The sequence below is a fragment of the Anabrus simplex genome, chromosome 9 (assembly GCF_040414725.1).
Source record: "Anabrus simplex isolate iqAnaSimp1 chromosome 9, ASM4041472v1, whole genome shotgun sequence".
Taxonomy (NCBI): domain Eukaryota; kingdom Metazoa; phylum Arthropoda; class Insecta; order Orthoptera; family Tettigoniidae; genus Anabrus; species Anabrus simplex.
The window spans coordinates 55,523,263-55,589,123 of record NC_090273.1 but is presented as its reverse complement, the minus strand read 5'-3'; the positions used below and the strand labels follow the sequence as shown (position 1 = coordinate 55,589,123).

At 39.7% G+C, this 65,861-nt stretch overlaps 1 protein-coding gene across 1 annotated transcript; it reads left to right on the top strand.

The window, feature by feature from the left end:
* Positions 1-6,550: 6,550 nt before the first annotated feature.
* On the top strand, positions 6,551-45,596 carry LOC137502211 (chymotrypsin-1-like). Its single transcript, XM_068229295.1, has 7 exons — positions 6,551-6,644; positions 10,669-10,742; positions 17,891-18,003; positions 18,099-18,228; positions 30,199-30,312; positions 41,585-41,725; positions 45,332-45,596. Exons 1-7 carry the CDS (start codon positions 6,605-6,607, stop codon positions 45,497-45,499), a joined length of 780 nt encoding a protein of 259 aa, XP_068085396.1. The 5' UTR covers positions 6,551-6,604; the 3' UTR covers positions 45,500-45,596.
* The last annotated feature ends 20,265 nt before the right edge of the window (positions 45,597-65,861 follow it).

Below are 65,861 nucleotides of genomic sequence, written 5' to 3'. Positions count from 1 at the left end.
TGGCTCTGGGACATCTCAAACTTCTGATATTAATGCGGCATTAACAGTCTCTAGTTACCATACAGATACCTGTAATCTGCAGGTTTACAAACACTTGGAAACCGCACTAGAACTAAATTTTGAACTGTCACTACTTTGTAATGGGGATACACAAAACTGGCTTACAATGAACCCTGAAAAGATCCAGATCATCACAATAGGCCAGGAGACAGATTTATGTTGTATTAAACGTGGAAATCTACTTGACGTTGCGTTACCTGACACAAAAGTTGCACAGGGAAGAATAGTAGAAAATATCCGCCAGAGTATGTAAAATGTACCTGTTCGAGAGTGTATCAATTCTTCCATCCGTTGTAAAACGCCAGAAAATTTCTGCCTCTATCAACAAAATAATACAGCCAATACTCGATTAATTCTCTTATTTGACCATCTTATTTGACCACTGTGATATTGTGTACAGCGACCTTAACCCATAGTTAGCCAGTAGACAAGGAAAAAAAAAAAACCCACAAGGATCCGACTCAGTACTTTTCCGTCTCCATAACTTTAATTGGCCATCAATTCGGTATGCATTTAAGTGTGTTTGTCGAACCCTTGACCCGTTTCTCTACGAGTTTTTAATCACCGGATGCCCTTCCTGACGTCAACCTCATCAGAGTAACGAGATGAAATGAATGACGTGATATATGATAGTAGGAAGGGAGAAGGTGAAACCCCGTGCCGGCACATAGCCTACTCCTGTCGAATAGCACCAAGGGGTCTGCTCAAGGCTTAACGTCGCCATCCGACAGCCGAATCACCATCAACAGCGTCATATACCCTCACTCCTTATGAGAAATGCGTAGGGGTTTGGAATTTCATCCAGACTTTTGGCACGCAATCTAGTGATTAGAAATTAGAAACCACCACCTCCCTTAACCTGCCGGCCAACATTCTGATGGTGAAATCGAACCGGCTAACCGCGATGTCAGACCGTTTAGACTTCAACACCTTAACGATCATAACGATAACGTAGCAGTAGAATCACTAAATAATACATAATTCCACCTTCTGTGTCGTGCAATTCAACATTTAAAGCTGCATAACCATAGATTTGAATACTTCTGTCCGCCTCGGTATGTCTTCCGGTCATGGCCAACTATCAACGGCTCTCCCATCAATAAACTGAACTACAGTATCTGGCTGGGCTTGCTCCATCTGATATCAGAAGGGAAGTGAGTGCGAACGATGAAAGCAGAAAGTCATCTACTATGACCTCTCACACACTCTACGGATATCATCCTGCTGAAAGGAGAATAAAATCGAGAACGGGCTTCCTAACAACTACTCAACCACTGCGAGGAACAGTTGCAAAAGCATTAGTTTCTATGGGGAACGAGAGACCTAGTAATTTGTCTGAATGGACGGAACCGAAAGAATCTCTACCTCCCGGCCACACAGAGAACTGGCCAATCTGAACTTGTGTCCATTTCATGCTTATATTTTTTTAATGTTTGATTGTTTCATGTTTTGTACCCTACTTCTGACACGAATAAATAAATAAATAAATAAATAAATAAATAAATAAATAAATAAATAAATAAATAAATAAATAAATAAATAAATAAATAAATAAATAAAATAGTAAAGAAAAATGGAGCTTGCAAAAAACACGTACAGCAAGAAAGCGATCCCTGTTAGGACAAAACTACGCCACTATCAGGCAGTAATTCAACCAGAGTGCTTGTATGCTTCAGAATGCCTGGGATTAACAACCAGGAAAGAAATTGAAGAAACTGAGAAGAAGGAAAGGAAGATTTTAAGAAAAATCCTCGGTCCAAAGAAATGTACTGACACATATCGATTACGCAGTAACAAAGAAATATATAAAACATGCAGCAGGATTTCAGATGCCATTAGAAAGCGAAGAGTTAAATTTTTTGGACATATTTCAAGAATGCCTGATGACAGACTTGCCAAGAAAATCTTTAACCACTTCAATAAGCCTAATAGGAAAGGCAGCTCTAATGAAAAATGGTTTGTTAACACGAAGAAGGATTTGCAAGAAATGAACATCACACATCAAGACATCCACAATAGAACCGCCTCCAGAAAAAAGTTACACACATTTAAGGGTTTCCTAGAGCCGGAAACAGCGACCAAGAAGAAACAACAATGGGCGACTGAAAGGAAAGAAGCAGCAAGCAGGAGGATGAAGGAGTACTGGCGCCAAAGAAAATTTAAATCATGAGGAGTTTTTTTGGTCGACAGCTGGCCAAAATCGATAAAATAAGAGGAAAAAGACATAAATAAATAAATAAATAAATAAATAAATAAATAAATAAATAAATAAATAAATAAATAAATAAATAAATAAATAAGTAAATAAATAAATAAATAAATAAATAAATAAATTCCTGTAACTTCCTTATAATGTCCGTCCTTTCCACGCCCCCCTCCTCCACCCTCACACATACCTTTTTACTTCCTTTCCGTTTTTACTCACTTTCGTTCTTATTTTGATCTTTTTTTATTTGTCTTAGTCAGTCCTTGGCTGTCTTTGTTTTACGTATTTATTCTATAATATTCCTCCTGAACGCCTTTGTTCATTCTCATTTCGCAACACACAGACAAACTGCACTGGAAACATCTTACTTTGACGTAAGGTGGCACCGTTATTTCCCAATGGTAAGGTTGGCGCGCAACGGTAAAATATTTTTAAGTTCAAATCGCCATTGTTAGAAAATTATGATTCATCTTCTGAAGAAGAGGAACAAAGTATCAATCGAACGTACAGAATTTCCCTTTTGTTTTCTTTGACACGGCAAGAATCCCAGAAGATTAACATGTCTATCAATATGGGCGGTGCAGACATCAAGCTAGTTGTAACTTCTTGTTTTGGTCTAGTCGCACCTAGTATCTCGTTTTCATGTAACGATTTTTTTGTATTTTATTATTATGTATTTTGGGTTTAAACTTAATTCATTTTGTGTGCTACGGTCCGCATTAAATATCTCCGAAATGTAATGTATGCGTTGTTAATAATAATCAGATTCCATCCCAGGTATGACCCTCCTCACAGCCGAATCGAACAACATTCCAGACCATTCCGGTCCTATACCAATAAAAATTGAGGACTGCCTGTTCATAACGCGCTATTTTCACCCTAAGAAAGTAGTGAAAAATCACAAGGAAACGTATAATAAAAGGCACATGATAGGGTATGTTACTACTTGTAAGGAATTACAATTTCCTGGTCTGGATTAATCATGGTATTCAATAGTATTTGGCTACTGCAATGTGTGTCGACGAAATACTTTTTTAAGAAATGAAATGGAAATAGCACGTTTTGAATAGATACTCCTCATCTGTGCTTTTCATTAAAAATCACTTTAATGAAAGACACTCTGACACCATTTCAATGGGACACAAAATAAGGACTGTCGGGACAGAGGCACGAAATGAACACTGTTGCAAGTTTAGTAACTTATGTACAGGAGCTTAAAACAATGTAGGATGTTAAAAGGTTTGTTTTTTCACCTATTCAATACATATAAATTTTATAATTTAGGAATTTATTGTAGATTCCACTTGAGACATGTTTCGCCCTTCATTGAGGGCATCATCAGTCAAAATATCACCTCAAGGTAAAAAATCAGGTAACTGGTTAGTAGTAGACATGTACAAATTAATACATATTATTAACAACATACAAAAATTAAGTATGGGAAATAGTTGCACAAAAGTGATGGTTGAACATGTAGGTTTATAGATGAAAGGTCAGCACCAATGCCTAAAATTAACATAGTAGAGTTCTGCAGTGGTGCTCTGGAGAAACAGTTGACGCAATCATATGATAATAAAAAGTTAAAAATATTTACATTATAACAATTAAGGGAGAAAAGGTGTAGTGTTTGGCGTCAATGTTTTTAACCTACAATTGATGTCAAAGGTTGGTAACTATACAGTATTTACATTGTTCTATTGAACAGTTGAGAAAAGTTTTAAAAAATATTTACATTTAACATTCAGCGTAAATGTTTGTAAATAAAAACTAATGTCAATGGTTGGTAACTATATAGTAATTACATTATCTAATTGAATAGTTAAGAATTTACAATTAAATACATATTTACACAAGAGCAGTTGGTGCGCAAGGATAAAAAAATTTTAGTACCAAGTTCGTCCTGATGTTTTAGAGGTTGGAAGAAGGAAATAGCATTGACATTTCAGAAATATGTAGAGCAGTTTATTTTAGTTAAAAATCACCGGGGGTAGGGAAAATTTCATAGCCGTATGAGGTTTTTTAGGCATCAAACTGAAAGTTTTCCAGTTGCAGCGCCGAGATCGGGATGGAGACTGGTCAGTGTGGCTGGAAATTCATGGGTAATCCGTGCGTTTGAACGGCAACAATGGTGACAGTTAATAGTGGGTAATTGCTAATTAGGAAAAATGTTGCGGGTTGAGACTTCCGCTTATTCTTTTAGTTGACTTCTGTAGCATCGATTGTGATGTGAAGACATCGGTGTGAAATGCCGGAGAGACAAAATGATATTGTTCCGTGGAATAAAGTAAGGCGGACTACGGGATGAAGTTGTTGTTCTTTACTGGTCTGGTGAGATAGAATAGAGTTGCTTGCATTGTGGACTGCTGCGGAGAATTAGAATGTATACGGCAACTGCAGAGTCAGAGCGTTAAAGCTGGGGTGAGGCATCTTCTTATTCTGACTGCGAAGAGGAGCCGTAGTGGCACGCCATTGCTAACCGTATGTGCGCATTACCGACTAAGCCTCATTCATAGTCCACCAATTCTCATCAACAATTACCTCTCAGCGACACAACAGATAGCTTCCACTTCATACAATACAACTTTCAACAACTCGCCGGAACCCAGCGCACATCGGCACAAATATGGCGTGCCACTACGGCTCCTCTTCGCAGTCAGAATAAGAAGATGCCTCACCCCAGCTTTAACGCTCTGACTCTGCAGTTGCCGTATACATTCTAATTCTCCGCAGCAGTCCACAATGCAAGCAACTCTATTCTATCTCACCAGACCAGTAAAGAACAACAACTTCATCCCGTAGTCCGCCTTACTTTATTCCACGGAACAATATCATTTTGTCTCTCCGGCATTTCACACCGATGTCTTCACATCACAATCGATGCTACAGAAGTCAACTAAAAGAATAAGCGGAAGTCTCAACCCGCAACATTTTTCCTAATTAGCAATTACCCACTATTAACTGTCACCATTGTTGCCGTTCAAACGCACGGATTACCCATGAATCTCCAGCCACACTGACCAGTCTCCATCCCGATCTCGGCGCTGCAACTGGAAAACTTTCAGTTTGATGCCTAAAAAACCTCATACGGCTATGAAATTTTCCCTACCCCCGGTGATTTTTAACTAAAATAAACTGCTCTACATATTTCTGAAATGTCAATGCTATTTCCTTCTTCCAACCTCTAAAACATCAGGACGCACTTGGTACTAAAATTTTTTATCCTTGCGCACCAACTGCTCTTGTGTAAATATGTATTTAATTGTAAATTCTCAACTATTCAATTAGATAATGTAATTACTATATAGTTACCAACCATTGACATTAGTTTTTATTTACAAACATTTACGCTGAATGTTAAATGTAAATATTTTTTAAAACTTTTTCTCAACTGTTCAATAGAACAATGTAAATACTGTATAGTTACCAACCTTTGACATCAATTGTAGGTTAAAAACATTGACGCCAAACACTACACCTTTTCTCCCTTAATTGTTATAATGTAAATATTTTTAACTTTTTATTATCATATGATTGCGTCAACTGTTTCTCCAGAGCACCACTGCAGAACTCTACTATGTTAATTTTAGGCATTGGTGCTGACCTTTCATCTATAAACCTACATGTTCAACCATCACTTTTGTGCAACTATTTCCCATACTTAATTTTTGTATGTTGTTAATAATATGTATTAATTTGTACATGTCTACTACTAACCAGTTACCTGATTTTTTACCTTGAGGTGATATTTTGACTGATGATGCCCTCAATGAAGGGCGAAACATGTCTCAAGTGGAATCTACAATAAATTCCTAAATTATAAAATTTATATGTATTGAATAGGTGAAAAAAAAAACCTTTTAACATCCTACATTCAGTATCTTCAATACGGATAACAATGATTTTTATCACTTGCTTAAAACAATACCAGTGAAAGGGTTAACACGACGTGATTATCATTTATTTGTCTCCGAATAAATGTTGCGAGGAGAGACTAGAAGAATGACAAAAATTTCGTTCAGTGAATATTAGGGCCAAGAATGTTAATACACTCACTTGAAGATACGATAAAATTGCCTCAGTCCGAATAATAACAACTGAAATAATTTCATGACTATCTTTACTGCACTCGGTTTTACGTCGAAATCGGGTACGCAAAGACATAAACCAAAAGTTTTAAAACTCGATAGATATCGGTAACGACTGAACCGTGCAGCACGCTTTCTCCGAAGTGTTGTTGAGCTCTCCACGTACACAGTAATAAAGGTAGTAACGCACTTTATTGGAGCAACCTTACAGTATATAAAGCGTAGGTTTCTGTCAAATATCACCAGATCCACCATGAAGTCCTTACTACTTCTGCTACTTCCAGCTGTACTGGGTAAGTAAGACAACGAAACAAGTAGATTCTATTTTCAAGATTTTTTCAGTATTCACTCTCATTCGCGAATTCATCGTAGAGATCAGAGACGGATCAGTAACTCATGTTTATAGATCAGATACTAAAAGATTCATTCAGATCAAAAGCTGGTAGAGAAGTTACGAAGAAATGCCGAACATTGATTACATCATCGAAATAGTAGTATAATCTTAAGTCATACTACTGAGAAGACATCAAGAGTAATCGATTTCATGCATTTTCATGTAAGAAACTACCTATACCCAATAATAATAATAATAATAATAATAATAATAATAATAATAATAATAATAATAATAATTGCCTCAATTCCATGCACCTGATTATACATCATCTAAATGAAACAAATCTCAGAATATAAACCATATTTTCCCACGGGCTGTATTGTAAATACATACGTTTTCATTATAGAACAGAGATGTTCAGCTGGGCGCCTGTTGAGGCTAGCCCAGTGCGGCCGGGCTGGCGTGACGTAAATGCGGCAGCTTACGTAGCAAGCATACGTTACAGTCAAGTGGGAGACCGAAACTCACTTTGCACGAAATCGAGGGAGCATTGACGTTCGATTGTAATTTCGACGCTCTCCTTCATTACTCACCAAGGTGCTGATTGGAATACATTCTTTAAAATAAAATTCTATAATAGCAACAAAAACTGATTTTTCAAAATATTCCGGTTTGATTTGTACTGCGCTCGATATAAACAGTCTCTTTTATTTTCGTATATTTATTCATTCAAAGAAAGCTGACACATTATAACATTTGTGTTACCATCCATAAAAGTACAATGTTCAAGCGTACAAGCTACGATTTACAATTCCATGCATGGGAATGACAGTATTTTCATTTTAAAAATTCCTGTTGTTCATTGAGCAAAAATTAATATACAACCTGCGACAAAGTTCGGCGAAACTTTGCAGAAGGGTTCCTTTCGGATGGTGTTCAAAAGCCTCCTCACTTTTCGTTGGATGTCAGGAATGTCGTCAAATCGTCAAAGGGATTTTGAGTCATGGGAATAGAAGAAGTCTGGAGGATTGAGATCTGGCAAGTATAGGGGATGTTTCGTTTCATGGTCGTACCTGAGACACCAGGTTTCATTCTCAGTGACGATACAGTTCAAGAAATTTGGTGTCGCATCCACCGATCCGACAAAGTCCTTTGAAGACTCTAAACGTGCCTGCTTCTGATCGTCAGTCAAGTGATGTGGCACAAGACGAGAACACGTTTCCCTCTTCCCTAATTCCCGGGTAACGATTTGTCACACGTATTCATGGTTAATCTGCAATTCATCCGCTATCATGCGCACAGTTAATCGCCGATTGTTCGTGATTAATGTCCTCGCCTTCTCAATGTTTTCGTCACTGACGGTGGTCGCCGGTCTTCCGCTACGGGTTTGTCAGAAACACTTTTCCGGTCTCCTCAATAACGGGCGAACCGCTCGTACACACACTTCAAGGACAGTGCTTGATCTTCATAAAGACGTACCAGCATCGCATGCGTTTCTTTTGGTGTCATGCCAAGCTTAAAACAGAACTTTACATTTATCTTTTGGTCGTTCATGTTCCTGTTCGCTGTTCAGAACCAACGCAGTAAACACGCACTGTGTCAAACAGGTCTTACACGACACACACACACACGATGCTCAACTGAACAACGTTGGGAGCAGGTGGTCAAAACCAGTAAGCATGACTGGATTGTTAGTGAGTTTATCAGATAATTTAAACCCAAACAACCACAAGCAACCGCCGTAACTCCGTATTGTATTCAAACTATTTCTAAAGCACCTGTTGAAATATAATAGTGAAAACTGTAATTCATTACGTACATTAAAAATATTTGAGGTTGGAGGGCTAACTCTTTATTGTATCAGGTAAAAAAATTTAAATTGCAATGAATATGATTGTTTTCTTTTAACGTAAATTGGAAATGACGTGGATTTCTTCCCTCTTTCTTTCATTATTTTCTGACTCCATTCCAAAGTCGGGTTCGCAGCAATGATCGGAAGTGACTGGGAGAACTTCGATCATCCTTCACGGCCTGTGACGTAATCACAACGTCACTGTGGTTGAATACTGTACGCTGCGCTCATCACCTACCAGTCCGCCCACTTACAGTGCTGGGAGCCCGCAGAACGAAATCCCCACTGTGAGCACCTCTATTATAGAATGCTATGCCTTTCAGAGTTTAGGGGAAGGCGAAAAATTTAATTCTCTAATATTTATGTTATTAGTGGTCCTATCGATAAATATTACATATACATATATAGAATTAAATTTCCTATCATTTATGTCTTATACATTTTTACCGTACCAGCTGTGATAACAGAGATATTCATGAAGTCCACATCAATGCCGAGTCACGAGCAAGTGGGTAAACAGAATTTAATGAAAATCGGTGTACAGGTTTGAGGAATAAGAAACTACAGTCTAGGCTATAAATCATTTTATTCACCGTGGATGAAATGGTAGTTTAGGGGAATGCGCCTAAAATTTAATTTTTAAATACCTATGTTATTGGTCCTATCGAAAAGTACTGCATAACGAACAGTTATGCAGAGTACAATTTCAGATCATTAATGTTCTATTCAGTTTTAACGTACCGACTATGGTAAGAGTTGCATTTCAGAGTCGGAAGAAAACTAAATGTGAAAGCATACAATGTAGAAAGCTCATAAAACGTATCAACAATAACATTACATTGACCATTGTTTGCTGTGATGTTATTTGTCTCTTATGCTGCCACTCATCTCCTATAGAGAGGATTACTGCTGCTCATCGAATACAACAGCCTGCCTGAATATTGGCGGGAAATTGCTGGGGAGTTAGATAAATTTCTTCTTTAGTATGCCTTTCCTGAATGAATGAATAAAAACCTACAACCTGTTTTCCAGTCAGTGGCCGGGTCAGGGATGGAATTAATGAAGCCCCCATCTTGCGTCTAGGATAAGAATTGTGCCGGCTACCAAAGCCTGTCGCACTCCTCTGGGGCTATGATTAATGACTAACAGATGAAAGGGTAATGGAGAGTGTTGCTGGAATTAAAGATAACGGGAATAACCGGAGTACACGCAGACAAACCTGATTGCTGGTACAAACTGGTAAGAACAATGACAGGAGGGTACTCGCAATGAGGACATAAAGGCTAAGTTAGGAATTAACTCGATGGATGAAGCTGTACGCATAAACCGGCTTCGGTGGTGGGGTCATGTGAGGCGAATGGAGGAAGATAGGTTTCCTAGGAGAATAATGGACTCTGTTATGGAGGGTAAGAGAAGCAGAGGGAGACCAAAACGACGATGGTTAGACTCAGTTTCTAACGATTTAAGGATAAGAGGTATAGAACTAAATGAGACGCAGCACTGGTTGAAAATAGAGGATTATGGCGACGTTTAGTAAATTCACAGAGGCTTGCAGACTGAATGCTGAAAGACATAACAGTTTTTAATGATAATGTAGGTATGTATGTACGTTGAAGAATCGATTCGTCACTGCTATTCCCACAATAGCGCGGAAGTCCAGTAAACGTTTCCCATTCATATTACCTCCCATACCCTCCTACATTTACCTATCGCCTTCTCATATCCTTCAGCTATATTTCCAACTTGCACATTAAAATCGCCAATTAACACTACCTTGTCCTTTCAGTTGACCCTGAGTACGATATCCCACAGTGTTTCATAAATCATTGCCAATTTTATCCTCTTTTCCACCCTCATATGGTAAATAGACTCAGATTGTTCTCGTCCTAATTCCTCCAAAAACCAAATCTATCCACATCGTTCGCTCATTTACGTGTCGAAGAGAAATTATGTTGAGTGCAATAGTATTCCTGATGAACTGTCCCTACTCCACACTTTGCCCTTCCCTTCTTAACACCTGTCAAGTATACTTCATAATCTCTTCCTCGTTATCCCAACTTACCCAAATATTATTAAATATAAACACATTGTTACACGTTGTAACTATCCAATCTATTTCTATTCGCAGGTGCTGATGTTTGTAAGATCAATAATCGCATTCTTGGAGGGGTAAAAGCTGAAAAAAGTGAATTTCCAGGACTGGTAAGTTTTTAGATCCTTGGATTATTATCTCCAATCCGTAGTCTTTTCAATGGTGGACGCCAAACAGTTGCATAGAATTTTCTATTTCAAATGTGGAAGTTATCCGCAGATGGTCACTGATTACTTAAGATAATAACAGGAAATTTTACTTTTATGGAAGCCTATAGATTCTTTTAGTTCGCTGAAACACGGAATGTGTAATATAAAACATAATATTCTATATTCGTTTACACTTCTGTATTCCGGAAATAACTGTGATCATCTTTAGTTATCTGTTACTAACAGGACATCTCAGGATGTAGCACTGTATTCTTCTTCTTCTTCTCCTTTAGTCTGATAGAAATATAAACCCAACATTCGTAGACCTTCAGAATTACACTGCTAAAGATAACGGTGGGTCAGAGCCAAATTCTACCTGTGTGGCACCCAGTGGAGATACACTGATAACTTCATTAATGTTGTTATCAATTTAGTCGCATAGATTTTTGTAACGGTCATAGGCAGACATTGTCTGTGGTGTAAACAGAGCAAAATAAAATCCGGTAACTTACTTTAAGTAGACATATGGGGAATAATCAGAATTGAAATAAGGCGAATCATCACAGAAAAATCACAAGAAATCCAGAAGAAAACCGAAAATAATAACGAGGGTGGCAGCTAAACCATTTCATTATTACAAGGATCCCAGAAAAGGAAAACATTGGTCTTCATAAACTAGACGATTCCTCATATATTCCAGAGACGAAATGGAAATATATCAAAATCTCCCATGGGAATTAAAATTAAAGTGAAGATTCGCTAGAGCACGAAGAGAATAAACTAGTACTAAACCAATAAATGATGACGAAATAAAAAAAGAAAATAGGTAGGCCTAGCATATAATTGATGCAAAGACAGGAAATGGATTTAGTGAATGCAATAATGTATGATGAGAACTTTTCGATAAATTTCGATGTTTTTCCAAATTATTTAAGAAAAGACTAGGAAAACAACTGATACGAAGCCTGCCACCTGGTCTACGAGCCTTCACATCCCAGTATAACCACTACTGAAAACTCGCTGTTCCTTTATTTGTCAGGGTTGGCGACCATAATGTAAATATGAACGGGAATAATCCTTAAATAATCACCTAAACTCATGCTACAATGTCAGCCAAGATCAACTTGATTAAAAAAAAAAAGGCCAAAGAGAAAGAGAAAGGAATGCTGAAAGCACCCAAGCGATCCCACGATGTTACATAAGAATAAAACCTAATGGGACATGAGGCCCAGACACAGGGGATAACCCCATACTACCTTGTGACTAGGAAGAAAGAATTTCAACCGCTGAAAATTTGAAAATCTTAGTCACAAGAAAATTATGAAAAAGGAAACGAAGGTCCACACCCGTGCTTGCTTTTAGGATATTACACCCAGTAGGGTGGTTAAGTTCCCTGCTTGAAGAAACTAGAAAACCTACATGATAGAGAAAACTGTGGATTCGACATTAATATCTGGGTGCTAGGGGTATCTTGGCCCTACAGTTGTTTTTTGGTTTCAGATAGTCGTATTTGTATCAAGTTTAGTTGAGAGCAATGCTGGAACATACGTACTTTCATCCCTAATCCGTAATCTCGATCATTTTGGACACATTCTTTTCCGCCCCTTCTCACCGCCGTGCCAATGGGGCTGATCGTGGACTTAAAATGTATCTGGAGTGTGGCTATTCACCTCAGCGACCCCCAAAACTTTGGATTCTGCATTAATATAGGTCGTTTCCTATTATTTTTATACTTTACCCCTATCAATCCCCGTCCGAGTAGAGTGGTAAGTCATATGTGTACCAGTTTTGGTTGGCAGCTATGCCCAAACGTACATGCATAATCTCGCTGCTGTAGAATCTTGAGTTGACGTTGTCATGGTTACGGCAGTTCATTTCTTTATCCGATTCCCGGATCAGGGGGAGTGTGGTGCCAAAATCTCCATAACGGTTGGTTTTAGTTCCTTAAAACATGGTTTTTGGGCCCTTAGGGCTTACCGAGTTTTGTTCTTTGTGTCAAGGGGCTTAAAATGAGCTTTTTTTCATCCTTGTACGACAAAATCGACATTTTGCCAATATTAGCCTAGTATTTTTATATCTCCCCCCGTCGCCCCCAACTCGAATTGTTTTGAAAATAAAATACAGCCCAGGCCCCTCAGGAATAATGTATATTTACATTAGAAAAATAATTTTTAGAATCGGTCCAGTAGTTTCTGAGATTACACTTCAGATATATACAAACTCACAAAATTGTCACTATCTATTATATTAGTATAGATTATTATTACTTCGTAGAACGGAGTATACAAAAATATTCATTTATAGGACGAAGAGTGCATACATCATTAAGGGTAAGGTTTGATGAAATTCCAAGTTATTTGAAAACTTTTAAGGAAATGTTAGGTAATCAGTTGATAGGGAATCTGCCACCTAGTCGGAAGCCCTAAATGCTGTTCGGAGGAGTCCAGAAAGGTATAGGCATTCTTTGACAGTTAATATCTTTCGAACAAAATGACATATAGTTGCAATTCTTGCACAGTAGCGTAGTCCATGGTTTTCGCAACAGATGATGGAGGTCACGTGAATGGCACGGCAATCTTGGCGCACGTTTTTCAGCAATGACAATGAAGTAAGATTGTCGTTTGAGCAACGCAAGGCAGTATTGAAGTGGTACTGTAAGTGCGAAAACGTGATGGGGGTACAACGGCACTGGCGTAATGTGTACGGACTTCACAAGGGGGCATTCCCTACTCGTCGACCTCCGATTTCGCTAAAATTTATAAAAAATATAGAGCTTGGCGAGAAATGAAAGTACCCGAAGTGGTAACTCCAGATGGCCAAGCGTTTAGAAAATAAAATTTAAAAAGTTGACGCGGCTCTTGCACTATATAAGCCACTTACGTTAGTGCGGACGCCGAGGAGTAGGTGGCGTAGTGGTAAGAGCTCGGACTAGTAATTCGATGGTCTCGACAGTTTCACTGCCTTCGTAATGTCCAGGCCGTACTGTACCTCTGATGACGTCACGCTTTGGTGGGAACTTGAAGGCGATACGCATACGCTCCGCTTGAATAACACACTCGTTTAAATTACTTAAAGAACTGTTAACACCTTATAAAACCAAAACCTATCGTCAAATATTTGTTAATTCTGACATACAATGCATATTCTTCTCCGTAACGTTCTATTTCTCGCGTATATACGTTCGTTTTCGTGAGTACAGCCTAACATTTTGAGACATATTCTTGCGATTTTATCCATTTTCTGGTCAACTGGAACATTCACATCATACACACTGACAGAAAACATGCAGCCAATTACCATACTATTTATTACAAATATAAATTATTTCTGTACCTCACTGTTTCCACTTCATGAACACTGCAGCTTTCCTGGACCTCTTACAGGAAGTTGCACCAGTAAGGAGTAGGTCTGCTCTCTTTGAAGCACTTTGTTGAATACACAAGGCGGTGTGAATTTTGGAAAAATTATTTAAAAACATATTCACCCAAATATATATACACTGTCCGGCCAGGTCTTCCAATTTCTTCCCGCAGTCACAAATGACTAGCGAATCTGCCAACTGCATTGACTCAAAAGCCAAGGATTTTGTGACACACTTAGGATTGTCTGAATTTAAAAATACCATCTTATATGTATCTGACACTAACACACAAAATACTTTGTACACCTCAATTCTAAGTTCTATTGACATGTCTGATGGATACTTTAAGTCCCCTCGATTTAGGAAATTCAGATATCTTACTTCTGGAGATAATTCATATATAAGATCTGAATCTGTCAGAAGATAAAATTTACATAAATCACACTGCTGTTTGATACTCTTTGTTGTTGTTGTTGTTGTTGTTGCTATTTGCTTCTCGTCGCGCCGACACAGATAGGTCTTACGGCGACGATAGGACAGGAAAGGTCTAGGAATGGGAAGGAAGTGGCCGTGGCCTTAATTAAGGTACAGCCCCAGCATTTGCCTGGCGTGAAATGGGGAACCACGGAAAACCATCTTCAGGGCTGCCGACAGTGGGGTTCGAACCCACTGTCTCCCGAATACTGGATACTGGCCGCACTTAAACGACTGCAGCTATCGAGCTCGGTGATACTCATAAATAAGACTTGCATTTACAAATACAAATTCAGATAAGCCATAGGTCTGATTACATAAAAATACAGGACCTACCTAATGGGACCCATGTTTATGACATAATAAAAAAAATTACCTCACCATCTGGACGTGACACTCTTATTTCTCTCAGGATGTGATTTTCAGGAAAGTGCTTGATACACACAACTGTGTTTTGATTAACTATTAAATTCTCCCTCGGAATAGCCTTCTTCCATAACTAAACTAGTTCTTCATCAAAAGGAAACACAAATACCGGAGTGTACTCTCCTTGTTTATAATTGGCTTTGATAATTGATTTCCCTCACTGATCATCTTAATTCAAGTATATACAATTCGTGGTTAATAATAAAACACAGAATGCAGAAACTCAATTAATTTTACACTATAAATATAACTTTACACAAATAAACTACAAAATTAAAACACCGAAGAACGATCTTCTTAACCTATAGCTTCACATAAATACACGCTCACACTAAGTTTTCTTCACTAATTAACGACTTTCCACTTAATAATGCAGTCGATGACGACTCATTCTCACATATATCTGAGTGAACATGCAGCCATCGTTAAAAGTTTCAATAAAACTGCGAAAAACTATGTTTAACTCTACTAACTCATGTGCTAAACTTCCCCCCTAACGATCAGCTGATTGCTTTCCCGCGCTAGTTACAATACGGCCTGGACATCACGAAGGCAGTGACAGTTTCCACACGGGGAGTCGAACCCACGACCATCGAATTACTAGTCCGAGCTAGCTCTTACCACTACGCCAACTACTCCTCGGCGTCCGCACTAACGTAAGAGGCTTATACGGTGCAAGAGCGGCGTCAACATTTTTATTTTTGTTTGTATTTTCTATACGCTTGGCCATCTGGAGTTCCCCCTTCGGGTACTTTCATTTCTAGCCAAGCCCTGCATGTTTTATAAATTTGAGCAAAATCGGCTGTGACGAGTAGGAAATGCCCCCTTGTCAGCCACCAACACGTACAATCTATCGTATTCGGGATAAATTTGAAGCCGACGGCACTGTTCAACATGTTCGTAAGGAAAGGTCTGGCTGACCAAAAACATCAACAAGTCCAGCTTCCAGCGCTGCTGTCTTACAAAATTTTACTAGGTCACCTCAAAAATCTTTGAACCAGGATGCACGAGAAAGCGGGGTAAGCCGATCAACCGTACGACGAATTATAAAGGCTGCAAAGTGGAAAGTGTACATACCAAGATCGCCGCATGCTATGAACGATGATCCGGATCGAAGGATAGAATACTGCGAGTGGTTTGAAGGCACGGTTCGCGAGAATGAACGGTTTGCAGGGATGGTTATCAGGTCTGGCGAGGCGTAAACCAAACTGAATGGTACTGTAAACCGCCACAATTGCGTGTACTGGGCCCTGAATGTCTTCACATTTACGTGGACAAACCTGTCAACCTAACCGGTGTTAATGTATGGTGTGATCTAACACCACGCTGTTTGATTGGCCCATTCTTCTTTGAAGGTACCACAACTGGTAATGAAATGGCGTATGGCTTTTAATGCCGGGAGATCCCAGGACGGGTTCGGCTCGCCAGGTGCAGGTCTTTTGATTTGACACCCGTGCGCGACCTGCTCGTCGTGATGAGGTTGAAATGATGATGAAGACAACACATACACCCAGCCCCCGTGCCAGGGAAATCAACCAATGGTGGTTAAAATTCCCAACCCTGCCGGGAATCGAACTCGGAACCCCTGTGACCATAGGCCAGCACACTAACCATTTAGCCATGGAGCCGAACACCATAACTGGTGAGGTGTACCTTTATATGCTGTATCGATATTACCTGCCATCCGAGAGGTGTTTGGAAATGAAATATGGCGCTCCGCCTCATTACAACAGAGATGTCAGAGCCTACTTGGATGAAAATCTACCTGTACGAGGGTTAGGTCGAAGAGGAGCTGTTCAGTACCCACCACGGTCTCCAGACGTTACGCCTCTTGACTTCTACCTATGGGGACCTTGAAAAATGAAGTTTATCAACAGAAGTCAGCCACACTGAACGAGCTACGAGATGCAAGCGTCCTGTGCGGCTATCACATCGGCAACACTGACAGCCGTAGTTCGGTTAGAAGCTCAGCGGCATCGAAGTTGTTTGGTTGCTAACTGGGGTCACTTGGAACACATAAAATACCCCCCCCCCCCGGCCACCTGCCCCCCGTGCAAGAGTTGTAACGGTATGATATTTTGTTCCATTAATATCCACGATCAGAGGGTGAGTACATTTTTCTGGCCCCCTCTGTATTGATGATTCGAAAACTATATGGAAACCCCAATTAGCAGAATGTCGCAAACCTAATGTGAGTTTGGAGATATAATATGTTTTATACACCTTCAAGGCCTAAGATTTTGTACACTTGGGTGAAGAGCTCGGAGTATATAGCTACACGTTCTTCAATGAGGTTACGTAGTACGACCCGAACGTTGAATTTTGGGGTGCTTTGGCCATGGCGCTAGCAACATGAAAACAAATTGTAACCGCATTCCAGTGGTTACACGATACACCGTTAAAAAAAGAGGAAAATAAATCAAATTACACGGCACTTTAAAACCTTAACACACAATAAACATCAGATGAACTGCGCCAATACACACACATAAATATTAGGTTGGGCAACGTGATGACTATAATAAAGGAACGTGGAGCGGGTCTGGGAAACCTACCAGGGTCATAGAGATACGAAAGTTTCGGGTTTCCAGAAAAATCAACGGTGATCCCTTGATTCAAGGTATAACAAATAATATAACAATACTTCCATTCTTGACGAGACGAATGCAATTTCGCGAAGTTCAAAACATTACGAAATGTGTTTCCGACTTTGTGTATGGAATTTCTGATGAAAGGAGTTCGTTTGGATTCCAGTAACGTCTATCTTGTTTCATGACTTCGCCTACGGCGGCATGTGTTCGTCTCCTCTACCGTACTGATGGTAATACGCATTGTTTCTTCATTTCAGGTATACCTCGACACACATTATTCGAATGGAACTCTTAAGATGAGGGAGGATTGTGCAGGATCCATGATCAGCGAACACTGGGTGCTAACAGCAGCACACTGCCTCGTTTCTAAGTATGTTTATTCATTCATTTAATGAGTACAACTTGAAGTAACTGGTGTCTATCGTATGGTAAAATTAATTCTGATTACATTTCTCACTATTTTAGATATCCTTCTCTGCAGTTCCTTTTTGTGAGGGTTTTTCCTACAAAGGAATCTTCTCAGAGCATTCAGTCTACAGATGTTATTATACACGAGGAATACCAGCCCTATCATAATGACATCGCACTAATTAGGGTGAGTACAAAATATTAGCAATCTAAATACTTGTAACTCCAGTATCTTGTGAATAATCATCCTGGGAGGTAAGGGGAGATGCTTATCTAAAATTCGACTTTTCTAAAGCAAATGCTGAGAGGATTGGCGTGTTGTGATTTTTGTTCCTTTTCTAGTTTGTTTGTTCATCAGTCTATAGAATGTTTTGATACCCCTGTTTGTCTCTTACGTAAATGATGCTCTATCATCCACTTCCTTGTGCAGAAGTATGTATCACAGTTTCTAGTCTTTGTCATTTCATCGAACTGCGTTTCTTCTACGGAACTACTTCACTCCCCGTTGCATATTTCCGCCCTGTACCTTTTGAGCTTATTGTTATCATTCTTCCTGCTTTATTCCCATCATCCTCATAATCCCAAAGATTCTCGGCTAATGCATGCACATTTCTGCAATCGGAATCTGAATGTATAGCGTACCATACCCAAGTGAATTTGCTGGTCATCATTCGAACAGAATTAAAGAATTTATATGTTCATTAAGCATTTTACATATAAAATGCATTGCCAAGAAACATATCATAGCTTCTGCATTATTATTATTATTATTATTATTATTATTATTATCATTATCATTATTATTATTATTATTATTATTATTATTATTATAGCGTCTTTATTGTGGCGAAGTTAGGGCTCGCGGCCCTTTCTTACACTTAACCACTTCATGTATATACAATGTAATTTTTACATAAAATTTAAACATATGAAATGTTTACAACCTAAAGTATAACTAAAGCAACTAAAGTATCACTAACTAAACTAAGGTGAGTAAAGTATAACTAAATTATATACTATCATCGTCATTATCATTGCTTACTAAAGCCCCTTATTTATTTATTTAGCTTATGGCTAGTACATAACTCTACATAAAAATATTCAAAAATATAACAAACAATATGACACCTTAAACAATCAACCAATCTCTAAAACAGTTCATAAACTTTAATCCAAGCTGTCCAACCATTGTACAACCCCGTCAGAAGCACACACAAACTCCTTTAGCTGACCGGAGTATGACCTCCTAGGATATTCAGTGACAATATGATGGATGGTCTGTTTCTTCTCACCGCAGTCGCACTCAGGGGAGGAGGGCATACCCCACATATGCAACAATGACCCACATCGTCCATGATTGGTACGGACTCTGTTGAGAAGAACCCAAGTTCTTCTGGGGAGATTAAAACCAGGTGGTGGGTGTTGGAAACTACAGAGGGTCTGCCATTCATCTGGAACTGAGTTGGTCCACTCCAATTGCCATTCATCGGAACCGTTAAAGTTCCTATTGATGAGTTCCCTTGCAGTCTGAATGGGTGGAGATCTTGACTTGAGACGTCCATACCTAACAACCATGTCTTCATGAATGCGAAGACTTGTGTTCATTGTTATCTTCCTGAACTCGCGAATTAGGTTATTTTGATTGCGAATCCTTGGAGGTGTTATATGACTCAAGACTGGCAACCAGAAAAGAGGAGTAGATATGACTGCGCCGCTGACAATGCGCATCGTCTGATTCAGAACAACATCAATATTCTTAACATAAGGGCTATTCAACCAAACAGAAGAGCAATACTCGGCTGTAGAGTATACCAGACCCAGTGCTGACGACCTAAGAGTGAATGCTGATGCTCCCCATGTAGAACCTGCAAGTTTCTGAATGATATTGTTCCTGGTCTTCAGTTTAGTAGCGGTATTCATTAAATGTTTCCTGAAGGATAGCGTCCGATCAAGAATTACTCCAAGGTACTTGGGGTTAGAATTGTGTGGTAGGGGAGAGTTGTCGAGGGAAACATTCAAAGTAACGTTCGCCTGCCTGTTATTAAGGTGAAATAGACAGGTTTCCGTTTTGCTGGTGCTAGGTATCAAACACCACTTATCAAAATACTCGCTCAAAATGACAAGGTCTCTGTTCAGAATTGCTTCTATTTCATTCACAGTGGATTGCTGAGTAACTATTGCTAGGTCATCCGCGTAAGCGAATTGGCGTGATGCAGTACTGGGTATATCGGCAATGTACATATTAAACAGCAATGGAGAGAGCACAGATCCTTGAGGGAGACCATTGTTGAGCTTTTTAACTTTACTATGTTTGTTATCCATAACTACCTGGATCAATCTATCTGATAGCATGTTGTTTATGAGTTGTGACATTACTCTGCATCCAACAAGTTTAAAAAACTTATACACAACTCCCTCTCTCCAAACCGTATCATAAGCGGCTGTAAGGTCTATGAACACTGCACCACTCTTCAGTCGTTTTTCAAAACCTGCTTCAATGTGGGTTGTTAACGCAAGCCTCTGATTTGACACTGCAACCAACTTTCTATACACATTGATAGCATCTCCTCATACGAGCTGAATTCGTGATTATATTAAGGTTATTGTTGTATGAAAGTCTTGCTCTCCCTTTTCCAATTTTACCAAAAACCTCCCCTTCCATGATGTTCCATATAATGATGACGATGATGATGATGCTTGTCGTTTAAAAGAGCCTAACATCGAAGGTCATCGGCCCCTAACGTTCCATATGAAACTGTTGAGTCTCATTAAGTGGTCAAACGATTTCACATAGGCCAGAGGCAGGAATTTATACAGGTGGAGGCACAAGCTTCCCCTAGTGCGCCGTCACTGCATTGTGCTACATAGGAGGCTTGCGGTGGTGTCTCAACAGCGCGCTACTGCCAACTTCTTGGGTAGGTGCAGCATTCCAACCCACTGCTACACTGGGGCAAAACGCTGGTAATTTCACGAATGAAAAATCTTAACGACTAAAAGCGCTTAAATTTTTAAGTTATTTTCTCTATTTCTCTGATTAGAATTTATTTTTATTCACCTCCCCTGGCACTGAAGTGTTAGTTTTCTTTCAGTCCAGCTTGTTCGGTTAAATCACATCTCAGCTGCTTCTAGCTTGTCTTTTCCTCATTTAACCCAGGGTCTATGTTTCGCCCCCTTAGGTTACTACACTCACACTATCAATACAAAACTTACTACTTTCGAAGTATTCCTGTTCAGAATAGAAAGAATACTTAATTAACCTCCTTTGAAGTTTACGCCTGAACATGTTGTGAATTATCTTCCTCGATTAATCTAGATCGCCAGAGTAATTGTTCGGCTGTTCTCTCGAAGTCTTAGCAATAAATACAACGGCGCAGGAAGTACTTGGAGAGAGAAGGAAACAGAGTAGAAATAAATGGTATGACGAAGAAGTGGATAAGGTTCTGGAAGAGAGAAATCTTGCCCGACAAAGAATGCTACAGAGACCCACTCGACATAATATGGCAGTTTTTAAAGAGAAACGGAGAATAGCAAAGACATTGATAAGGAACAAGAAAAGAATAGAAGAAAAGGAGAGAGTGGATGAAATCCAGAAGAATTTTGAAAACAAACAAGGCAGAAAATTCTTCCATGGGGCTGGACAAGTAAAGAAGGGATATCAACCCAGAGTGAATATACTTAAGGATGAGACTGATAGACTAATTGTTGGGAAAGAACGAATTCTGGAAAAATGGGCAAAACATTTTGAAACATTACTTTCTGTCAGCCAATAAATGAAGAAAAAGAAGGATCAGACCGTATGGAAACTTCAGAGAGAGATGAGGAGGGTGAATATGGAGATGAGTGTGAGGAGGAAGAGATGGATGAGGAGAATGGAGATGAGGATGAAGACGATATGGGACCACCATCGATTGAAGAAATAAGAGATATTATAAAACAATTGAAGAGAAGTAAAGCCCCAGGGAATGACCTCATAACAGCAGAAATGGTAAAACATGGAGGAGAAGTGTTGGTGAAGAAAATACACGAGATAATTAAAAAGGTATGGGAAACAGGTACAATGCCGGAGGACTGGACACTAGCAAATATAGTATGTCCTATACATAAGAAGGGGTCACGCATGCAATGCAAAAATTATCGAGGTATATCCTTACTGAGTATAGTATACAAAATCCTCTCTACAGCCATAACAAAGAGAGTTAGTAGTAGAACAGACAGAGTTATAGGGGAGTACCAAGCTGGTTTCAGACCTGGAAGATCGACGATGGACCATATTTTCACCATGAGAATGACTCTGGAAAAGACATATGAATACAACGTTCGACTAGGGTATCTTTCTATAGATTTTAAACAAGCCTATGACAAAGTAAAGAGATCGACATTGTGGGAAACAATGAAGTTTAAATTCCCACAGAAGTTAATAAAATTGACTAAGATGACCCTGGAGAGCAGCAGAAGTCAGGTAAAAGTGCAGGGAAGTCTGTCAAGATCTTTCAGAACCGAAGAAGGCCTAAGGCAGGGAGACCCCTTATCACCAGTGTTATTTAATCTAGTGTTGGAGAAAGCTGTAAGATCAGTAACTACTAATCCGGGTGGTAATATTTACACTAGACTGATTCAAATTTTGGCTTATGCAGATGATGTGGTGATATCTGCTAGAAGTAACGAGGCACTTACAACTGCCTTGAGGGAGCTGAAAGATGCGGCTGGGCCCTTGGGCTTGGAGATAAGTGAGGCTAAATCTAAATATATGGTAACGGAGAGAAATGGAAGGAACACTGAAAAACTCCAAGTGGATGGTTACACCTTTGAAGCAGTAGATAGCTTCACATGTCTTGGCTCAGTAATAACATCAGAAAATAAATTTGAGACAGATATTGTAAATCGAATTAAGGCTGCCAACAAATCCTACAGGGCACTGAATCCCCTTATGAGAAGTAAAAATTTAAGCAGGAAATTAAAACTGACTCTCTACAAAACAATAATTAAACCGGTGCTTATATATGGGAGTGAGGCATGGGTATAAGTCTCACATAGTTATGATTGCTACCGATGGCTCATTGACGTAGACAGTTAAAGCATTATGCACATTGCTATCAAAATCGTTCTGGGTACGGGCGGCGAGGTCGTGAGGAAGCTCAAAAAATGGAGAGCGGAAATTTCCTGAGGGTATGCAACTCAATGGAAGGGCAGAAATCTCATGAAATGAGGGATGGTTATTAGCTCACACACCAAGGAATGGCCAGCTCAAAAACATGCCCCCCCCTCGTCGTCTGTGCTAACGTGCCAAATAATGTCGCTGAATTTATCATTAACACAACATCCCGCCCTTTGCACATCTTTTCAGGCTATGCACGACAAATTGCATGTGATGAATGGAAAGAGTTGTTTTGGCAGGAGCTGCAAGAAAGTATCTAAGTATGCTACTACTACTACTACTACTACTACTACTACTACTACTACTACTACTACTACTACTACTACTACTACTACTACTACTACTGAGTGAGCCTCTGCCCTAAAGTGTGCACACTGCTCATTCAAAACAGCGCGTCAGTGTAGGGATGGAAAAGCTGGAATACTATGATGAACCAGTGTGTTACGTACCAGCAGTATCAGAAAATGTATGAATCAGAGGAATAGCATGCTAAAGAAGAAAGTTATCTAACTCCTCAGCTATTTCCCGCCAATATTCAGTTAGGCTATTATACTCGGTACGCAGCAGTAATCCCATCCATCGGAGTTGAATGTCAGCATAAGAGGCAAAGAACATTACAACAACCAACGGCCAGTGTAATATTATTGTCGATCAATGTTACGCGCTTTCGATATTGTAGGCCTTCACATTATTAATTGTCTTTCGGTTTTGAAATACCACTCTTATCATAGTCGGTACGGTGAAACTGAATAAAACATAAATGATCGGAAATTGTATTCCCTATAACTTTTGTTATGTAGTACTTTTCCATAGGACGAAGAACATGGGTATTTAAAAATTAAATTTTAGGCGCCTTCCCCTAAACTACCATTTCACCCAAGGTGAATAACATTGTTTATAGCTTAAACTGTAGTTTCTTATTCCCCGACTCTATATACCGACTTTTATTAAATTCTGTTTATCCATTTTGTCGAGGCTCGGCGTTGATATGGACTTAGGAACAAAAATTCAAAATCATGAATATCTGTGTTATCATAGCCGGTGCGGTAAAAATACATAAGACATAAATGATCAGAAATTTAATTCTATATCACTTTAGTTATGTAGTATTTATCGATTTGACCACTAATAATATAAATATTTGAGAACTGAATTTTAGGCCTTCCCCTAAACTATTCATTGAGCGTGAATAAAATGATTTACAGCCTAGATTGTAGCGGCTCACCCCCCGACTTTACATACCGATTTTTATCAAATTACCGTGTACATACATACAGACAGACAGACAGACAGACAGACAGACAGACAGACAGACAGACAGACAGAAATTACGGAAAAGTAAAAACTGCATTTTCTTGTTACTGTGGACATGATCGATACAGAAATACCATTCTTTTCAAACTCTGAGCAATGTACAGATAAAACTCTTATTTTATATATATACTAGCTGATGTACCCGTGCTTCGCTACGGAATTCTCAGAAAGACTGACTTTGTGGTTTTCCTAACTGAATTGAACACAGGTCATTACAAAAACGTCAGTAGGAATGTAGCGATTGAAATCAATGTTATCATATAAAATACTCGATCAAATGAAAAACCTCAGACTTTCTCACTTTCAACGAACAGTACTACGGTGCCGATCTAAGAGTCCAAAGTTCCAGAGCTGGAATAACCAGGTCGCAGACTGCCGTGAACACTCCTCTGTCATTATTCCGTTAAATATGCACACTACTCATTCCAATCAGTGCCTCAGAGTAGGGATTGAATAGCTCGAATACTATGATGAACCAGTGTGTTATGTACCAGATATATCAGAAAATGTATGAACCAGAGGAATGGCATGCTAAAGAAGAAAGTTATCTTACTCCCCAGCTACTTCCCGCCATTATACAGGCAGGCTGTTACAGTCAGTACGACCAGGCGAGTTGCCCGTGTGGTTAGGGGCGCGCAGCTGTGAGCTTGCATCCGGGAGATAGTGAATTCGAACCCCACTGCCGGCAACCCTGTAGATGGTATTCCGTGGTTTCCCATTTTCACACCAGTCACACCAGGCTGTACCTAGCCAAGGCCGCTTCCTTCACACCACTATTCATTTCCTATCCCATCGTCGCCATAAGGCCTACCTGTGTCGGTGTGACGTCAAGCCAATTAAAAAAACCTTGGTACGCTGCAGTAATCCTATCTATCGGGGATGAGAGGAAACAGAAGACAAAAAGCACATCACAACAAACAATGGTCAATGTAATGTTATTGTTGCTAAAGTTTATGAGCTTTCTATATTGCAGGCCTTCACATTAGTTTTCTTTCGACTCTGTGATATTAGGGTGTCTTACAAAATTATTGATATCATAGACTGTAGTTCCTTATTCTCAGACTTTACATACCGATTTTCACTAAATTCTGTGTACCCATTTTCTCGTGACTCGGCGCTGATATGGACCCAGTAACAAGAATCCAAATTCATGAATATCTCTGATTATATGAGGTACGCTAACAATGTATAAGAGATAAGTGATCGGAAATTTAATAACTTCTTACATAACTACTACTAACTTACGACATAACTAAAGTTATGTTAGTTATGTAGTATTTATCTATACGACCACTAATAACATAGGTAGGTAAGGGTTATTCTGCCCGAAGGCAGGTCCGAACCTTCGCAGAGGTGTTCCTGAGCCGGAGTTTACGTGCGGTAGGGTGACCAGTTCCTTTCGGCTCCTCCATTCCCTTACCCCCCACCAACAGCGCGTGGCAACCCATCCAACTCCTGACCACGCCCAATGTTGCTTAAATTCGGAGATCTCACGGGATCCGGTGTTTCAACACGGCTACGGCCGTTGGCACTAATAACATAAATAACTTATTTATTGAGAATTACATTTCAGGCCTTCCCCTAAACTACCATTTCACTCAACGTGAATAAAATAATTTGTAGCCTAGATTGCAGTGGTTCATCACCCGACATTTCATACCGATTTTCATTAAATTCTCTTCAGCCCTTTTCTATTGATGCGTGTACAGACACGCAGACAGACAGACAGAAATTGCGGAAAAGTAAAAATTGCATTTCCTTGTTACTGTGGACATGGCAGATACAGAAATATCATTCATTTCAAATTCTGAGCAATGCACAGGCAAGACACTTATTTTATATATAGATTACATTTCAGGCCTTCCCCTAAACTACCATTTCACTCAGTGCAAATAACATTATTGATATCCTAGATTATAGCGACCTATTCCCCGACTTTGCATACCAATTTTCGTGAAGATACGACCACTAATAAAATAAATATTTGAAAATTAAATTTTAGGCCTTCCCCTAAACTACCATTTTTCTCAGCGTGTATAGCCTATATTGTAGCGACTTATTTCCCATCTTTGTCTAACGATTTTCATTAAGACACGACCACTAATAACATAAATATTTGAGAATTAAATTTCAGGCCTTCTCCTAAGCTACCATTTCACTCAGCGTGATTAAAATAATTTATAGCCTAGATTGTAGCGGTTTATCAGCCGACTTTACATTCCGATTTTCATTAAGTTCTCTTGAGCCGTTTTCTCGTGATGCGTGTACATACATACTGACAGACAGACAGACAGACAGACAGACAGACAGACAGACAGACAGACAGACAGACAGACAGACAGACAGACATAAATTACGGAAAAGTAAAAAAATGCATTTTCTTGTTACTGTGGACATGACCGGTACAGAAATACCATTCTTTTCAAATTCTGAGCAATGTACAGACAAAACTCTTATTTTATATAGATAGATAGATAGATAGATAGATAGATAGATAGATAGATAGATATAGATATATAGATAAGAAAACATAAAGGTCCAGTAACATTAGCTTGAGGAATTCTCCTCGTAATGATTACAGAATCAGATAATGCTTCACCTACTTTATTTCTCTGGGTTTTATTTTCTAGAAATATAGCCACCCATTCAGTTATTTTTTTGTCTAGTCCACTTACACACATTTTTGCCAGTATTCTCCCATGATCTATCTTATTAAATGCCTTAGATAGCTCAATCGTGACACTTTCCCTTTGACCTCCTGAATCTAAGATATCTGCTGTATCTTGCTGGAATCCTACAAGTTGAGCTTCAGTGAAATAACTTTCCCTACACCCATGCTGCTTCTGTCGAATCAGTTATTAATTTCTCAAACATGTCTAATATAACCAGAAAGAATGCTTTCCCAAAGCTGACATGTCAAACTTACAGGTCTGTAGTTCTCAGCTTTATGTTTATCGCCCTTTCCTTTATATACAGGAGCTACTATAGCGACATTCTTTTTTTTTTGCTAGTGGCTTTACGTCGCATCGACACAGATAGGTTTTCTGGTGACGATGGGATAGGAAAGGCCTAGGAGTTGGAAGGAAGCGACCGTGGCCTTAATTAAGGTACATTTTCACCATTTGCCTGGCATGAAAATGGGAAACCACTGAAAACGATCTTCAGGGCTGCCGACAGTGGGATTTGAACGCACTGTCTTCCGGATCCAAGCTCACAGCCGCGCGCCCATAACCGCACGGGCAACTTGCCCAGTAGCAACTTTCTATTCATTTGGTACAGCTTGTTCGTGCAAAAAGTAATCAATAAGTACTTCAGGTATGGCACTATATCCCTACCCATTGTGTTAAGATTATTCCTAGAAATCTTACAAATTCCAGCTGCTCTTCTAGTTTTCAACTTTTGTATCTTATCGCAAATGTCTTTGTTATCGTACGTAAATTTCAATACTTCGTTAGTATTAATCACCTCCTCTATCCAGACATTATCCTTGTAAGCAACAATCTTTACATACAGCTGACGGAATACTTATGCTTTCTCTAGATCCTCACATACACATTCCCCTTGTTCATTAATGATTCCTGGAATGTAGTTTTTGGAACCTGCTTCTGCCTTAAAACGGCCTTCTTGTTTTCAATTAAATTTGTATGACTGCTAATTATGCTTGCTTGACTTCTTCGCTAGATTCAATTTTCTAGTGAGTTTCTTCACATGGTTATTAGGATAGTAAGGACATAAAGAAGAGGGCGTACATGTCTCTGGTAAGACCACAGTCAGAGTATGGTTCCAGACTATGGGACCCATGTAAGTACTAACTGATTCGAGAACAGAGCAGCTAAAATAAAGAAGCACGATTTGTTCTGGTTGATTTCCGACAAAGGAGTAGTGTTATGAACATGTTGCTAACTTTGGCCTGGGAATACTTGGGAGTAAGGAAACAGGCTGTTCCACTAAGTGGTAAGTTTCAAACTGTAAGTGGAGAAAATGGCGTGGAATGTCATTAGTAGATGAGTAAGCTTGAATTCAGTTGTAAATGTAGGAAAGCTCATAGTATGAAGATAAAGCTGAATTTCAAGAGGACAAACTGGCGTAGACTGGGTGAACCTCAGGGGTCATGTGCATCTCCGGGAGTGACACACTCGTCTCTTGGGTTGTTCGACTTCCTGACGGGGAATCGAACCCAAGCCACTCCGGATGAACCGCGCTGTCCTTTACTGCCTCAGCCAGGCAGCTCCTAATGAAATAATAACATCCGAACTTAATTTATCGGCAGATTATACTTTGCGTTCCTCTAAAAACAGCGAAAAAGGAAGAAAAAAAGTGAAAAAAGTACAATTCAATTACATATATGTCTCAGTCCTTTATGACAAGTAAAATATTTAAACTATGATATTTCCATGAAAACTGTCTTAAGTACGTGTTACTCAAATATCTATCATCGGCTCCCTGGCTCGTGACAGTCCGAGCCTCACTTACTAACTCCAGTGTCCAGATTGGTTGTTCTCTTTCTCGTGTATAACTCGTTCCATGTTAAGAAAACATTATTGCTCTTGTGACAACAATGTTGCCATATCGAACGGCTCTGCTCAACAGCATTATGGGTAAACCGTTGCTTATATATTGGTGAAACTCAGTACTTAATTTCAAAATAAAAGGATGAAGCTGTAAATTACTTTTTGAAATCTAGGGTGCAGGGCTGTAGAGCGGGAGATAGCTTATTTAGGTTTTTTTACAGCAACATGGACAAACTATTGCACATACAAAACCTCAGTATTAAAAATCAAGGCAGTCTGGGAGAAAATAGACAATAGATATATTTATATGCTCGGGGTGGGCAGTGCAGTTAATTGCTTTTAATAAATTTGCCCAGGCAACACCGGATACCACTGTGCCGTCGAATCGACCCACGAAAAGAATGTGAACAATTAAATGCGCTTTCGAAAAAGTGGTAAAAATGTGGTAAAAATAAAATGCGCTTAAAGAACAAAAGCTAAATAACAGAACCAAGCACAGATAAACATCATAGCGAATTTCTATATCAGTACAAGTCATGCCGTGATGTATCGCTGTACAGCACAGCATCAAAATCTTCAGTCCCAACTGCTGAACAGTACAAGAATATTAGAACACACACATAAATAAATAGATTAAGTCTCTTCAACAGTGATAAGCTTACGGCTTTTCACAGCGTAACGGATTACGCGTTACATGTACCAGAGCAACTCAGAAGGAAAATGAAGGAAGGCAACAACGTGATGGCTGTTTCTGCCATTGTGCTTCCTCCCTGCGGATGTACTTATTAAACAGTACTTATTTTAATAACTTGCGGCCAAAAACATACCTGATCCATTTTCTTCCTTTCATAATACAATATAAAATACACTATAATATTCCTTAATTACGAGGTATTATGAGCGTCTAAGAGGGGGTGATTTCACTCCTTGTAAGACCATAACAGCAATATTGTTTTCTTAACATAGAATGAGTTTAGAGTTGTTCATCTTCAAAAGATGGCATTATGTACAGTATATGTATGTTATGTTTGTTTCTTTGTTTTTATGTATGTATGTATGTATGTATGTATGTATGTATGTATGTATGTATGTATGTAAACTTCACCTTTGTTAAATGAATATAGAGTACTATGACGTCACTTCTTTCAGAGAAATTAATATGTACCGTAACTTACAGCTGCATATGCCGATGTCCGTCATTGACCCTCACAGCAAGATCACACCAATACCTGCACAAGATCAGGAGCTGACGAACACTGAAGTCACTCTGGTCGGATGGGGAGTAACGTCTGTAAGTATCGTCCGCACTGTAATATTGGATTTCAGCAGGCTGGCTCCTTAAACTAAATTGTCTGGTTTCTTGATAACTGCTTGTAACTCCTTGCACAAACAACTTAAAAGGAGGTCATAACGATATCTAAGTGGTGAAAAGTTTTCCTCATACCAAATTATTTGAGTGTGCTTATATCAATAGTCTAGTGATCTTCTTTTTAGTACCTTTAATGTTTTTGAAGATAAGTAATAGCTTTTCCTGTGACCCGCAGACGGCATATTGGAAACGTCAGGAAGCTTGGAATAGTTCGAATACCGAAGACGAAAGTTTTACTGTATCTCAGACAATGAGGTCTTTTCCAGTTATTGCACGAAGCTAATGAACTGATGATGTGGGTGTGAGTAGCTTACAAGCAGAATATATTATTCTCCTTCTCCCTCCTCACTTCGTCTTCCTGCTTCTGCTGCTGTAGTCCCTCCAGGATTAGCGGAACGTAGTCGTATTTTGTTGTCAACATCATTGGACCCGACAAGTTCCTGTTATTGCCCCATATCTTGGGCCCTTTTGCACTTCGTAGCCCGGCTAGTAAGTAGAGGCTCAAGGGGTCTTCAGATGCCATGGATTTCACCCTTTTCTTTCACTCTCGTGCACCATCTTACCTGCTCACCCTGAAACTTCTCCACTTCGGATGCCCCGATCAGATGTATTGTTTCTTTGAATCCCCTGCTGGCATTTTCAGTGCTCTTATCGCAAGGCACAGGCGAATTTTGTTCCACTTCAGCTAACCTTACACTGGTTGTATCATTTACATCCTCATTACACCCACCTTATCTTTCCATCATGCAGCCAAGGTATTCTAAGCTGCCAAGGTATTCTAAACTGCTAAGGTATTGTAAACTGCCAGAGTTCAGCAGTGGTTGGGAGTTCAGAAAAATGTTTGTCGTTGGTACAACTGGACTCCCGAAAGTGCAATGAAGATGTTCGTTCTTTGATTTCTTTGTGTCCAAAAAATTTTCACATTTTTTTAAATAGCACGTAGTCACTAATCACTGCAACGCCATCAACTATCAGCAATGCCTCATGAAGATCATTTGTGATTTTCGATGCCAGGAAAATCATGACAATGATTGAAAGGAGCGGAGTAAGAGCATTACGCTGGTGGACACCAACTTCGCCAGCAGCGCATCTCACATGTAGTTAACATCCTTGTATGACACGTATCCTGAAAAACAAAATCAGATATGATTCTGGAACAGCGTGAGCTCGTAATACATACAACCTGTCTTGGATCGCACTTTTAGTTTTCTTCTGGTTAACTTTTAGTGCTAAAACACCGGGCTCCATAGCTAAATGGTTAGCGTGCTGGCATTTGATCACAGGGGTTCCGGGTTCGATTCCCGGCAGGGTAGGCAATTTTAACCACATTGGTTAATTTCACTGGCACGGGGATTGGGTTGTCTTGTCAGCCCCAGATTGGAGCTCAGGACTCATTCTTCCGAGGATCGAACCCATGACCGGGACGTAGGAGGAATGGTGTCGCTGAGATATACGTTAATATTATAAAGGAAATTATAAGTTAATAGTAATGACTATGTAATGGCAACAAGGCCAAGGAATCATAATTATAATGCTGATATAAGTAAATTAAGAATCATACAAGATTTAAGAGTTGAAGGCACACCAAGAGCTGTGAGCCACAAGTTGTGTAATTAGAAGTAAGGCTTGGTCGAAGTAGGTGAATCATAAGCTGCACCCTGCTAAAGGTGCGTAGTATATCTTCAGAAAAGGTGGGTAGCGAGTGAACGGAAGAGGCAATTCCGTTTTCGTGTGTCTGAGGACATTCTCCATAGGATGGAAACTTCGATGGCCTTCTCGAAGGGAGGCGAAAGTTAGTGAAGGTATAAAACAGGGGTACACACCCTGATCGAGGCTTTTTGGAACAAGTCATCTAGAAGTGCGGGCGGAAGCCCTGTCAGTCAGGTCACCGATAATAATAATAAGGTCCAAGTGTGGACTTGGAGTATTCACTTCAATACTTCGACCACGCCAAGTCTTCTATGTCAGCGTCATTTGAAGTTAGGAAGGAGATTGTAAATACTGTATATAATTATACATACTCATCAGTCTGCTATTAAAGGAAGGTTTTGGGAAATAGAGGACTTCGTCTCTTCACACGTAGCAAATCTCCCAGGCCCATTGAACAATCCCTCATTACCGCTCGGAGGAAATCAATCTGATTATTCATCATTTCTCGTCGTGGCAAAGCCTGTGTCACGACAGGGTGAATATGTTGTCTTCATCATCATCATCACCACCACCACCACCACTATTCGCAGGTCACCTACGCGCGTCAAATTGAAAGACCTCCACCTAGCGAACCGAACTTGTCCTCGGACACTCCCGGCACTAAAACCCATACGTCATTTCATACTTTTTAGTGTTAAAACTTCGTACGAAATTTTAAATTCTTGCAGGATTGTTTCATGGTCACCAGCAACAGTGCTGAAGACGAAAATGCCATCAGTTAAGGCTTTCTTATCCCAAAATAAACTTCTGAACGCAACTACCAGCACCAACATGAAACATTGTGATGAGGTGGTACCACTCTGTCCTATGCCACCCTTCCTAGTAACTTTACCCACGACGCAGTCCTCTTCGAATTTGATGAACATAGTTTCTTGCTCATAAATGTACATGATCATCCTCTTGTACCTGCGCTGGATGCTGGGATTACCTATAACCTAAAGTCGTAGATTTAAGATTTTTTCGCGATTCAAGCTTCCCGTGATAGTGCACACAAGCACTGCTGAACACTTTCCTGAAACCAACATCTTCAGCGAGGTTCTAGAGTGTACAGGGCTGGCCGTAGCACTAGGAGGGGTGGGGGGTGTGCTCACTGCTGTAAGGAGACGATTAACTGTGTTCAAGGCCGAACAGGTCACAAATAGTTTTGAGGGGCTCTTACTGAAAGTTGTCATTCAAGGAAAGGTATGGTATTTCGGTAATGTGTATGTACCACCTTCCTCAAAATCAGCTGTCTACAGTGAAATATTTGGATGGCTAGAATCTCATTACGAGCTACACAACAGCAATGTCGTCATTGTCGGCGATTTCAACATACCATCAATAAGTAACATGAACAGTGATTTGAATACAAATACGCAAAGTCAGCAATTAAGAAATTTTATTAATCTTCATAATCTCTTCTTATGTAATTCAGTTCCAAACTGTAACGGAAAAACTTTAGACTTAGTTATGACTAATCAAAATATTTCAAATATTGAATGCACAAGGAGCACAGACCCGCTACTGCCAGAGGATGTACACCACCCGGCCTTAGAAATAGAGCTACGAATTACAATGCGTCGGACTAAACCTAACACTACGCCCCAGACTTCATATAATTTTAAAAAAGCGAACTACGAACGACTATTCATGAGGAATTGGAACTCTCTCTATGAATGCACTGAAGTCGATGCTGCAGTAGACTGTTTTTACGGCAACCTTTATTCAGCTATAAACGAATCGGTTCCCACGAAAAAAAACAGGTAACGGCAAAACACACCCCATTTGGTTTACAGATAGCATAATTCGAAAATTGAAAGAAAAAGAATATTACAGAAAGCGGAAGCACATTACGGAACATTATGATAGTCAATATAAAATTCTGAGAGCTCAAATTAAATCTGAAATTAAGTCCGCACACAGAAGATACATTGAGACAGTGGAACAAGGTATCAACAATGACACTAGATCTTTCTGGGCATACGTTAAAAATAGGAGAATTAATAGTAGGGATTGCGACACTTACAAATATGAAAATAACGTACTAGGTACTAAAGATGAAATTGTAGAAGGCTTTGCGGACTACTTCCAATTAGTATATTCCCCGCATAAGGCACAATATCGCATAGGCCTACCTAACGCTCCATCTTACACTAACGATACATTGTATATTAACAACTTTGCTTTAGAATAGGTTTAAGTAGCACTTAAGAAGTTGAAACCTAAAACATCTGCTGGACCAGACCAGGTACCATCTTATGTGGTAAAAGGTTGTTCAGAAGTTCTTAAGCATCCACTTCTATTTATTTATCATTTGATTATTACAACCTCTATATTTCCATCCGTCTGGAAGTTATCACGAGTGTGGCCCATACTTAAATCAGGGGATCCCACACTAATAAACAACTACCGGCCTATTTCTATTTTATCCGCGATAGCAGAATTTTTCGAATTTATGTTATGTAATCGACTAACAATATATTTAAGACCTCTTATATCAGACAAACAACGTGGTTTCCTTTCACGACGTTCCACAGTCACAAACTTGGTTAACTTCACTCAGAGAGTGTCCACAGAACTTGACACGGGCGGACAAATGGACGTAGTATTTACAGATTTCGCAAAAGCATTCGATAAAATTAATCACGATGCTCTACTAAGTAAGTTAAACCTGTTCGGTTTCTCGAAACAACTGTTGCATTTTTTCAGTGATAGGAAGCAGTTCGTTTCTTTCCAGAGACATTCTTCTCAGGAATACCCTGTAAATTCAGGAATAATTCAGGGGTCAAATTTAGGCTCTTTAGTTTTTCTCGCATTCATCAATGATTTGCCTGAACAAGTGAAATATTCCAGCTGTCTGCTATACGCCGACGATTTCAAAGTGTTCAAAGTCATTGAAAACATAAACGACTGTGACTTGAAAAGTGTACTGGAGTGGGTGACTGAAAATAAACTGTACTTAAATGTTGAAAATGTGTATCGATGTCGTTCACCAGAAGGAAAACTTCCGTCCACTACACTTACAAGCTAGGTCGCAGTGATTTGCGATCGGTTTGCGAGATGAAAGACCTCGGGGTTTTATTCGATCACGAGCTTACATTCAATTCGCATATACTGAAAGTGGTAGCTGAGTCTACAAGATCCTAGGATTCATTATCAGGAATATAAAATCCTTCAAAAACACACAAACTTGCATCCATCTGTTCAATACCATAGTAAGACCAAAAGTAGAATATACCAGCACCGTTTGGAGTCCTAGGTGTCAAACATATGTTTATCAGATTGAAAAATTACAAAAAAGATTTTTAAAATACTTACAATATAAAAAACTGGCTGCTATCCTCGTATGGTACCCTATAGTGATATCCTTCTAAATTTCGGAGTGGAGAGTTTAGAAATTCGCAGACGGAAGGATGCAGTAAAATTTCTTTTTAAAGTTGTAAACTATGCTATTGATAATCCTGAATTACTTTCTCTCCTAAATTTCCATGAACATCGCTTCAATTGGGAACATGCATCATTTTCAAAAATATTTTTTTTGAAAAGTACACCAATAAAATAGTACGTAAACGTATTACATTGTGGTATGTTGCCTTGTTTTATACCATAAAAAAAATATTTAATAGTGCCTTTCCGCAAGGCGAGTGAAACGGCCTCTGACGTAAGCGGCGCGCTGTGACGTCACGATCCAGTACCGCATGGAGCTCTACCAGCCGTTGTCCATCAGCCGTTGCTAAAAGTCGATTGTTTATTATTCATGATCGCGAATAACTTCGATATGACAGAAGAAAGGTTCAAAACAGCACAGTCAGACAATCTACCATGTGTAGATGTCATTATTCTTGAAAAATGTGACTTTTGTGGCCGCAGAAATTAGCGGATAACAAGCAAGTTTGTAAGTGGCGACTTTTATATACGTGCAATGTACTGTAACCCATAGTATTAGGATAACAACGAACCTGGATAGATATCACATCACTTTCAACATTTCCTTCTAGACTGATTCTCCTATTAAAGAATAACATTACATTTTCGGGCTTTCAGCATTAGTAAAGTAAGAAATCGGATTTCAGCACTAACATAAACATATAGGTAGCATTATAGTACTAGTCCGCTTCTGTGATGTAGTGGTTAATGTGTGCCACTCCCGGAGGCCCGGTTTCGATTCCCGGCTCTGCTATGAAAGTTGAAAACAAATAGTACGAGGGTTGGAACGGGGTCTACTCAGCCTCGGGAGGTCAACTTAGTAGAAGGGTTTCGAATCGCACCTCAGCCATCCTCGAAGTGGTTTTTCGTATTTTCCTACTTCTCCTCCAGGCACCTAAGGCCACGGCCGTTTCCTTCCCTCTTCCTTGTCTATCCCTTCCGATCCTCCCATCCTCCAACAAGGCCCCTGTTGAGCATAACAGGTGAGGCCGCCTGGGCGAGGTAATGGCCCTCCTCACCAGTTTCATCACCATACTCAAAGTCTCACGTTCCAGGACACTGCCCTTGAAGTAGTAGAGGTGAAATCCCTCGCTGAGTCCGAGAGAAAACCAACCCTGAAGGATAAACTGATTAAGAAAGAAAGAAAGATCATAGTACTGTAGGTCTATAACCTATCATTTCTGAAAAAATATATATTTCTGGTTGGGGCAACTGGCCTACCCACTTCCGGGGACCATGAAAGAGAATTAAATATCTTTGTGGAGGGAAAAAGTTAAACATGATAAAGATAAATATGACTTCATCTAGTTTTCACAAGTTGGGCTGAGTGGTTCAGACGGTTGAGGTGCTGGCCTTCTGACCCCAACTTGGCAGGTTCGATCCTGGTTCAGTCCGGTGGTAGTTGAAGGTGCTCAAATACGTCAGCCTCGTGTCGGTAGATTTACTGGCACGTAAAAGAACTCCTGCAGGACTAAATTCCTGCACATCGGCGTCTCCGAAAATCGTAGAAGTAGTTAGCGGGGCGTGAAGCCAATAACATTAATTACATTTGGCTTTTAACAAGCTGAGCATATCAGGAAAGAAAAGTGTCCTGGTGACATTTTAGTCGCTCAATACAGGAATGTCTTTGGGTGCTGTGACTTTTACTTTTTTGTTTTTTTTTTGTTTTTGCTGTTTGCTTTACGTCACACCGTCACATATAGGTCTTATGGCGACGATGGGACAGGAAAGGCCTAGGAATGGGAACAAAGCGGCCGTGGACTTAGGTACAGCCTCAGCATTTGCCTGGTGTGAAAATGGGAAACCACGGAAAACCATCTTCAGGGCTGCCAGCAGTGGGGTTCAAAACCTTCTATCTCCCTGATGCGAGTTCACAGCTGCGCGCTCCTAACCGCACGGCCAACTCGCGCGGTATTTTTACCCTTCGGTTTATTGACTTGGCTTGTATGACCTAAAACTTAGGCTAAGTTGGATAATATTTTAAACACCTACATCACTATTTTCACCTGTGTGCAATTATGGTATTTATTTCATTAATATTATGATAATTATTATAATTGAGCATTGTTAACTTATAAGACCCCAACAAACAAGCATTGGTTTTGTGTAGAGTTATACATTTGTTAAATTCACGTTGTTTCCTTTCATGATGTACACGCCTATTCTTTGTTACATTATAGAGTATTTAGATATAGCCTAAATTTCTTTACCAATTAAGCTCTTCAATAAAGACATACATAACTGTCCCATGCCAAGATATATTGGTAGAATTAGAGCTGTCAAAATGGTTCATAACCTCTTTGATTTATTATCTTGACATGGATCACCCAAAACATAGGTTAGGTTTGGAGAATACTTTAATAATCAGCATTATTTAATGCACTGTTTATTACTTTCATATTCCAAGATGTAATTGAAGCATTTAAATAAAGCATCATACATTAAAATTTAAAGTTTTACCACTAGAACAGCGGACATGGAAAAGTGATTTGAAAATTCAAACAAATTCATCTTAGGTTAAAATCTTCAAAAAAATAAACTGTAGACTTTCCCTATATATCACCAGCATTTCTCCGGCTCGCCAAAATCCATTTCTCCCTAGTTTTAGCGTCTTTGGAACATGTATAAACAATTTGTTTGGTATGGTATGCGATGTGCTATTGCACATCGGAACTCTACACCATTTATAAGTTTTCTGCCTCACTGTCTGCGCAGGATTCATTTTAAGTCTAAAATATACCACTCAGATTATTATCCGATGTATAGACCTCGAATTTAATCATACTAGACACTAACGTAAAGTAGAAATACGCGAAGTGTATCCTGCTTCTCACAGCGCACTATGTGTTATTTCGTCTGCTAATTCAGTCAACCTGTACGATGACGTCAGACCAATGAGATCGCGTACTTGCGTAACGTGACATTTTCGTAGACTTTTATCATGTTTGGAGTTATTATTTGTACATTTTGATCACATTTTTGAATTCTGCATGAAATTTTGAATCAGATTAGCATATTTTAAATTAAAACCCCGGTTCATGCATGTTCCCTATTCCAGAAATAACATAACATTTTTAAATGAAAAATCCAGGACGTGTGCCCATGATAAATCGCCGGTAAACAGACTCTGCAGTATCTTCAACAGTGCCATTCAGAAAAATAATGGCCTTGACTTCAGTTTGCCATTGAGTGAGTTTGTAACTGAACTTCATCGCGCAATTGTATAAAGTCCTAAAAATAGGGGAAATTGTAAGGTGAAGTTCTATAATGCAATATAATGTATTGCTTCATTTATTTTATCATTTTACTTTGTCGTGTGTTGTTCCACCGCATTAACATAAGGTTCTTTAGTCTTTCGAAAAATACTTTCATATTTTATATCAATATTACGCAATATAATGCTTCATTTATTTTTATCATTTTACTCTGTCGTGTGTTGTTCCACCGCATTAACATAGGGTTCTTTAGTCTTCAGAAGAATACTTTCATATTTTATATCAATATTATAGGAGATTAGATAAAATTGTAGAATATAGTTTAGATATAAGTTTCACCATATTAATTGTAGCTTATCTGTCGTAGTTGCCGCTGTAATTGGGACACTAAGTCCTGTAGTGTGCAAATAAATAAATAAATCAACGACTATATGTATTCTATGGGATTGAGATTAGGTGACTTAGCGGGACAGTCCTATGTTGACACTTCCGGTGGTTCCAACAACCATGTTCTGGTGGTGTGGGATGTATACACGCTGCTGTTTTCGTGCTTATGCTCCGTGGGGTAGAGAACTCGTCTTGAATTAGACTATATTCTTCGGAGTCCATTCTATATAAGGCTTTCACCAAATTTCCTAATCCATTGGCTTTCATCCACCCCCAAAATCCCACGCTAATTCTTCCACTCAGTAACAAAATGTTGAGGAGAATTGCACGTCTTGTCTGGTCGTCACATCGATAGCCTGCCATCGGCATCTGATGAAAAAACCTTGTAGCACCACTCAACAGACTCGCAGAAGTCTTGTTGCGATGGAAGATACTGACGGCAGAAAGCCACGCGTGATTCTTGGTGCTCAGTAGTAAGGACTCATTTCTGGCAGGCCTTCGGAGATAGATGCCAGCAGCATGAAAACGCCGGTGGACTTTCAATGCACTCACCGGCAGGCCTAAGATTCTGGTGTGCTTTGTAGCTAGAAGGAAAGTAGTTTCGTTTCTGGCTTCTAAAATAGCTTTGTCTTGCTCCCTGGCTGTCACCCCAGGTTGCCCCGATTGTCTGAGAGTTTTAAGGCCCTCCGTGCCCTCTTCCTGGTATGTTCTTATCGAAAACCGAACTGTGTCTTCTGAGGGACTGACCGCTTCAACAATACATGATGACTACATTCCCACATACCTACAATGCGGCCCCTCCTCACCTCTGATGTGTAAGGCATGACGGATGATGTGTAGGAAGTGGTAAGTGTAATGCAAGGATACTCCCTTCACTTGAAGGAGGAAGGAGTGTTTTATCAAACTTCCAATCGTTGTGGAGTTATGAGTTGTTCATGCACTTTTCACGCGGTCAGATGTGTCCTTGTGTTCCCACACCCCTTTCCCCTGCGCAACGTGAGTGAAGAGAGAGACGGGAGTAAGACGGTAGAGTAAAAGCACTGAAAACTTATAACAAGCGCCGACTACTGAAGCATTTTAATATCTATATGCAACTTCGTTGTTTTAGCAGTTTGGAAACACTGAATTACATGAGATAACCATGTTCATGCGAGACTGATCATGATGAGTATTCGAATGGATCGAGGTGCCGTGTGCTGTTCTATATTGCCGAAAGTATATTACAGGTCCAGAAGTTATTCACAGGGGAAAACGTGTTAGGTAGGTTAGTCTTTTCTTTCCTTTTCTTTTCACCAACTGTCGTGTTGTATAAAAATATTCCTTTTTATTTTGACCACTTTTTCAACCTTTATACAGCCGTTGAATTTTAAGTAACTACTGAGAATATTTCCCATAGGGTGAACTACTACTACTACTACTACTACTACTAATAATAATAATAATAATAATATCATCGCATTTCATCCTTAAAAACCAAAGTAAAAATAACCTGGCATTAAATAATAATGATTATCAGAGATGCAGTTGCGTTTGAAATACCGTTCCTATGGAGTTATTTCCAGCGCTGATCAAACACTTAAATGCAATACGTATTGGAGCGGGCTTACATCGTGCACATTCCTTCAAATCAAATCACAGTTACTTATTTTCATTTATTAGGAATAGCCAGAATGTTTGACCATAGAAACATCTTAATCATTTCCAGAGAAAATGGAGTTGGGAGTGACCTCTGAGTACGTAACGTTACAAGCCACAGTTGCTGGAAGACGAACACCTGTGATGTTGCCTCGCTTGCTCTTCCTCATCTTCAGGGTTGGCCAAAATCTACGCTCAAAAATTACCCGTTTTCCTTTCCACCTGGAGTTCTTCTGATCACGAGTATACACGTCCCATGAAGGAGTACTGAAATGAAATGGCGTATGGCTTTTAGTGCCGGGAGAGTCCGAGGACATGTTTGGCTCGCCAGCTGCAGGTCTTTAGATTTGACTCCCCTAGGCGAACTGCGCGTCGTGATGAAGATGAAATGATGATGAAGACGACACATACACGCTCATCATCGACATTTTATTATTACATTTTGAACCTGGAGGTTATAATATTGTGCCAAGAGTGAACACATCTGTCACATGCTGAACGAACAAACCGTATTTCAATTACAGTACATCTCATTCTGAACATCTCAGTCTTCACAACATTGCGGTGTAACCAGCGCATATTTGTATCTCCATTCACGAGTCTTTTGCTGTCTTGGTAACGTTACCTCCGCCACTTGTCTCACTTGACAGCGGTTATACCCGTAGAAAGCTGATAAGTGAGGATTTTTGAAAAATTGTTACATTTAAGCAGACCACACCATCACCAAATAACAACATATGAAGATACTGTACTTGACAAATTAACTTAAGTGATGTTAACTCTATTTATCAACTGAGAACTGTCAGCACGTCCAACTTCTTGTTCTGTTACTTCTTTTTCAGACGGAAGTAGACCTTTCAGCACCATATCTTAAAAAACTGGAGCACGTTCCAGTCGACCAAACACTGTGCCAAAAAGAAGGATTCAGTCCAAGTAAAGCTCTGTGCCACTATCCCACTCGTGCTACAGGAACTGCGTGCCCGGTAAGTATCTTTTCAGAAACTGAGCACTCTTTGGGTAGTTCCCTGTTGTTTCTTGCAATCCGACTGGTCTTCATTAATAGATCAGTACTCTGACACTTTGTTCCAAGATATAACATTACAAACTTAGTCACACTCCATCCTTAAGTCTAAGTCATCGGCGCAATCTAAGCTGCTCACTGTATTTTTACCCAATTTAGTGAAAGCGTACAAACCTCTGCCACTTCAGTAAGCATATCAGGGGAATGATCAATATAGATGAAGTATTTTGCCTTGTCGCTTACATCCGACTTCCTTAAAGTATTTAAAATTGTGATAGACTCCGTGAATCAACAATATAGAATAAAATTCCTTCGATAAATTTGACATTGCCATAAATAACTCTGATCCCTAATACCACAGTGAACTATCAGAACTTGGGATGGGTTTCCGTTCAGAAAGGACACGCATCGCTAGCTGCTACTTCCAAACGTCACTAAAACACTTACTTTAACTAGAAAATGTACAATACCCAACACATACTTTGCATGTTTCACAATATGGTTTAAGATAATTCACATAGATCATTAGCTTTCTGTTGGTTCCTCAACATGAGGGCCCTATGTGGTTCCAGGGCTTGTAGTTACTGCCAAAAGCCCATAATAGTCTACTACTCTTGGTTTCGTGAGCACACACGCCACTCAGTCGATACCTGAGGCATTCTTATAGAGAAAAAGGGCTATGAAGAATACGAAACAAAATATATTGATATATTGTCTTTTGTGATGTGAGGAAAACGTTCGTGGCCACTTATGAATTCCAACAAGAATCCTCTCGATATAAGCTCAGGGTTTTCTTAGCGGGCAATGGACGAGGAAATCAAAGCCTAGGATTACTTTGTTATACTCAGGCAAATAAAAATATAGTTCTGAGATATACAACATATTAAGAATTTGCTGCAGATTGGAGTGTGGGAGTAAAATTTGAAACACTTGCCGCTCAACGTGTTGTCCACAAGGGGTGTATGTCTTCCCGTTACTCCTAAATTTTGCCGTCGGACGCGTTATTTTAAGAAGCTTTTTGAGTGAGTGGTTGTTAATGAGCGTCTAAATTACATCTGTCATGCTGACGACACGATTGTGCTTGCTCACTCCTTGGACAATATACAACAAACAAAGGACTAGATATCAGAAGTAAGCGAATTTTACTCTTTACATATCGTTGCAAATAAGAGAACATTGCAGTCTATGAAGAAGCAGCACATCAAATACGGGAATTTATACCTGGAATGAGCAGAGGTTATACATTTCTGGGAACTACGGTTAGCAATGACTTGGATCACACACACACGCGCGTGAATGGGGCACGAATATCCCTTATAAAACTGAGTTCCGAACTAAACAGACACCGAAAAAATAAATTTGGTTTCGTAATGTGTTTCACCTCTATGGCGTGGAGACACGTTCGTTGGATGAGTCAACCTCGAAGAAACGAAACCTTCGAGATATGAGTCTAAAGCAAGTGCTGAGATGACTAAGAAAGTGACTGCAAATTGTAAAAAGAAATAAAGGAAATCACTGGAATATCTGTTACATATTGTGGTAGATACGGACCAATTCAGCTATTACCTACAAGAAAAATGTTCTGACTTAAAAATTAAGGAAAATGTTTTCAGGATCCATTCTGTTAAATTTCAGGCTATAGTCACGAAAGGGGAAATCGCCTAGGGAATAGCCGATACCAGGGAACTGATCGACCATTAAAAAATTAGCACATAGAAAAGAATTTCACCTCAATTGCAACATTCTACAAGGGCAACAACTTGGTATTCCATTTTGGGAGCGGATAGGAGAGAAAGGGAACTGGTTTAATAAACTTAATTGCGTACCAAGTTGTTACGGCTATTTTCTAGTTAGATCGTTTAAGCTACTGCTTAAAGTTCTCGTAAATCTAAACCATCCCGCGAGTAACTGTTTCTTTTTCCCTTTTTTTTTGCTAGTTGCTTTACGTCGCACCGATACAGATAGGCCTTATTTTAACAATGGGATAGGAACGCCCTAGGAGTGGGAAGGAAGTGGCTGTGACCTTAATTAAGGTACAGCCCCAACATTTGCCTGGTGTGAAAACGGAAAACAATATTCAGGTTTGCCGACAGTGGGTTCGAACCCACTCTCTCCCGGATGGAAGCTGACAGCCGCGCGCCGCTAACCGCACGGCCTACTAGTTTGGTATTTCATAAATTCAGTACATCCTACACAAGGTGATGCTCCCTAGAAGCCCTACACACGACCCAAGCTGCTGGGCCGGATCTGCAGTGAGCAACATGCCGAACGTAATTTATAGTCAAGCAATGGCATACAACTGAATGTCAAAGGAAGTAGGTGGTTGCCCATTATCTTGGGAACTTACTTTTTTCATAATACACAGTGTAAGTCTCTATTCCGAAATGGCTCCGACTGATGCTGCTTTCTTTGCATCTTCTTGAACGGGCGTAGGAATCAACTTGGCTTTGAACTCATCCTCATCATATAGGGCCCGGATGTTTATGCAGTAATAGGTTAGAATGCAAACTTACTGAAGCGAGTAATAACTGGAGTCTACCTGCACGACGGTAATGCTATGAGATTTGCATAAACATTAGGGGTTCGGCCCATTAGAACCCCTAGAATTTATATTACTCCCACTACATTACCTTAGAGTGGGCTAGTCGACATTTCCTACTAAGTAATTTTGTTACTAAATAACACTATCAGAAGGAAAATGGAAGAGGTCTGACGCTTCGAAAAATGAAGGTATCGGCAAAAGAAAGGAAAGGGCCACGAAGGGCGTGAAAATAACAAACTCCCTAAGAGGCGAAAACATTAGGCTATACCGTCGGAGTCGGAAAAGAACAAGAGTTGACCAAATGAGTTTGGGTATGAAAGATAAGAGAGAGAGAAACCTGACAAAAACAAGTTGAAGCAACGCCAGATTCAGCTAGGGGCACCTTGGTCACTAATACACACTCCCAAGTGAGAGCCCCTGTTCCCCTTTTTAGTCACGTCTTTTGGCTGGCAGGGGATACCGTTGTTATTCTATCACCCCCACCCACAGGGGGACGTAAGATTAAGTAGTAAAATGGGATGCAGATGTGCATTAAGTGACTTAAGCCATATTTATTATTTTAGGACCCATTTTGTCGTTATAAATGCCTATTTTAATCATTTTACCGACTATTTCTTTAAGTTTAAGTGATTATTGGCCTGCCTACTTTAGCCAAAATAAATGCCTGAACTTCTGGGCTCTAGTAATAGTACATTATGGGCTCGACGCAGCCCGGTTGGTTCACGTCCGTTGTTTCGCTCCTCCCTACCTCTCCGCCACACCCCGATTCTCCCGCGGCACTTCTAATTTTACGACTATTTATTTGTTCAATTTTGGCATTTAAACTTGCGCTGGGCACATGCAGTTTTCACCTTAGCATTCTACTGCCTCCCACGAATATTCCTACCAAATTTCAACCGAATCCGAGTGTAACACATGTATGTGTTCCTTCGTTAGTACGGTATATTTCCTTAAATGTAGAACTGATAAGTATTTAATGTACCTTGATCCCTTACCTTTTTAGTAAAATTCTTTTTTCTTCCTCAGGGCGATTCCGGCGGACCTATCTTCATGGACGGACTGCAGGTTGGAATTGTGAGTTTTTCACGAACATTAAAATCCTTTTCTCGTCCTGTTAATGTTACAGCGATCAACACTCGTGTTTCAGGCTACAGAGACTGGATTGATGCGAAGATAAGATCTGATATGTCTTAGAGACATTTTCACAATACAATCATTATACCTGAATTAGGAATACCATTCAAGTATTGTAATGTGCCTTGGTAGAAAATAATAATATGAGCATCTGTCATTCTCGTTTTTCCTGTTGTAACGGTCTGCTCCTAGTCCCTACAGTGCTAAATTCCACAGCTCTACCCATGTCCTATATTATGAAATTTCAGATTTAGCTATTGCAAGTGTTTGTTATTCACCACTGTCAGTAGGGTACCACGGTATCGGCAGACGGGAAATAAATAACTGTGAGAACTTCTCTCCTTGAACCTTCCTTCCTATCAGTTAAGAAAATAAGCAACAGCAAAAATTACGGAAAAATGACTGCTCTGATGAAATCGTAATTCAGTAAGGCCGGAAACCGAAAACATATGAGTAATTTTTGTTTGAAATTGTAAACCATATGTTTCTGAAAACTATATTAAAGCATCAAATTAAAGCTACAAATATGAATAGCACGGTGTAATTTTCGCTCATTAATAGGCGATGTGGAACATTAACGGTACTAAGATTTGTAAATGACATAATGCGCGCGCGCGCGCGCGTGTGTGTGTGTGTGTGTGTGTGTGTGTGTGTGTGTGTGTGTGTGTGTGTGTGTGTGTGTGTTATCTAGCGATCCTGGTTTTGATCCTCGGCAATTCTCGAGGTTCTAGTTCTAGACGGAGGAATGGAACGGGGTTTATGCAGCCTCGTGAAAGCAACTACGGCGCTACTTCATATGAGACAGTGTAGCGGTCAAGAAAGCGATGCTACTCAGGATATCGTCAAGATGACCACGTGGTACTTTAGGACCTACAGGCAATCTGATTGGGCAACAGTCGCCATGGCAGGCCAAGCCCTAATAGTTTGGTAGGACGGCCTTAAATTTTAATGTCGTAATATTTATTTATTTATTTATTTATTTATTTATTTATTTATTTATTTATTTATTTATTTATTTATTTATTTATTTATTTATTTATTTTTATCCGACTCAGTGGCTGAATGGTCAACGTAGTTTGGTCACCTGTGTAACCCCTTTTATGGGGGTATATGCATATATATATATATATATATATATATATATATATATATATATATATATATATTCATAAATCCAGCCGAGGGAAATCCAAAGTATCGGTGACACCGAGTACTTTCAAACGGTAGACAGTAAATTTACGCAGCGAGTAAAACGCCAAATTGAGAATGGAGGCCGTGGTAAAAAAACAAAGTTCTCCAATAAGCATTCCAGGATAACCACAGATGGCGGAGTGGAAACTATACTAGATAATATTTTAAAAAATTAAAAGAAAATGGCAGGAGAAATAAGGGACATGACGGGTGAAAATAGATGAGAAACCAAGATAAAATTTGGAAATAGATATATTAGAAGAATTAAATCAAGCTCTTACAATATTAGATGAATAGAAGTCTGTACAAGTACGGAATTTTCCCAACCACATGTAATACAAATTTGTTACAGCAAGAATAAAATATCCAAGAGAATGAAAGCAAATAAGAAAATAGGCCAGGAGAGGAAAGGGATGGACAAGAAAGGGATGAATAGGGTATAAAGAGAAATGTTGAACAACGAGAATAAGAAAAGGATGTACACAGTTACCAGATTGGAGTATACCAGCATGAAGTCTTCTAAGCAAAAGTCTAAATGTAATATGAAAGTTGCCACCTCTTCAATTATCACCCGAATAGGCACAAATTAACGTTGTCATACTGGCGTAAGTCACTGTATACTATAATGAAACAGTCTCAAGGTATGCAAAAACATAAATGGTGAAGCACTGATTAAGCACAAGTGTGTATAGGAGTCGCAGAGTTGCCGATATACCACACGCACATTTGGAAAGCAAATTGTCACTAGTTAGTCAATAGAGGCTTAGATATAGAAAATACAAGTGAAATCTCGGCCTAGAAATGCACTGCTCCCAGTTAGAATATATAAAGAAAATAGCTCCAAATGCAACATAGAAGTATTTACAATAAGGACATTATCAGTTTGTCATACCTCGTCTTGAACCAAGTAGTTCTGCCCGAAAATGGAGAGTCCAGGGCACATGTCGCTAAGGACGGAGATAACGTTAAAGGTTCCTCCCTCCACACAGGCCAACGTCCATCTCAACACATTCAGAGGAAGGCCGGGTATTTATAGTGTGGAATAATGAGAAATATGTCTGGAAAATTCCAGAGGTTAGTGGAGCATGCGTGACAAGGCGGGCGATGTCACATGACGTCAGGCAGCGAAAAGGAAGTTAGTTTATCATAGATCGTAAAAGTGGATAGAGCAGAGTTCGTGCAAGGTATGATGTGTGCAAATTCACATAAGTATGTAAGTTCCAGTTCAAGAGAAAATGCGGTGTGTATCCTGATGAGGGTAAGTCCATATTAATAGTAGAAAAAGGTTATGTGCGTGGCGAGGTTCATAACAGTAGTTGCCGGTGAAGTGAAGAGTCCGTTACACCTGGTCTATATAGATGTCGAAAGGAAATCTAAGTAAGTGTTTGAGGCTAGACGAGAGGAAAACAGAAGAAAAAGACGTCCACGGATGGATTGGGTTCAGATGGTCAGAGAAACTGCGAAGTACCGAGGAAAAGACTCAAATGAAGTAAGACAATTGGAACGAGTACCGAAGACGATAGAAATGCCTGAGGTAGACGGGGCGAAGAAGAAGGAAGAAGAAGAAGTAATGGTAATATATGAGCTAATTCCCCAGTAGTCCGTGAATTCACTGTGTGGCAAAATTCTTCCCATGTGCAAATCATTGCGAATGCTGGGAATACACGTTTGCAGCAACTTGAAAGGGGATCGTACACGTTGAATAAACTGGATGTAAAGCCTTTAGATACTAGGATTTGTCCCTTGTAATCTTCAAGGGTGTAGAAGCCGTGGACTCCGGCGGTGTATATTTCTATGATACGGCCTATTTATCGATAGGACCACTAATAACATGAATATTCACTCAGCGTACAGAAAATTATTCATAGCCTTTACGCATTAGAATTTACGTAACGATTTTCATAAATCTCTCTTCAGCCGTTTTCTCGTCATGCCCGTACAGACAGACAGACAGACAGACAGACAGACAGACAGACAGACAGACAGACAGACAGACAGACAGACAGACAGACAGACAGACAGACAAACAGACAGACAGACAGAAAAATAAGAATTGCATTCCCTTCTTACTGTGGACACGACCGATAATGAAATACCATTCTTTTTAAATTCTGAACAATGTACAGACAAAACTCTTATTACTATTTTTATTATCACCATAATCAATTTCGTCCATCTAACGAACACGAGATGTAATCCTCTGCATTCATCTTGATCCTTCTTTTCTTGACTTCCAATAGTTCATTTTTTCACTTTGCTCTTTCCTCCTCTCTTGTGTCCATATGCTATTTCCTTTCCTCTCTTCTTCTCCTGAAAACCCTTGGAATATTATATCCATCTACTAAAAAATTTTCTGATTTGTATTATATTCCATCCCTGTCATATCTGTTTCCTTCCTCCTTGAATCCACTGGTTGCCATTCCTGCCCTTGTTGCATCTTCGTTTTGCCAATCAGCTGTTCTCCATCCTCATTATGTGACCGAAAATTTAATTCTCTTCTTTCTGATTGTATCTGACATCCCTTCATTTTCTTCTTCCGTGTATAGCTCTTTATTCCTCCTATGCCTAAACCTTGCCTTTGCTGGCAGGACCTTGTGTTTATAGTGCACTATGTATTCTGGTATGGGCTAGAGTAATTTTGTTACTTTCACTGATCTGTTTCAGTCTTATCCTTGGCTTTGAAAATACGAAATTGGCTGAGGTATGAGCGATGCTAGTAATGCCATTCCTTATGCAGCCAGTCCCTGCTATGAATGGTGTGAAAACATTGCTTATAGGGTCGTTTGGTGCATGCCTTTCAGTGGGCTTGCCAGATTGATATGTAATAGCAACTTCCTGCTCGGTGAGGAAAGCAACGAGAAATTACCTCACTCCTCATTTCCCTAGTACGCCTCTTCAGTGTTGCCTAGGCCATCTATGACAGCTGATGGTGGAGCTGTTGAGGATCCAACCAGCCTTGGGCTGAAGACTGAACATAATATGTCTAAACCAGTAGCGTGCACTGAACCCTCTCTACCCCAGCGCTGCTGGGGTGAAGAAATTTGTATTAACATTTTCTAATTATTCCTTAGACCGCTTCTTATAATGTTTAAAAATTGCGAACATCTAAGTCAAGCCAAGTACAACTGTCTGGAAAATCCGCTCTTACTACCGCAGTTCAGCTTCTCCAGCGGGCTGGGTTTCCTTGCCGACGCAAAAGAGAGCTACCCCAGCGAAATTGAAGGTAGCTTGGGTGACGCATGCACTTGAAGCTTCCTTTTCCTGGGAGCTGGGCGGAGCTGTAGGCCCTCCCCCGATAACAATTTACGGCGGCAGGCCAGCTAGCTTAAGTAAGGTAATGTTAGTTTTAATACTTGACACTCGAAGTCTTCAGCGCCACACACTAGACTGCAAGAAAAATATCAATATCTTAACCTCATAGCCACTTGCAATCGTCTTCGTAATAAAAATAGAGCCAGTATATGAAATCAATTGTAATATAAAAGAATATAATTTAGTCTCTACTAAGGCGCAAGTAAATCAAAGCAAAGTAAATTAACTCCTATTTCTTCTTCCAAAGAAAATTAACACATTATTCTTAAACATACATGAAACAGGACAAAAACAAACGCATATACCTTTAAGTAATTCCTGAGCGATCTCTAATAACACAATGCTTTTTTAACAGTCAGTATTTTGTAGGACACCTTTAGCATATTTCACGGCTCATTAATGGTTAGGCATAGATTGTACCAACTTTTCTTCCATTTTTCACATAAAACCATTTTCAGATCATCTTTGTTCGAAATCTGGTGTTTTCCTCTCGCTACTTTCAAGTAATGCCATAGATTTTATATCATATTTAAGTCTGGTAACTGTGGAGGTGTCACGAGTACTTTTGGGCAATTATACAGAAGCCACATCCGTACTTTATGAGCTTTGTGCTTCGGGTCGTTATCTTGTTAATACATCGATCAAGCATTCCAACATTTTGAGCACTAGGTTGTAAATGTTCTTTTAGTATATTTAGATGCACATTTTTCCTGGTCCCATCAATGAAAGTCAACTCTCCTGGTCCAATGGCTGACATGCACCCCCGAATAGTTACACTAGCTCCACCATGTTTGACACTTGGACATAGATTGCTAGGTTTCAACTCCTCACTTGGTTTCCTCGAGACACTAACCTTTTCATCTGATCCGAAAACATTGTATTTGTTTTCATCTGCAAAAATAACGGTCTTCCAAAAGTCAAAATATTTTTCTATATACTCCTCAACAAAGCTCAACAACCTTTTCTTCCTGACAATCTTGCTAACAAATGCTATTTCTTCCCAGCTATTCACCCATGCCTGTTACTTCTCCTTAGGATAAGTCGAATAGTTTCTGGATGTGCTCTCTTGGCCGAATGTTCTTCAGCCAGTTTCGGGCCACTAATCGTTTACTTTTTCTTCACTTGTCTTACTATCCAGCGTTCCTCCCTGAGGTTGAACATTTTTCACCCACACACCTTGTCTATTTTCCACGCTGTGTGTACTTTTTTTATCTATTTATAACGCACCGTACAGTTGCACAACTCCTGTTTACCAGTTTACAATTTCTCAGAATGATTTTCCTGTCTTATAGTGAAAATTCATCATTTCTCTTTCTTCCTTCGAAGATTTTCCTCTTTGACGTCCCATGATAGCACCGGAACTTATCTGTACTTTACAACTCTCTACAGCAGGGCCTCTCAGGGTGCATGCGCGTGGTGCATGCACTGTGCACGGTGCAAAAGACGGCTTGGTTGACCAGAGTGCAGACCCCCCCACTCCTCGATTTGGAGCAATAGCGCTTACTCTCTCTTTCCTCACGCCTCTCTCGCTCGCTCCGCCTGTCTCCCTCTGCCCCACTTACGCCGTAGCGCTCCAAATCCGGGCTGAGTTGAGCCGAGTATAGCCGAGTAGAGCCGAGCTTAGCCGAGTAGCCCAGAGACGAAGCGTTGATCCGAGCTATACCGAGCGGCACCGATGCACAGTGCACGGAGCTCTTGCGGCTCGCTCTGCACGCGTGAGATTTTGGGCGTTTGAGAGGCCCTGCTCTACAACAAACTGAATGTGGTGTCGAAACATACATACAGCATTTTCACTGCCCTCTTATCTGCCCATGTAGGGCTGTATGAGTTTCATTTTGATGTGCCCCAGCAACATACAGACAAAGAATCTGTTATATCTTGCTGAGTTAAGGGATACGCAAAGTAGCCTATGGTGTCTTAGTAATTCAATAGATACCTTTATTCTTCCACATACATAAATTGCGAACATATATTACTGTCCACATTTCTATTCATAAACACATACTAGTTACAATGGTGTATGAGTTTCACTTTGAGCTCACTGTTTTACGAAATAACGAACAAGAAAGTAAGATACTCCAAAGGTATGGAAGTTTGAGAAGGAGATCATATAATCGATCATTCTGGGAAACGTGCTTCACGTTTCTTAGCAACTACTCCATGTAAAAATATTCATTTAACTCAAGACCTAGTCAGAAAACATGAGCAAAGGTTAAACAGTTCGTTCGAGTAGAAATAACCCGCAGGCAAGGTGATGCCAAATTTCAAAATATTATCGGATCAAATCAAGATGTTTTGCTTAGTAGAAGTGAAAAGGTATTCTCCAAAATATTATGAACAAAGACATATTTTAGAAATACACTGATCCACAACGCTTAGAAAATGCTTGAATCCGCATTTATAACTTAAGTTATAAAGCCTACTTCCAGCTATAGTTTTCTAGCCACTAACTAACCAAGGTGTTAATACGGCCCCATATCTACGGCATTTTGTCGTTTGACTATCAAGTGAAGTGAAGGTGAGGTATAAAGCATTCAGCCTGGAAGCGCGTCTTCCCTGTAGCAGACAGGCTTACAGCTAGTGTATTACGAGGGCTGTGAATAAAGTAGTAGCAATAGTGATTGAACGCAACATTTAGGCCCGGTTGTATAAAACATCTGAGTTTAATGAGGGAAAATGACCGCCAGACAAGTTGAAATTCGATTTTCCGTTGTATAAACGCTAATCTAAGATCATCTCTTCTTGATCTAAGTTCAGATTTGACTGCCAAATATTCGTCGGTTAATCTCCATGAATCTAGAATCATTATCACTCATATTAAACATTGAAATAGATCTGAAGCTTTGAAGAAGTGTTTCCTTGTACCTTATGTGCATAAGTATACCTTATTAATATCAAGGTGAGTTAAAAGTATGTCGAATGCTAGTAGTTAAATAGTATTGCTAAAGATCGCTGGATATTTTTTTCACGAGTCTATGTGAATACCATATAAACAATAGCGTACTGCAATACAAACACGTTGCTAATACTTCGTTTTATAATACTATTTCATTAATTAACACGCGAGAGGTCACGCCCCCGCAGTTTGGCGCACTTTTTAAAATATTTGTTAATAATTTCGTTGCTAGCCACTGTAGGGCTTAGGGCGCTCGTTCATCCCTCCACTCCCTCTATCTCGCCTGACGTTGACTATCTTCAGTGAATTGCCTGCTGCGTTCCGGAGTAGTTTAAGATTTCTTTCACTCTCGCATCTGCCGCGGCAAATTGCCTTCGTGCGACCCCTCGCGTAATGCATTCTTACATGACTGCATTTCCAATAAAGTTTCTTAAGTAAAGTTCATGATCTTAACGGTGGCTTTCAGTGAATTGTGGTGTTGTAGTTTTATCTTGAATTGTGACCAAATAATTCTTCTATTTATTGAACTGAACATAACAGGCTTTCGCCCAGTTACAATGTTCCAATAAAATAAACACTCACAAACTATTTATAGCTAGACACTAACTACTTACTACTTAACTACTTCTAAATCTACTTTGTAGCATCTTGCACATGGGCGGATCGCCAGCTCCACATGCAACACACCACCTAATTAAACTAACTACTTTACTACATGAATATATACTAAATCTATCCTAAATCTGTCTGGCCGCGACATCACCCCTGGTGAGGAACTGCTACCACCCTTCCCTGGGATGTTACGACCAGCCATGTCTCATGAGGCTCGGAAACCGATACCTCATAGACCCTTTAAGCTGTCAATGATATTTCCTCACCACTCCTTCCTGTAACAACCCACATGAGTGCGGATTGCCTAGCTCTACATGTAGGCTGTCACACCTGTATTTCACTGCCGAGACGGATTCCATAACTCGGCTCATCTTTCACTGCCTCATTGACAACCCTCTAACCTAACACTATTCACTACTTTACTCTACTTTACATGTGCAGACGTACCGAATCAACACTTTAGCTTGAGATAGGTCAGGTCTATCCCGCCCTCTTCCAACTCTACTGTATGTCAGCAGCCAAAAACAAACAAACTAACAAAACCAAACTAAAATAAAACCAAAATAAAATAAAACGGGCAGACAAACAACCAACAATCTCATTAGAAGGTATACAGTACGGCTTACATATCAATGAATTGAATCTACTAATTAGAAATATACAATATCTAAGGAACAAAGAGACAAAACTGAACAAATATAAAAAAACGAAACATAATACTAAACTTATAATTATTGTCGCCCTTACTTATTAGTGAGTTATACTATATAATGTTCCATATCTGTGAATAAATCGAATATATTAATTCCACACCACCGATTGAAAACAATGAACGGACATCACCCCCTCCCCCTCCATCCAAGGATGGCCACCACTACGGGGGATAGGCCGTCCGATCATCGCATCCATCACTATCACATGTCACTGGTTCTGTTCAGTTTCTAACTGTCACTTACTTGTAACTTGTACCATATTCAGTTATAATCTACTACCACAGACATATTCATTAATAGTTGCTTACATATATCTTTGAACGTAGCTACATGTAATTATCTCTGTTTTCTTTACATTTTTTTCCCAAATACCTCTCATAATATTAAATAATTTGGCTACCTTTCCCGGTTTCTTCCATTCTCTGCTTAATAGACTAGAGAGTGTGTACAGTTCATTTTCATTTAGAATTTTATCCAATTCTTTCCTTTCTATGTATTTCTCTCTAATGTTTCTTGTTTCTTTGCAGTCCTTAATCAAATGAGCCACTTCCATATTTGAATTACATAAAATACATTTATTTTCGTCATTTTTTTCTCTTAAAGCTTTATTTTTATACACTCCCATCAGCCACCAGATTATTCCTCCCATTACCCTTTTTGTTAACATTTGTGTCCTTATTGTCATATTCTCACTTATTTTACAAAATTCTATTAGTGTTCTCTTACTATTGCATTCTGTCCTAATTGTTTGTCTTTCTATATCTTTCACTCTTTGAACTACTTTCTTATGCAATCTCCTGTCATCCCTTTCAATATTAGTCACCCAGTATGATCCCATTCCTATGTACTCTAGAAACTTCTTCACCCCATCCACCCAATAGCCTTCGTTTAAATGCTTCATTTGGTGATGGTAGGCTAAGCCTAATATTTCACCACCTCCCCCAGTCTTTAATCTTAACCAATACTTGACTATTCGCTTAGCAATCTCAGCTCGCATACTTACTCCACTGTTTGCAGTACAGTTAGGTAGTCCCATAATTATTTTGGCAAATTTGCTAACGATTACATCTAAAGCTACAATTCCCTGATCTACTCCCCAAATTTCTGATCCATACAGTACTTTAGCTTTAACTGTTGCATTAAATATGTTTTCCTGGATTTTGTATTCTACGTTGAGCATCTTTTTATCTAATATTTTGCTACCAGCCAAGGTACTTATTCCCCTCATTTTGGATCTTTTTATTTGGTCAGACCAGTTTCCATTACTCCTTATAATCGTCCCTAAGTATTCGATTTCTTTTACCACTTCTAACTTTGTCCTACCCATCCACCACTGTTCACTCTTAGAATGCTTAACACCCCCTTTACAGACCATTACTCTGGTTTTCTGTGGGTTAACCTTTAAATTCCACTCTTTGCAGTAGTTCTCTACCTCATTAATACTATTTTGCATCTTGCTGGGTGTTAATGCAAGTAGAATGATATCGTCCGCAAAGATTAGGCCTGGAATATCTTGGCACTCAAGACATGGAGAAGCTCCTTTTTCATATTCTTTCGAGTGGAAAATATCGTTAATAAACAATAAAAATAATATGGGGGACAGTTTACACCCTTGTTTAAGGCCCACTTTAGAAATTATCTCTCCCACTACTAAACCATTCTTAACTTTGACTGAACATTGAAATTCCGAATATATATTATCAATTGCTCTTATAATTTTAGCTGATACTCCGATCTGCCACAACTTATGGCCAACAGCTTTTCTACTCACCGAATCAAAAGCCTTTTCTAAATCAATTACGGTAATGTACAACTTGCCTCTTTTCTTTCTGATATATTTATCTAATATTGTTTTAACTACCATTATATTGTCACTAGTCCTCATTCCCTTTCTGAATCCTGCTTGTAATCTCGACAGGATCGAGTACTCCTCTGCCCAATTCATTAATCTTTTTGCCAATATCCCTGTGTATATCTTGCTTAAAAAATCTAGCAACGTAATCCCTCTATAGTTACTTGGGTTAGATCTCTCTCCACGATTCTTGTATACAGGGCAGATGATACCTTCTTGCCATGATTTAGGGAATCTAGCTCCCTCGAAGATCTTGTTAAATATTTTGACTATACTAGCAAGGATAAAGCTATTTTTGCTTGCTTCCTTCCAGAATTCATTGTTTATTCCTGAAATTGCTCCTGCTTTCCCTTTCCTCCCTTTCTCTAATATTTCTTTTACTTCAGCGTCTGAAATTTCCTTATCTAAATCGGGCAGAGAGCACCGCAATCCTCTCGAGATTTCCCTGTTCTGAACATCCTGTTTCCAACTATCTTCACCACTTAATAATTTACTAAAGTAATTTATCCATTCTCTATGGCTTATATTTACCTGGGTTATATTTTTTCTATCCTTACAAATTTGATTTATTTTAAGCCATACCTTCTTAGTAGACCAAATAATTCACTGAAATGTAAAAATGCAAACGGTGAGGCAATTTGCTCACGTGCGACCTCCTGCGCTCTTTAAAAACTCACGTAATTTTACCAGATTTTGAAAAAATCATTAATTTTTTATATTGAGAAAATATTTTTACTGGGTAATTATGCTAGTACTAGTTGAAAGGCAGTTAAACAGGGTACACATTTATATTTTTATCAGAGCATTCACTACAAAAGGAAAATAGCAACTCATTAAAATATTAAGCGTGAGCAATTTGCCTTCACGCGACCTCTCGCGTTCTAAAACGGGCGCGACCACTCGCGTGTTAATTATTTTTGAATTTTACAAAACAAAGTATGCTTACTTTGCAGGGTCACAATATTATAGACAATCACGCGGATAAACAACTTCGTATTGCATTTGGCAACAGATATTATCCAACGGACAAAGCTATTTCGTATTTCATTTGTTTTGCAGTATTGCAACGTCCACTTTTCTGAACTCCGATTACATTTGAACTACACATGTGTAAACCGAGTTCGGTTTTGTACAACGCGACGAATTCGTAATCTCAGTTCATTTTCAGAACTGGGTTCTAAATTGATCTCCGGTTAGATGTCTTTATACAACTGGGCCTCCATGAACTAAAAAGTACAGTTGTATTACAGATCTTCCATGTAGAATCCCTTTTTTTTTCAAATGTCGGGAAGCCGTTGGAGACCATTGGCAAGGCGTTCTCTGTTGATGACAGCGAAGCAGCGCCCTACTGCGCGAATAACAGATGCCACGTCAGGAAACTGGCAGCCTCGGACGGGTTCCTTCAACTTCGGAAACAGGTCGAAGACACTCACGATGTGAATCTGATCTTGACGAACGGATGGCCGACAAGTGCGGTGCAAATATAGAATCTCTTTCCGACGCGCACGAAACGCTTGACCCATCGAGCAAACGTCCTATACGGTAATGCATTCTCGCTACAGGCTTCACGTAATCCTCGATAACATTCTGATGCATTTTTGCCACGCGCAATCTCAATTTTAATCCACGAACGCTGATAAGCATTTGAAAACATTCTTTAGAGAGCTGAAATCGACACACTTCTCCTGCAACGCCGCACAGCAACAACACCCCCAAATGCACACTACACATCGATAACAGCACCACCTGACCGCTCCCATACCTATTTGCAAATGCCGATCTCCTGCGAGTGTCTGGACCGTTGCCTACGTTCTAATACAAGGCCTTGAAATAGAGCCCGTAAGACGCTATCTAAGTGGTCATATTGAAGTTCAATGCCGGGCCGCTAGGATCGCTTTCTTGCCCCCTGTCTAGCAGCTTCGCGCCTTGAAACGTGATTATTAAGTGAGTTGATTGTGAATGTGTGTATTCGTCTCATGTTAAGCACTCGCAGTTTCAGTCACGGTTTATTCACGAGAAATTTCGTTTCACAAGATTCCATTGAATATTCATTGCTCGAAACATTATACAGAGGAAACATTACGCATGAGATACGACTTCCAGCTGATGAAACTAGGCATCTGTTCCTAAGTTTTCATCCCAGTTACGTCATAAAAATCGTACGATCCCAAAATTTGTCACTGGACTTTTTGTTTTGTTTTTGTAAATAATGCTACCGTGACCGGCGATTTGAGAGGCCTCTTCGAACTCAGAAATCTTCAATTATGAAACTGGTAAGGAAACTAACCTGAAAAGTAATTTGCCCAACTAATTTGGAGGAAATTAAGGTAGCAAGAGCGAAAAATATTGTATTTTTCCCTGAAACGGTCTCTGTTTTGAGAAGTATGGGGTTCGTCCAGAGAGCATTAAAAACAGACACAGTTTAAAATAAACCATTTGTTTTACGGAGCATTTTAAGAAATGTTTCGATGCGCATTAAGTCTGCAGTACCTCACATGCTACATATTCCAGGAATGAGAACAAACGAGCAATTTTTTTTTTTTTGCACTAAAGATGAACGCCTCAGTTCGTTAATTAATGATTTACTGTCATATATTAAGAAAATTCAAATGCATTCAGAGAAAACGAAAAGATTCACGAGAGAAATTATCAGGCATTGATCTTGACTACCCAATCCACTGTGGCCTGCCTAAGATACCTCATACGTATACATTTGCATTATGTATTGACGAGCAACCTAACGAGCTATAAAATCGAACTCTTCTTCAGCTACCTAAGACGCAATCAAAACAACGCTCCATACTAGGATTAATGCGGCATCTAAACATGGCAATGTTGAGCTGAGGGATTAAGAGAAGACCCACACTGTACGAACCAGTTTAGTACAATCAAGACAGTCCCAGATGGATGAAAAGGATAGAACGCATGAAAGTCGCGAATATGTGCAAATTCTCCAGCTTCCTGTGCACATATCTATCATCACAAAACCCTTGCAAGGTCAATTACATCAAATCTGCTTGAACAATATTTGATTAAAAAGAGTTGGCTACTATTACATAAATATGATAAATTTGTTTCAAGATCAGCAGCTAAAATGCTTGGTATTTCTGTAGCAATGGTAGCATCATACTTAGTGCGTGTGGTAGAAGAACAAACGGACTGTGAAGGCTGTTCAGAACATTTCTCTTCTCCAGCTACTCGAATCCGGGCTGAGGCGCTGGCCTTCTGACCCCCAACTTGGCAGGTTTGACCCTGGCTCAGTCCGGTGGTATCTGAAGGTGCTCAGTTATGTCAGCCTCGTGTCAGTAGAATTATTGGCACATAAAAGAACTCCTGCGGGATAAAATTCCGGCACATGCGCGTCTCTGAAAACCGTGAAAAGTAGTTGGTGGGACGTAAAAACAATAATATTATTATTCATATAAACGAATACCTTTGCCCCAATTTGTCCTTTTTTCTTTTGTAGAATCTGTTTTACGTCACACCGACACAGAAAGGTCTTATGGCGACGATGGGAGAGGAAAGTGCCAGTAGTGGGAAGGAAACGGCCGTGGCCTTAATTAAGGTACATTCCCAGCATTTGCCATGTCTGAAAATGGGAAACCACGTAAAACCATCATCAGGGCTGCCGACAGTGGGGTTCGAACCCACTATCTTCCGGATGCAATCTCAGAGTTGCGTGCCCCTTACTACACGGCCAACTCTCCCGGTCCAATTTGTCCCAGTGAATTCCAGCTTTATCTTATTGTGATATTTCCTCCTTTTAAAACACCACTCAAGCTTATTCATCTACTATTATCATTCCACGCCGTCTCTCCACTGACAACTCGGAACATACCGCTTAGTCGAACAGCTAATTTCCTTTCTTCCAAGTCTTCCCAGCTGAAACTTTGTTACTTTGTTGATTACTCTTTTATCGGAAGCCACCCAGAACAAATCGAGCTGTTTATCTTTGATTTTTTTTCCAGTTCTCATATCGAGTAATGCTGTTGAAGGTCCCATACACTGGAACCATACATTAATTGTGGTCTTACCAGAGACTAGATGATGATGATGATGCTTGTTGTCTAAAGGGACCTAACATCTAAGGTCATCGGCCCCATTAACATCCTTAATACAACCATATGAAATGAAAAGACTTCGACTCGCCAGGTGCAGGTCTTTTGATTTGTCTCCCGTAGGTGATCAGCGCGTCGTGATGAGGCTGAAATAATGAAGAAGACGACACATACATCCAGTCCACGTGGTAGGGGAATTAACCAGTTATGGTTAAAATTTCCGACCCTGCCGGGAATCGAACCCTGTGACCAAAGGCCAGCACGCTAACCATTCAGCCATGGAGCCGGACGTTGGTTCCCGTAAGGGTCAATGGTGATTATTCCCTTTGGTACTTATGTACCCTTCTCTTACAGTGGCACTTGGGTAAGGATGTTATTGCTTATTTAGCGACAACCAACGTGCTAAATACCCTTACAACCCCATGTGAAGAGATCTGTAATCTTTACTTACAATCCCGTTTATGTGATTACTCCAATGAAGGTGACCGGTCAAACAAAATAATAAGTTTCGTAATGCTCTGACATAACAAAACTTCCATTATTGTGAAAATGGAAAAGCAAGATATTCAGAGTAGAGATACGTTATAAAATCCTAGAATTGATAAATCGGTGTCATGTGAAGTTTACATCATACTGTCTACAGAGCTGTTCAGAATTTGCACAGTAATTATATGTGGTTATCTCCCATAAATCAACGCTTCACATTTCGTTCGTTGTAGTGCTACAGTGGAAATATATTAGTGTTCTGCACATAAATAGTAACACAAGCATTCCTTTGCCATTTTTTAGCCCACACTGGTTCATGAATGGGTAGTTTTAATAGCCTCGAGCGATGTGCTGGGACAAAGAGTCGATTAGAGGGACGACTCTGTAAACTATTTCTCCCACCCCCGTGGTGACATACTGCTTCTCTTTGGGCTGTTTATTCCCGACGTTAGCCGAGCATGCTGTGAAATATAGTCAGCAAATACAGCGGGCTGATAAATGAGAGGAAAACACACAGATTAATTTGCGTGCGAGAAAACAGTAAACGATAAAAGTCATATAATAGCTAGCCATTTCGAAGATACAGCAGAATTCAGCATTATTATTAAATATTTGTACTTTTTTTCATTTAGAAGTATTTCATGGAGGGTAGTCGACCTAATCAACGTCTGGATATAAAAATATATTTTTATCGTAATTCCTTTCTGCAATTGTATTAAAAATTCCGAACTTACTGCATGTCAATGAAACACTGTACACTGATTTTTAGTATTTTCTTCTTCTTCTTCCTTCGGATGAGGCCTGCTAAGGACCACGTGCCAATTTCGATTCAATTCTTCATACTTTGTGGTTTTATCTTCCGTTCCTTCCAATATGCTTTTATCCTTCGTTATGCTGTTTCTTTCTGTTCTCGGACCACTTCGCACCAAGTTTCTTGTTCAATCTTTCTTGGAATCCTTCCATACATACTACCCTCTTTCTAAAAATCTCTCTGTCCATAGTTCTTCTTTTCTTATAATATTTCTTTACTTCTTGAATCCAGCTAGTTGTTGCCTTTTTTGTCCCAAAGGTACTTAAAAATCCTTTTTTGTTAATCTGGAATTATCCATTCTGTAAATATGTCTAAAAAATTGCTATCTCCTTTTTCTTATGGTTTCTGTTGTGTTTTCTATGTTCCTGTATATTTCATCATTGGATCTTAATTTCCATACTTCTGTTGTTTTCGCAGGGCGTAAGATTTTTATCACGATTCTCCTTCCTAGTACCTCAAGGTTATCTAATCTATAGTTTAGTACCAGGAATTCACTTGCGTATACACATTCCGGCCTCACCACTGTAGTGTAGTGCCTTATTTTAAGATTTTTAGGTAGACACTTTTGGTCATTTTATTTTTAAAATTATAATTACCTTTGTTCTAAAATTTACGTTAAACGACCCGCACTTATAAATTTTCCTACTACCAGAAAAAATAATGTGCCTTAAACTTCCATGCACAGTTTTCCTAATATGACTGATAAATACAGCATTAACGTTTAGGAAGTTAAATGGGATAATGTAGGAGAAAAATGAAAACTACTTTTGTACGGTTGAAGGGAATACTACGAGAGAAAAGTTAAATTCAAAGTGTAAAATTGAATATTTTTCAAAAAGCAAAGCTAATTTGGAAGTAATTTTCTTTGCTGAATCACTATTTCAAACAGCCATATGTTTTCAGCAACGAGACTGAACATCCTTTTTTAATTCCATACTCTAACGATGAAGCAAACAGTCATTAATTAGACTTTAATTAAGGTACAGTTTTAGCATAGTGTGAAAATAGGAAACCACGGAAAACCATCTTCAGGACTGTCGACATTTAGATTCAAACCCAGTATCTCCCGAATACAAGCTGGCAGCTACGCGACTCAAACCACTCAGCCAGTCCGAACCAACCCCCACGGCTCTTAACGCCCTTGAAAGGGCCTTGGCCTACCCAGCGACCGCTGCTCAGCCCGAAGGCCTGCAGATTACGAGGGGCCGTGCGGTCAGCACCACGCATCCTCTCGGCCGTTATTCTGGCCATCTCACCGTCAGATAGCTCCTCAATTCTAATCACGTAGGCTGAGTGGACCTCGAACCAGCCCTCAGGTCAAGAGAAAAATCCCTGACCTGGCCGGGAATCGAACCAGGAGCCTCCGGGCGAGAGGCAGGCACGCTACCCCTACACCACGGGGCCGGCCACGCAGCCACTCGCTCGGTTAATATGTTTTCAGCAACGAGCCCCCCCCTCCCCTTAAACCAAGAAGTCATTATTTAGGCAACACATGTTGGGCTTCACTTCCGCAAGTGTGTTGGGATTCCTTCTTTCTCCTCTACCTACCGACAAATCTCGCGAAGGAAACTAAGATGCGCATAACTGTAATGAAAATAACAAGGATCTATATTACATTGTGTGCGATAAAGAGGGCACATGCTTTCATAAACAATCAACAATTTTAAATTTTTTTTTTTGCTAGGTCTTATGGCGACGATGGGATAGGAAAGGCCTAGGAGTTGGAAGGAAGCGGCCGTGGCCTTAATTAAGGTACAGCCCCAGCATTTGCCTGGTGTGAAAATGGGAAACCACGGAAAACCATTTTCAGGGCTGCCGATAGTGGGATTCGAACCTACTATCTCCCGGATGCAAGATCACAGCCGCACGCCTCTACGCGCACGGCCAACTCGCCCGGTATTTTTTAAAATAGGTTACTCCGCACAATAATGGAGCCGGCCATGTATAGGGTAAGAGCAATAGAGGGAGAGCAATATGACGATAGTTACACCTCAGTTTTTAAATATTATAAGAGGTGTGAAACAGAAGGCCACAGAGAGAGTTGCAAATAGATGATTCTGGAGGCGTTTAGTTAATCCACAGACGATTGCAGTCTTAACGATGAAAGGCGAAACAATCTATAACTAAGATGTAACAAAGAGAGTTGGTCGTGCGGTTAAGAGTGCGCAGCTGTCTTTCGGGAGATAGTGGGTTTGAACTCCAGTGTTGGCAGCCCTGAAGATGGTTTTCCGTGGTCTCCCATTTTCACACCAGGCAAATGCTGGGGCTGCGCCTTAATTAAGGCCACGGCCACTTCCTTCTCACTCGCAGCCCTTTCGTGTCCCATGGCCGCCAGGAGACCTACGCCATAAGACCTGTCTGTGTCGGTGCGGCGCAAAGTAAAATTGTAAACAAACAAATGGAAGACGTCATTCCTTGTGGGTAGGTGCGGTAGAATACATCCTTGGTATCTTCTTCTTCTTCTTCTTCTTCTTCTTCTTCAAGTGCCATATCCGGCCCCCCACATGGCGATCACCCTGGAGGAAGCACTCCTTTCTTTAGCTACCTTGAAGACTTGTTCAGTATTGTTGATGCAAGTCCAGTCTTTGGTGTTTTGGAGCCATGATATGTGTGGTCTACCAGCTTCTCGCTTGCCTACTGTCTTCTGGTATCCCTTATCTGGGGCCACGATGCACCCAGCCACTAATTGTGTCATGCTCTTCACTTTCAATTTTCATATCCGACCTCGCTTGGTAAACTCTTCATCATTCCCGACCCAGACGGTATTAGGTTTGCGAGGCCTACAGAGTCTTATTTTCACGCCCTTTGTGGACCTTGCAATTTTTCTTTTGCCTCCTATACCTCCGTTCTTCGAAATTTCGGACCTAACAATTGTACTTCCTCTTTAAACAATAATCACCATCAAAGCAAGCGGCCCAATCCGCTATGTGAACTAACATTTAACCTCCAGATTTGTTAAGCTGTCAGAAACTGTCTCTTCAGCTTACCATAAAAGAGCCTGTTTAAACAAAACAAACCGAATGCAATTTTAGACGCGTAGTTATGTAGGTCGGAAAAGAAAATAAATAACTGTGAGAACGTCTCCCCTTGAAGCTTCCTTTCTACCAGTTCAGAAATAAGTAACAGAGAAAAAAAACCGAAAATATGACAGCTCTGGTGAAATTGTAAATCCGTGAGGCCGGAAACTGTAAACTTACGAGTTATTCGTTTGAAATTGAAAACCATATGTTGCTAAAATACGAAATTAAAGCAGAAAATTAGAATAGCACGGTAACATTTTAGCTAATTAGGAGGTGATGTGGAAAAGTAACGGTTCTAAGATTTATAAATGACGTAATACAAGGGTAGTGTGTGTGTGTGTGTGTGTGTTTTTATCTGGAGACCATGGTTTTGTTCCTTGGAAATTCCAGAGATTCCAGTTCTAGACTAAGGAATGGAACGGGGTTCGTTCAGCCTCGTGTGACCAACTGAGGAAACAACTGATACGAGAGACAGTGTATCCGGTCAAGAAAGATAAACATTGCTACTGAAGATGTCGTCACGAGACTACGTGGTACTTCAGCACCTATAGGTAATATGACTGGGCAACATTCGCCTTGGTAGGCCAAGGATCTAATAGACTGTTGTGGGACGACCTTGATTTTTCTAATGCCGTAACAGATATTTTATTTATTTATTTATTTATTTATTTAGTTATTTATTTATTTATTTATTTATTTATTTATTTATTTATTGTTCGACTCACTGGCTGAATGGTCGGCTCACATGGTCAGTATTGATGGTGAAAGGAAATATAAGCAAGTGTTTGAGGCTAGAGGAGATGGAACCAAAAGAAAGGGACGTCTGCGGATGGATTGGGATCATATGGTCAGTGAAATTGCGAAGTATCGAGGAAAAGACCCAAATGAAGTACGGTAATTGCACGGAACAAAAAAAGAGAGTAGCGAAGTGGGTTGAAGGGCCCGACGTAGACGGGTACAGTGAAGAAGAAGTAATTTTAATATTTGGGCTAATTCTCCAGTAGTTGGTGAATTCACTGGGCAGTAAAATTATTCTATTACCATCTATTAATGGTGTGTATAAGATTATAGACCTACTCCTTCCAAAATCTCTGGCTGGCACTGTTAACAATTCGCATTCCCACCCCCTCTAGCTATCATATCTCTCAGTCCGTAGTACACAAGTTGACTCTCCCTTTTACCCCTTTCGCTAGAACAGCAGCATACCAATACGGTCTTTACAATCGTTCTGCTCGAATCTGGAATAACTTTCCTTGAGTCATAAAGGACCTCTAGGAGAATTTTGCTGTAAGGACACTAAATGGTTTTAAAACCCCTGTAAATTGAATGTGTAAATAAAAGTTAACCGTGTGTGTGGTGCGAGTGAGTAATTATCCCATTTCTTATGAGCTAAGTATTATTGGTGCCATGCACAAGAGATACGAGTATTTGTACCTAATAGTAATGTTAAGGTGTTATGTAGATTTTAACA

Coding starts and splice junctions, on each gene's coding strand:
- LOC137502211 (XM_068229295.1), top strand. CDS start 6,605: ATGAAGTCCTTACTACTTCTGCTACTTCCAGCTGTACTGG. Junction 10,743..17,890: donor AAAGTGAATTTCCAGGACTG/GTAAGTTTTTAG, acceptor TCTTCATTTCAG/GTATACCTCGACACACATTA. Junction 41,726..45,331: donor CTACAGGAACTGCGTGCCCG/GTAAGTATCTTT, acceptor TTTCTTCCTCAG/GGCGATTCCGGCGGACCTAT.